Source organism: Ceratotherium simum, chromosome 10, assembly GCF_057802395.1.
Source record: "Ceratotherium simum simum isolate JZ-2026a chromosome 10, ASM5780239v1, whole genome shotgun sequence".
NCBI lineage: Eukaryota > Metazoa > Chordata > Mammalia > Perissodactyla > Rhinocerotidae > Ceratotherium > Ceratotherium simum.
In genome coordinates this window covers 82,358,661-82,430,749 of record NC_141909.1, presented here as the reverse complement: position 1 = coordinate 82,430,749, position 72,089 = coordinate 82,358,661, and the positions used below count along the sequence as shown (strand labels likewise).

General features: G+C 42.4%; 2 protein-coding genes across 6 annotated transcripts; both read right to left on the bottom strand.

Annotated features, from left to right (window-relative positions):
* Nucleotides 1-18,383: 18,383 nt before the first annotated feature.
* On the bottom strand, nt 18,384-23,978 carry GJB2 (gap junction protein beta 2). The gene is made up of 2 exons (XM_014791205.2): nt 23,786-23,978; nt 18,384-20,533 (listed from the first exon to the last, which is right to left on the bottom strand). The coding sequence occupies exon 2, from the start codon at nt 20,509-20,511 to the stop codon at nt 19,831-19,833; it is 681 nt and encodes a 226-aa protein (XP_014646691.1). The 5' UTR covers nt 20,512-20,533; nt 23,786-23,978; the 3' UTR covers nt 18,384-19,830.
* Nucleotides 23,979-54,359: 30,381 nt separating this feature from the next.
* Nucleotides 54,360-65,031, bottom strand: GJB6 (gap junction protein beta 6). Of its 5 annotated transcripts, none has more exons than XM_014791206.2 (3): nt 64,958-65,021; nt 57,520-62,508; nt 54,360-55,850 (listed from the first exon to the last, which is right to left on the bottom strand). In XM_014791206.2, exon 3 carries the CDS (start codon nt 55,833-55,835, stop codon nt 55,050-55,052), a length of 786 nt encoding a protein of 261 aa, XP_014646692.1. In that variant the 5' UTR covers nt 55,836-55,850; nt 57,520-62,508; nt 64,958-65,021; the 3' UTR covers nt 54,360-55,049. The 5 variants fall into 5 exon arrangements, with proteins under 5 accessions (XP_014646692.1, XP_087292463.1, XP_087292464.1 ...); XM_087436337.1 differs by having other exon boundaries at nt 54,360-57,735; nt 61,202-62,508; XM_087436338.1 differs by having other exon boundaries at nt 61,202-62,508.
* Nucleotides 65,032-72,089: the final 7,058 nt, after the last annotated feature.

Below are 72,089 nucleotides of genomic sequence, written 5' to 3'. Positions count from 1 at the left end.
CTAACGTCAGGAACAAGGCAAGGATGCTTGCTTTCACTGCTTCTGTTCAACACAGTACTGGAAGTTCTAGCCAGAGCAAGTAGACAAGAAAAAGAAATAAAAGTTACCAAAATTGGAAAGGAAGAAGTAAAGTTATCTTTGTTTGCGGATAATATGATCTTATATGTAGAAAACCCTAAGGATTCCACAAAATGTATTAGAATTAATAAATGTATTCAACAGAGTAGCAGGATACAAAGTCAACACACACAAAAAAGAAAAACAGTTGCATTTCTATACACAAACAATGAGAAATCTGACAAGGAAATAAAAAAAACAGTTCCACTTATAATAACATCAAAAAGAATGAAAAACTTAAGAATTAACATAACCAAGGAGGTGAAAGATCTGTACAATGAAAACTGCAAAACATTGCTGAAAGATATTAAAGAAGACAAAATTAAATAGGAACACTTTCCATGTTCATGGATTGGAAGACCTAATATTATTGAAATGTCAGTGCTACACCAAGTGATCTACAGATTCAATACAATCCCTATCAAAAACCCAATGACTTTTTTTCAAAAATAGAAAAATCCCTCCTAAAATTCATATGGAAGCTGAAGAGCCAAAACAAACTTGATAAAGAACAGAATTGGAGCACAAAACTTCCTCATTTCAAAACTTACTACAAAGCTACAGTAATCAACATTGTAGTATTGGTGTAAAGACGGACTTACAGAACAATGGAGCAGAATAAGGAGCCCAGAAATAAACCCTCACATGGATAATCAAGTGATTTTTGATAAGGGTGCCAAGACCATTCACTGGGGAAAGAACAGTCTTTTCAACAAATGATGCTGAGAAAACTGGATCTCCACATGCAAAAAAATGAAGTTATACCCTTACCTAACACCATAAACAAAAATTAACTCAAAATGTATCAAAGGCCTAAATGTAAGAGCTAAAATTATTACTTTTAGAAGAAAACATAGGGCTAAAGCTTCATGACAGTGGATTTGCAATGATTTCTTGGATATGACACCAAAGGGACAGGCAACAAAAGAAAAAATAGACAAATTGGACTTCATGAAAATTAAAAACTTTTATGCATCCAAGGAGGCTATCAACAGAGTGAAAAGGCAACCAACAGAACGAGAGAAAATATTTGCAAATCATATACCCAATAAGGGATTAATATCCCGAATATATAGAGAACTCCTAAAACTCAACAACAAAAAACCAATCCAATTCAAAAATGGGCAAAGGACTTGAATAGACATTTCTCCAAAGAAGACATACAAATGGCCAATAAGCATGTGAAAAAATGCTCACTGTCAGCAATCATTAGGGAAATGCAAATGAAAACTACAGTGAGATAACACCTCACACCCATTAGAATGACTACTAAGAAAAAACTAGGAAATAAGAAGTGCTGATGAGGATGTGGAGAAATTGGAATTCTTGTGCACTATTGGTGGGAATGCAAAATGGTGCAGCCACTGTGGAAAACAGCATGGCAGTTCTTCAAAAAATTAAAAATAGATTTACCATATGATCCAGCAATTCCACATTTGAGTACATACCCAAAAGAACTGAAAGCAGGGTCTTCAAGAGCTGTTTGTATACCCATGTTCATAGCAGCGTTATTCACAGTAGCTAAACCATGGAAGCAACTCAAGTGACCATCAACAGATGAATGGTTAAGCAAAATGTAGTATATACTGTTGACCTTAAACAAATACACAGCCAGTTATTTCTCCAGCAAAAACGGTTTTATTTGGGATCAGCAAATAATTGCAATTCAGGGTCTGCAACCATGGCAAGCCACCTGCAAGTCCCTAGCAGCAAGAGGAAGAGAAACTCTTTACAGAGGGGAAGAGGAAGTTGAGAGGGCTATTGTAAGCTAAGATCCCATTGGAAGAATTGAGAGTTTGAAGTATAGTGGCTTTTCATTGGTTGAGTTGTGACAGTCTCTCACTGGCTGAACTTCTTGCCAGTCAAGAGAAAGTCTTTCTTCTTTCTGTTGTGCTCTGCTATTGATTAGAGCATGGGAGCTCCCCCTTTTGGCCTCCCTCCATTTTTATGAGGTTTCCGTTTGTTAATTTCCACAATACATACAATGGACTATTATTCAGCCTTAAAAAGAAGGAAATTCTAGGGGCCAGCCTGGTGGTGTAGTGGTTAAGTTTGTGTGCTCTGCTTTCACTGCCTGGGTTCACGGGTTTGGGTCCTGGGTACGGACCTGCACCGCTCATCAAGCTATGCTGAGGCGGCATCCCACATAGAGCAACTAGAAGGATGTACACCTACGACATACAACTATCTACTGGGCTTTTGGGGAGAGAAAAAGAAAGGAGGAAGTTTGGCAACAGATGTTAGCTCAGGGCCAATCTTCCTCAAAAAAAAAAAAAAAGGAAATTCTCCAACGTGCTACAACACAGATAAACATTATGCTAAGTGAAATAAGCCAATCACAAAAAGACAAATACTGTATGATTCCACTTATGTGGAGTCAAAATTATGGAGACAGAAAGCAGAATGGTGGTTGCCAGGGGCTGAGGGGAAGGGAAAATGGGAAGTTGTTGTTTAATGAGTACCAAGTTTCAGTTTTGCAAGATGAAAAGAGTTCTTGAGATGGATGGTGGTGATGGCTGCACAATATCATGAATGTACTTAATACTACTGAAGTATAAAGATGGTAAATTTTATAAGTGTATTTTGCCACAATTAAAAAAAAAAGATAATGGGACATGTGCACAGGTCCAGGAAGAAACCATTTCGGCTGGAGTGAACGACTTCACTAGGAAAGTAACAAAAGATGAATTTGAAAGCATACACTGGGACCAGTTGTGAAAGGCCCATGGATGACAAAAGCAACAGATGCTGGCAATCCCAGGTTGGTCCGTAGGCGACAAGCACCATCATATGATTTTCCCCAGCAAGGAGCAGGTGCAGAGAGAACACATGGCGAGTTACCCCAGCACTGGAGATCATTGGGCTAGGGGTGTCCAAAGGCTAGTGAGGCAAAGGGTTGAGGTGCTGGCTGTGAGGTCTTGGTGGTGAGGGGTGAGGCTGGGAGAGGTGGCAGGAAGGGAGGGCAGGGATGCTCCGAGGGCATTGAGGAGAATACCTAAGTGAGTGGCAACAGTGGAGGCCGAGTGTACCAAGAAGTCTTGGACTTTCTCGGGCATTTGCCACATGATAATGGCAGGCATGGTGCAGTGCTGTTAGGAGAGGCTGAAATGGCAAAAATTAGGCCACTCCATTCCCAGGGTACATTTTGTGTGCGTTATAACAAGGGAATGGAACAGGTCGGAGTGTTCTTTAGGCTAAGCACGTGAGGTTCTTTGACCTCACGTGCTGACAAGTGTTGCAGACCCCAGATTTGGAATATCTCGGTCAGAGAGTGCAGGATGCTCGCCTCTCCAAGCCCCAAAGAGATGGGAAATGGTAACTGAGTGTCCTCACTGTCAGTGATGAGGTAGAGAAGAGAGACACACCACTGACTGGATTGTGTCTGTCTTGGCCGGGGACGAGCCCTTACCATCCAGCTCCCTGAGTGGTTGTGGCGGTGGCTGAGAGGGGCCCTACAATCTGCTCAGCCCTTTGAGATTGTTGACGGTTAGAGGGTGAAACCTCGCCATCAGAGAGGTGAGAAACCAGGAGAGTCATCTCCCCATTTCCCCTCCCCGCAGCCCCCGGCAACCACTGTTACATTTTCTGTCTCTATGAATTTGACTCATATTCTAGGTTCCTCAGGTGAGTGTTTCTCAATGTCATCTGAGTTAGAAAATAAAAGGAGTTCACTGAAAAGCTCTCTGCTTGATTTTGTCTCTTGCAATTATTAGCTTTTCTCTTGATGACTTATAAAATGAAACTGCTTATTACTTTGAGGATTGAAAGAGAGATGCATATCTCTACGTATTTTCTCCAAAGGAAATTCCTCCCAAACAGAGTAAGTTCTGAGCAGAGAGGAGCCTCTCAGAGGTAGTGGAGGAAGCGTCATGCTATGACAGTCATGTGACTGTATCCCGTGAGGGTGGACTGAAATAATTAGACACCTACTCTTTGAGATGTCAGGGCTGTGGCAGATCATCCGATTGCAGCCGAATCTCCTAACGTGATGGCAGGAGTCAGATGGACAGGCTGCCTCTGAATCTTCCAGAAATGATGCAACTTGAAGTTGGGTAAATAAAGGCAATGAGGAAAATCTAGAGGGTCTTTCAGTGGCCATAACGGCATCAGAAGGCGATAGCTGTGGACTTCAGCTAGAGAATGCTGACTCTGGTTCTGGACAAGGGCGTGGGAAGTGGGCGGGTCTTGGAGAGAAGTCCTGTGGTTAGCACTCACTTGGCTCCCGCGGAGGGGCCGTCTCACTCTCTGCCCAGGTTGTCACTTCTGTCCCGCGTGCTTCACTTTGTCCCGCCTCTGCTTAGTGAAATGCTGTTCTTGCTCACTCAGGGTCCTTCCAGGCTTCATTCAAATGTCTTCTTGACGGTCAAGCATCCCCAACCCCCAGAGGCAGACGGAACCACTCCTTTCTTTGTTCTGTGGATATCAAATTCAGCAGACATCTGGAAATGAGAGGAAGGGCGGGTCAGGCTCTGCGCTTCCAGGAAGTTCCGCTTAATCCTGGGTCTATGTTAGGGTTTGGTGAGGAGCACCCGCGAGCTACCCCCTCAGGTTCAGAATGAAATGAGAATAAGACCCAGGACAGGCAGAGGGAAATCAAACTGTCAGCTTTGTAAAGGCAGGAGAAAGTGGCTTGATACCTCTTTCCAAAACAGAATTAGGTACCTGCTCGTTGAGTGCTGGACTCTTCTTCTTCAGGGCCCAGCCTGCCCCGGTGAGCTTACCCCACAGCCCAGAGCGGGCCAGAAGGCGCCCCTCGGCCTGCAGGCAGAACCCGACTGGAGAGGCCAGAGGGCACTGAGTCTCACAGGGCCAATTCCGTCTCCCAAGCTTGTTGACAAGCTAAGTCTCTCCTCTCAGGGAAAGGAGGGAATGAGAGAGAGGAGAGGAGTGGAGAGAGAGAGGGAGAGAGGGAGGGAACACCTTGAGATGCTGTTTGATCAGGAGCCCCCTCCTGGGAATATGAGTGCAGGAACAGAGTCCCACCTGGAGTCTGGCTCACACTGTGTGGTAGTTGTCTTTCTGTCTCACTTTTTCATCTGAAGGTAAGTTTTGCCAGCAGTACAGGTTGCCTTACGCACCTTTGAACGCTGGCATTTAAGAGGAGAGTCGGCTCATGTTCAGTGCTTAGTAGGTGCTCTTTGAGTAAGCCGAATGGGAAGGGGCAGGAGCACCTCTCTCCAGAATTTAGGCTTGGAGACTCCTGGATCTCATATTGCTGGCGCATTGGCTGGAGCACCCTAGGGTACTCTGCTGCATCCTCAGGCCAAAGCATAGTTGACATGATTTTCTGATCCTCCAGAGCGTTCCTCCTGGCCTCCTGGCCAGGTCTATTTCTGACCAAGCTCCACATGGCCTGGATGCTTGTCATCTTGTTCACCCCTATAGGCTCAGTGCCTAGGAGCTGGTCTGCCTGCCAGGACAGGGCAGCGGACTCGTGGGCCTGGGCACCGTCATTTTAGCTTCCCCAATTACTTCTATGCCTAGTTAAAGGCACCAACATGTTATCATTCCTTCCTCATTGTGGACTTTTCTGCTTCTTCATTGGTTGTTGAAGAAGAGGCCCCATGCCCTTTTAAAAAACCTGTCGTAACTCACTCTTGGCTATGATGGGACTGACTCAGAGAGAAGTAAAAGCGCTTACCAAATTGTCAACGCTTCCTATAACACCCTAGCATTTTCATTAATTAAGGCCTCCCTTCCACAAATCACTCCAGCCTCAGATCTGAAATGAGGGCGTGCCCCAGGTGCAGGGGGTTTTTAATGAGTAAAACTTAGTCTCCTCTTTACTAGAGCTCCAGAACACAGGGCCCTTCCTGCTGAATTGCTTCTGTCACCGTGGCCGCCTCCTCCAGACAGGAGGAAGTGAACACATATGGATTGGTATATGATCATTTTCCTTCTATTTGTCTTGGCATAAGTACTTCAGAATTCAAACACATGTACTCTTGACCTCCCAGTGGTGGGGTTTTTTTAAAATACGTCCCTCTCTAACATGCTTTAGTTAAACTCACTGGTCCTACACCATTTTAGAAGCAGAGAAGGTACTTATGTTGAGTGCCAGTTGTTGAAATACTAGGGAAGTTTAAACTAATTTACCAGTTACGTAAAAGCTTTCTTAGGCATACATTCAAATTGAATTTTACATTTGAAGGCCACAAAAAGCTAAGGTCTCTCAAATTTTGATGTGGCCACCTGTTAGCTGTCTGACTTTGGACAGGTTATTTGGTTCTTTGAAGCATGGCTTGCTCATCAGTAACATGGGGAAGATCACTCCACTTTAGTAGCATTGTAGAGATGAAAATGTGTGCAACGAGAAGGGACAAGTAACCCTGTCGAGGCCTGCTGTGTGCCAGCTACTCTGCCAAGCACCTCCTCATATTGATACCTTTTTAAATTAGTCTGAGTATTTAAAAAGTTATGCAAATTTTGGTTATTATTATAAGTTGTATAACGATGGGGGAAATCTGTTAATCTCGTTGAACTTAATTTCTTTACCTGTGAACCTGGAATAATACCACCAAACTCAGTGTTGTGTAAGACTGACATGAAATCATGGAGGTAAAGGTGCAGGTAAAAGTTATAAAGAAGCTTACAAATGTTAGATATTTTTATTGATCTTGATGATAATTTTTGAATGGCTGGTTGAGAATGACCTCTATAGTCTTCCTAAAGTGATATCTCTTTCCGGTCTGGGCGGTGGCCCAGTTAATGACGGTGTGCCAGAGTATCTACGTATTCTTTTATCCCACCTAGACTTTAAATCCACCCTCTGATTAGATCACACTATCAATTTTAAAAAGACTCAGAGGCAGAGCAGCCCTCTTGGTGAGCCCCTGCGGCTGCCTTCCCATCTTTCTGGAGGTGGAGCTCTCCTTCTGTGAAAACAAGCATGAGCATTTTTCATGGTTTTTGTTTTTTGTTTTTAACACAAAACCTGCTTTGGGATCTTTTATCTTAAGAATCCTGATGGTCTTGAAAGAAGCTGAAGTAGCCCCTGTTTTACCATTCATTCTACAGTGAATAGTTGTACCACCTGAAGTCAGCTCAAGAAATCCTGAACAGGGGCCTGCCCCGTGGCTTAGTGGTTAAGTGTGCCCACTCCGCTACTGGCGGCCTGGGTTCAGATCCAGGCGTGCACCGACGCACGGCTTCTCCGGCCATGCTGAGGCCACGTCCCACATACAGCAACTAGAAGGATGTGCAGCTATGACGTACAACTATCTACTGGGGCTTTGGGGAAAAAAAGAAAAAGGAGGAGGATTGGCAATAGATGTTAGCTCAGAGCCGGTCTTCCTCAGCAAAAAAAGGAGGATTAGCATGGATGTTAGCTCAGGGCTGATCTTCCTCACAAAAATAAAAAATAAAAAGTAATCCTGAACAGTCCCAGCAAACCTGAGAGCTGGTAGTAGTGAGGCTTCCTACCCAGTGAAAGAGGAGTGTATTTAAAGGGGGAGGGAGGGAGGGAACAACAGGGAAGCAGCAGCCACAGCACTCTGAAAACGAAGACGCCCCCCTGTGGGAAACTGCCTCATCGTATTTGCTACTTGAATGTCGGGTGAGAAAAGCCAGCCACGACCCTGGTCCCGGGGCCTCACGTGCTGAACGTTCGAAGCTTCGAGAAGTGTTTGATATGTGTACCCAACCTCCAGCTGCCACCATCTTTACTGTCTTTAAGAGGGACCCTACTGGGTGGGCAGCATTGCGTGCATTGTTGGAAAAAGCCTGGCCTCATCCTGGCCCCAAAGTACTGCTGTGGCCCTGTCAACTGGGTAATCCAAGGTTGGATTATGTTGGTTTATGCGTAATGTAACAATGAATATTATGGTTTTTGGCTCCACAGAGCAGTGTGTGTCTTTTTTTCCCCTTCCTTCTCTTTTTTGTGGAAAGAACATTTAACGTGAGATCTACCCTCTTAATGAATTTTTAAGTGCACAATACCTCATTGTCAACTATAGGCACAAAGTTGTACAGGAGATCGCTAGAACTCACTCCTTTGGCATACCTATAATTTTATACCCAGTGAACAAGTCCCCATTTCCCCCTCTCCCCATCCCCTGGTAACCACCATTCTATCTTCTACTTTTATACCTTTGACTGTTTTAGATGCCTCATATAAGTGGAATCATGCAGTATTGTCCTTCTGTGAGTGGCTTATTTCACTTAGCATAATGTTCTCCAAGTCTATCCCTGTTGTCATAAATGGTAAGATTTCCTTCTTTTTTAAGTCTGAATAATCCATTGTATGTATATACAGTCATCTCTCTGTATCCGCGGGGAATTTGTTCCAAGACCCCCCACGGAAACCAAAATCCCCAGATGCTCAAGTCCCTAGAGTCGGCCTTCCATATTTGCAGGTTCTGCTTCCATGGATTCAACCACACTCAGATCAAAAATACAGTGCAGTATTTGGTTATTTTCGATCTGTGGTTGATTGAATTTGATGATGTGAAACCTGTGGATGTGAAACCCTCAGATATGGAGGGCAGACTGTACCATCTTCTTTATCCATTCATCTTAGGATGGACACTTAGGTTGTTTCCATATCTTGGCTATTGCGAATAATGCTACTATGAACATGGGCATGCAGATATTTCTTCAAGATCCTGATTTCAGTTCTTTTGGATAAATACCCAGAAGAGGGATTGCTGGATTATACAGTAGTTCTATTTTCAATTTTTTGAGGAACCTCTGTGCTGTTTTCCATAGTGGCTGCACCATTTTACATTCCCACCCACAATGTACCAGGGTCCCTGTTGACTTTCTGATTTCTAACTCCTACCACTCAGGCATGAACAGTTAGTCACATTTGAGTCTTCTTTTCTCTCCCACCATCCATAATTGGTCTATTGCCATGATATGGCAATAGACCAATGATTATTATTAAAACATTATTTTATATATTTCTCCCTTTCTGTCAGAAAATTAATTTGGCCACATATTATATCTGACTATTCCAGTTGTCTTCCAAGTAATGTCCTTGTCTTCCTTCAGTCTTTCTTCCACAACCATCTCGAAGTCAAATCAGAGTTATCTCTCTGGAGCCCTGATTGGATTGTGTGGTTCTCCAGCTCTAACCCTCAGCAGCTTCTCTGCCCACAGAACAAACTCCATCCTCTTTACCTTTCCATTGAGGGCTCCACAGTCCAGCCTAGCCGGCCTTCCTGCCCCCGCTCAATGCCCTCTAACATGTACCCAGGCTGCTTTCTTTCCCCTTTTGCACTTTTGCGCATGTTGTTTCTCTACCTGAAATGTCCTCCCCCGTTTCCATCTCACCCCGCCTCTCAGGGAGGCAGTGTGAGCAATCTGAGTTTCCTTTGCTCTCAGCTCCTTTTGCAAGGTCTTAGAGCCCAGGACTGAGTTTTGTAGGTCTTTATAACTCTTTCAGAGCCTTGTTGGGACTCAGTTGATGAATCTAGAATTATTTGGTCTTCTTTCAATTAGTTCATCCTTGGGGTCAACTGAGTTTTCTCATGAGCTTCCTGGGCTTTCCTGTACTATTCTCTGCGTGAACAAAATGAAGTCATTTTACAAAATTCTGAATACCCATAAGTAACTTGAAGAATCAAAGTGCTGGACCATTTCCCAATTCTAGTCTGTTCTCCTCCTTTTTGACATGACTACATCCTAATTCTCTGTTCTGACTTTTTAAAATTAACATTTGTTGAGTGGAGCACACGATGTTGGTGAGCTGTGGTTCAACAACAGACCACAAGAGAAATTGAAGTGGAGAAGTTTAGTTACTCACAGGTGCTGGCGGAAGTACCCAGCATACCTCGAGGGGCCACATGGGGAGGTAAAGGCAGGGTGCAGTCAGAGAGAAAGGCAAGACTTGGGGCACATGCCTTTCTTAGGGTCCGTGGGTGGAGTGCTGTGGGGTTCCTGGGCTAAGGTTGGATTTGTCAATACAAACCAAAAAGAGCAGAGTTTTGGTAAGCTCTATGAGGCATCTAATCTAAGGGGGGCACAAAGGGAAGGCCCTGGGAGGTGGGGAGACTGCTGGGAAGTCACATCAGGAGCTTACATTTGCTTACGCCTGTGGGCTGCTATCCAGGACACGCGATTTCACGAGGGGCTAGTGTCAGTTTAAGGCCCCCGAAGGCTGCTTGGCCAAACAAAATGGATGGCGAGGCAGCAACACTATGGAGTAGCTTAGCTCAACTCTCGACAATCTCCCAGGCCAGTAAACAAAATTATTTTCCCATTCATTACAAAGCAGGATGAGCCAAGAAGAAATCATTAATTAAAAAAAGAGGACAACAACAGAAGGTGTCCCTTTCCTGTTTCTCATAAAGACGCTGACTTTGTTTGCTACTTCCTAGAGCGTTGGAGTACGTTTTTGGAAATCCAAAGGTAGTCAAAGACTCTGGGGCCGGCCTGGTGGCTTAGCGGTTAAGTGCACGCGCTCCGCTACTGGTGGCCCGGGTTCGGATCCCGGGCGCACACCGACGCACCGCTTGTCGGGCCATACTGAGGCCACGTCCCACATACAGCAACTAGAAGAATGTGCAACTATGACATACAACTATCTACTGGGGCTTTGGGGAAGAAAAAAAGGAGGAGGATTGGCAGTGGATGTTAGCTCAGAGCCGGTCTTCCTCAGCAAAAAGAGGAGGATTAGCATGGATGTTAGCTCAGGGCTGATCTCCCTCACAAAAAAAAAAAAAAAAAAAAGGTAGTTGAAGACTCTTGAGAAGGAAAATCCCACGAAAAAATTCTCTCTTTGTGACTTAAAATTTGTTGTAGTATTTATACAGCTGGAAGTTTGCTGGGTGTTGTGAGCAAATTCTTCCAATCCCCCATATGCTTCTGGATATAGAGGATGTAATTATTATTAAAACTTCTGCTTCTGTTTGGGATAGAAATGAAAACTAGACAAGTTTACTATACTGAATTCTAATTCATACCAGCCTTGAGAAATAAGTTGCCAAGGAACTTAATAACATGGGGGCTTAGGGAAATGTGAATCTTTTTAGAGCTGGCCATGAGAATTTTCCCCCATTTTTATCACCATTCCTGAGAATAATATTTTTTTTTCTTAATATTCTACCTGGTATGGGCTACAGAGGGTATTAGAAATATTTTTGAGATTAGGAAAGGTCACTTCTAGCATGCCAGAAGTGAATTTGAGGCAGAATAATTTTCTGATACTTCTTCCCTAAATGACTTGTCCAGACTTGAAATACGATTGTTTTTCACAGGACAGGGAAAGACTCAGCTGTGTGCTCAGACTTGTCTTATTAGTTTATTATTTATGGTTAATATATATGGGCTTAGGAATTTATTTTGGTGCATTATAGCCCTAATAAAATAGGGTAGAGACGTTAACAGCGTTTGATGTGTGTCTCAGTTCAGAATACTTCTAATGTGCTTATGATCACAATCAGTGTCTTTCACTGTAGACCATCCATTGTCTCTTGTGTTGAGAAAAGAGATCTCTTTTTTTTCACATTAAGATATTATACATACACAACATAATTTACCACAGTAACCATTTAAAGTGTACACTTTCAAGCACGCTCACATTATTGTGCAACCATCACCACCATCCATGTCCAGAACTTTTTCATCATCCTAAACTGAAACTGTACCTATTAAACAATTACTTCCCACTTCCCCTTCCCTCAGACCCTGGCAACCACCATTCAACTGTCTATCATTATTAATTTTACTCCTCTAGGCACCTCATATAAGTGGAATCATAGAGTATTTGTCTTTTTGTGATTGGCTTATTTCGCTTAGCATAATGTCCTCAAGGTTCATCCATGTTGTAGCATGTAGCAGAATTTCCTTCCTTTTTAGGCCAAATAATATTTCCTTTTATGTGTTTACCACATTTTTTTTATCCATTCATCTGTCAATGGACACTTGGGTTGCGTCCACCTTTGGCTATTGTGACTAATGCTGCCATGAACGTGAGTGTACAAATTGAGATCGCTCTCTTTTGGAAAAGGCAGGGCAAATGGGAAAAATTCATGCTTTCTTGAGTTATTATGACTCAAAATTGCCCTAAAGCTGTTTTTCAGGTTTTGAAAAGTAGATATCATAATCAATAAAGAGGCTGAAAATCGGAGTGGAATATATTAGGTGATTTTTCCCCCTAACAATATAAGGGAAGTAAAACCAAATAACACTGAATCTTTAAAGAGTTGCCATGTTAATATTAGATGATAATTTAAAAAAAAGTTTTAAATAAGAGATTCATCAGCCCCTGTAGATGAGCTTTGAGTAAGAAATAATCTCACCATGGCATTTATGGTCCTAGATGGTAAGATTTCAAAATCCAAGAGACAGAATACTTAGAGAAACCTGAGGAAAAACCTAAATAAGAACCTTGTGGGAACTGGCCCCATGGCTTAGCGGTTAAGTGCGCGCGCTCCGCTGCTGGCGGCCCAGGTTCAGATCCGGGCACGCACCGCCGCACCGCTTCTCCGGCCATGCTGAGGCCGCGTCCCACATACAGCAACTAGAAGGATGTGCAACTATGACATACAACTATCTACTGGGGCTTTGGGGAAAAAAAGGAGGAGGATTGGCAATAGATGTTAGCTCAGAGCCGGTCTTCCTCAGCAAAAAAGAGGAGGATTAGCACGGATGTTAGCTCAGGGCTGATCTTCCTCACAAAAAAAAAAAAAAAAGAACCTTGTGAAAAGCCACTAACTATAACCATGAGATTATAGAAGTTTGCTAATATTGCTTATTATACTATTTATGAGATGAAATAGTGTATGTTTATGTGTGAATTTTTGTTCTCCATTTTTTATGGTTACCCTAACAAAACAACAGCCAGCCCTGGCGGTCTAGTGGTTAAGATCCGGTGCTGTTACTGCCGAGGCCTGGGTTTGTTTCCCGGTCAGGGAACTATACCACCCATCTGTCAGTTGTCAGACTGCGGTGGCTGCGTGTTGCTATGATGCCAAGAGTATTTCAAATACCAGCAGGGTCACCCGTGGTGGCCAGGTTTCAGCGGAGCTTCCAGACTAGACAGACTAGGAAGAAGGACCTGGACATATATTCTGAAAAACTGACCATGAAAATCCTGTGAATAGCAACAGAGTGCAAGATATAGGGCAAGAAGGTGAGAGGAGGACATGAAAAGACCAGGCAGGGTCCTGCTCTGCTCTACACAGGGTCACTAGCAGTCAGAATTGACTGGACAGCACTAACAACAAAAACCAAAACGGCGATGGCTAGATATCTACAATTGGAAATACAAACTCAGGAACAATGGAAGCAGGGAAACTTTTATGGAGGGGTGATGTGGCTGTTCAGGTACAGGCGGTTCTTGAGAAGACTGATGCTGGCGGGCGCCCCTGCTCTCGCTGAGGGAAGCCCCAGGGGATTGGAACCATGCAGCGCCCTTCAGTTACCCTTGTTGACAGCAGGTGGCAGCACAGAGAGGCTTTCCACATCACTGCGGGTTCTAGTCTGGACTAAGGGCTTCTGAGAAACCGGTCAGCCAGTTACAATATCAAGTGGTAGAAAGAGTCCTTGATAAGTGATTTAGCCTCTCAAAGAAATGAAAAAGGCCACACTAACCACTGGTCTTAGGTCTTTTCTTGGCAAAGGCCTGTTATCTTTCATGATTTAGCTTTTTGTTCCTGAAGAGCACCCCCGCCTTAAAAACTATTCACACCCTGAACCCTTTTTGTAGTGCTTTGCTGTGCCTGTCATATCTAGCTTGTCACACGCTGCAACCTCCTTATATACATCTGCCCTCTTCATTGTGTCCTCCTTTTTAAACCTTCTTTGTGTTTGCCCTCTGTGTAGGCCTTTGTGGGGCCTAGAACAATGCTCTGCACATACGAGGAGCTCAATAAATGTGTTTTTATGAATAATGAAATGGTAAATACACTTAAATATTTTTGTAAGATACTTCACAAAGTTTGTCATAGTATCCTTACTATTAAGATAAAAACTTGTGAACTAGATACAGCTAAGTGTGTTTATCCTTAAAACTCCAAACTCAAATCATATTGGTAAATGGACTGATGTTAAACTCAAAGAAAATCTTTGGTGGCATTCCATATTCAACATTTTTATTGGCTTAAGTGACTATAGAGAAAGCAGGCTCATTAAACTGACAGATGACATAAAGTTGGAAGAATTGCTAATAAAGTGGATACTCAGAAAGATGTGGATGAACCAGACGGATGAGCAAAAATCAGCAAGATGAAATTTAACAGGGAAAGTGTAAAGCCCTGAATTTAGGTTGCAAGAATCCATGTGACACGTATTACAAAGGGAAGATCTGGTTTGAAAGGAGGTGAGGAGCAGGGGAGCAGGAAGAGAAGGGGAGGGGGAGTAGTCTTTGTGAAAAATTGGAAACAATGTAACTGTTAATTGATAAGGAGATGGTTAAATAACTTATGGCTCAGTCATTCCACGGAATATTGTACATCTATTAAAAAGAACAAGTTAGATCTATACATACTGACCTGGAAAGATTTCCAAGGCATATTACTAAATGAGAAATTATCACAGAAAAAAGTAAGAAATGCAAACCAAAATGGTTGTGTATGCTTGTGTGTATATGTATATACGTATCTGCAATTGTATAGAAAGAAGACTGGAAGGATACTGATACTTCTGAGCAAGGCTGTGAAATGAGACTTTCATTTTTGCCTTTATATACTTCTGTATTTTATTTTAAATGTGAATGTATTTATATATTAATTCTATAATTACATAAGTCACATTGGTGGCCTTTTAATTGAAAATGAGGAAAGGTGATGAGGCTGTTAACTCAGAATCAAACTACTTTAATAATAATGTGTGTCCAGAGCAGTTGCCCCATTGCTCAGCCATGCTGGAGAGCTGCATTTAGTGCTGGGCACCATCTCATTTCCGAGAGGACACTGAGGTATTAAAGTGTATCTCCTGCCTTGAGGGGGAGCCGGATGACTCCTGGCACAGTTACCACTGCTTGACCACCAGTGGTTAGAGAATGTATTTTATTCTTTCTTACCTGCCTGTACCTAGTGGGTTGGTAAACAGAAGTTGCTTAATATTGAATGAATGAATGACCAAGTGGGGAATGTGGAGCTGCATAGCTGGAGAATAAAGTTAAGATTGAACTTGGATCTATTTTCAGCTACTTAACGTTCATAAGTGGAAAATACACTTACTTTGGGTCCACCAGAGGGCAGAACAGATGCTGGAGAGCAGATGTTATAAGCAGGCCAATGTCAGCACAGCAGTAATGAAACTTCCTAGTGGCCCATGGGCCTCACACGATCTGTACTACCCGCCCCCTCCTTGGCCTCATTTCATCCCATTCTCCTGGTGACTCTGGGTGCCGGCCTTTCTCTCTCACTGGACTGCTCTTCCCTAAGAGATCCGTTTGGCTTGCTTCCCTGTTCCCTTTGGGTCTCTTAGCAGAGAAGACTTCCCTGACCGCCCTACACTAAATAGCAATTTTCTTGGCCCCCGGCACTTCCTAGCTCCCTTCCGTTGTTTTATTTTTCTCATTGCACTTGTCTGCAGCACATAGAATCCACAGGTATGGGCTGGCCCCGTGGCTTAGTGGTTAAGTGTGCACACTCCCCTGCTGACGGCCAGGTTCGGATCCCGGGCACGCACCAACGCACCGCTTCTCCGTCTCGGCCACACTGAGGCCGCGTCCCACATACAGCAACTAGAAGGCTGTGCAACTATGACATACAACTATCTACTGGGGCTTTGGGGGAAAAAAATAAATAAATAAAAATTATATATATATAAAAAAAAGAATCCACAGGTATTTGTTATAGTCTTCCTCCTCAACGTGCAGGCAGAGACTTTGTTTTGCTCACAGTCCTGCTGCCCAGTAGTTCCTAGCACTCGGTACTCAATAAATACTGGCTGAGTAAATGAATAATTGGAGACGTGCAGGAGTGGAATGGAGTGTCTCGAGCAGTGGGGATTGCCTCTTTAACCCTGCCAACATTGGGGAAGATGTGTAGCCCTGTGGTGTTGGCTACTAGCTTCAGGAATTAAATGCACTAGGGGAATTCTAGGGTCCACTCCACATTATTACTGTGGCAGGACCATCTCTATTGGTCTTTGAGCATGACATGTCATCTCCCTGAGCTGCACCTTCCTGAGCCCTTCAATAGGAATATTGTGACCTACAGGCCCACTACTTCATGTTGTTGCTGTGAGGATTAATGAGATCACATATGTAGAGCATTTGGTAACATACGTGTAAGATATTTAGAGACCTAACTAGATGAATCAAAACTTTCTGTCTCACACTGTGGATTTTCCTTTAACTCCAGGGTAACATAGTCATCATCTCCTGATCCTGTTGTGCTGTTGTATTTGCACTCAGCCATTCTTCCCTCGTCCTGTGTGGCTAATCTCTCCTCCTCTTCTATGGTACTTGTCTCAGGCTTTGTGTAAATGTGCATTTTTTTCAAGCTTCCAGTTTATCAAGCTTTGGTTGAGTCATTCCTATCTAAAATACCATCCATCATCTTTCTAGCTTGAGATGTATCTGATAGAACAGATGACAATAATATTTTACTTAGTGCTTTACTATGTGGAGAACTTTACATAAATTATCATATTTGATTGCCATTAACCTTGGGAAGTATTCAGTGAGCCCATTTAAGATGAGGAAACTGAGATCTGGGGAAAGAAGTGAGCTTCTGTCTCCCACGACAGACCCCTCTCTGCGTGCTGCCTGCTGCTCTCTAGCTGGTCGTGTAGGTCAGTGAGAGCAGCGACGGACAGCTCAGACCCGGGCCACCCCGTGGAGCACAACATTTGTCCTCCGAGTTGACCCTGACTCACTCATACCAATCGTGATTCACCTTTTGACAATTGCACCTCTCCGGAAGAGTAGTTTGAGATCACGGTTCTCAGTTTATTAATAATCCTCGTACAAGGTAGAACTAGCAGCTGGGCTGTACCTGCTGTTTCATAAACTCCCAGAGGTCATCTGCACTGAGGCTCAGCCAGTGCTGAAGGCCCTCAGAAGGCTGGCCCACGTGAGGCTGTGGACTTGATATGGCCAACCTGACACAGAGCCCTCTGCTGGAATCTTTAAAAAAAAATAAAAGAGTTTTTTTTTTTGGGGGGGGAGGAAGATTAGCCCTGAGCTAACATCCGTGCCCATCTTCCTCTACTTTATATGGGACGCCTGACCCAGCATGGCTTGACAAGTGGTGCGACAATCTGCGCCCAGGATCAGAACCTGCAAACCCCGCCCCCCGAAGCGGAGTGCGCGAACTTAACTGCTACGCCACCGGGCAGGCCCCAAAACAGAGCTTTTTCTTACCTGGTACAAATTATAAATTGATGATGTGAGATATATATTCAGGATGACCATTTTCAGAGTTCAAGCTCTAATTTTCAGGCATGTAGCCAGACCTCTCTATAAGTTCTTAAAAGTGGTCATTAATAGCCTGTAATTATTTTGACCTAATCTTTTAATACCTTGAGAATAATAATCTTCATAGCTTGCAAGAGTGAACATATCTATTTAAAAGCCGTGCACTGTTTTTAACAGGCTATGTGCAGAGCACGATGAAAGGGAGCCGGGGACTATTTCTTATCTTTTTTCTATCACCTGGATGAAAGTGGACTGTTTTTTGTCCTTTTAAATCCATAAAAATACTCATAATTATTGAAGTGGAAAATGCTTTCAAGTCCTTGGATGGAAGGCTCATACTATTAAAAGGACAGAGTCATTGTTGGCTGTGTTGGGGACAGCGCCTGAGGGACAGACAGGCCTGCAGGTAGCAGCAGCCAGTCACATACAGGACAGGATGAGCCACAGGGTTTATTTCCACGGAAGTGGCCACCAAAGAATAAAAAGCAGTTTCATAAGACCAGCTTTAGTTGCATACAAATATACGGAAAGAAAAATCCCATAGAAAAGACACCTTATAGAATTCTTCTCACGCCTCAGCCAACTTTCACCACGAATAACAGTTTCAAGTGTCAGCTTCTATGATTCTTTTAGGAGCCAAACTGGTCACATGAATCCAACTCAGCATTCTCCAAGCCACAAATCTACCCACACAGCATATTATGCATGTGTCCACCAAAAACCTGTGAGAGGTGAGCATGGGGCTGGACAGAACACAGCTTTCTTTCCTTCTTACCAGTCGATCTTTCTAGTGATAGAGGCTCTTCTGTAACCGGGGCAGAAGACTCCCAGAATGGTGGACAGACGCCCTGGTAACTTACCTGTTTGGTGTTATGAAATGTAAAATATTAACGTAGTTTACAAAACTGGCTACAGATCAAATTAAAATATGCTATTCCATTAAAAACTGTAATAGATTTTAAATAACTATTATATTTTAATATTTTAAATGACATTTGAGACATTACAAAATTATTTTAGTTACAAGCATGTAATTAAAGCTATTATTCATTATTACAAAGTGTTTTTATAATGCTATTCTTAGCAACAGGAAAATGTTTACCCTCATTGAAGTATGTTGAGTACCATTTTTTGGAAACCATATCAAGCATAATGATAATATTAGGGTTCAATTTGTCCTATAGAACTGCTTAATACTTATCTAAACCCTAGTTTCTACTTTTAAAAAATATCTATTAATTCTATTTTCACTTAAAAAAATTGGATGTTGAAGAGGGAAGCAAACAAACTTTTGAAGTAGACAAAACTCACTTTTACTCATCAGAATTTAGAGTCCAATCTTTCCAACCGTTCTTTACAAATAGTACCCCCTCTCCTCCCCACTTGTTCCGCACCATGAAATTGTACTGTGGCAATAAAATGTTCCCAAGCAACCTCTTTACATCAGTGCTCCTCCCATTTACCACAGTAATGGAAAAGGCCAACACTGTAAGGGAAGAGAGGGTGCATACCACCCAGTGCACACCACTCGTAATTGTGTAGTAGTTGGTGTTACATCCAGTCTATATTTCTTATGCAAAACTACACCTCAATTTTTAAAATGAGGCCATTTGCTATCACAAGCCATCACTAAGAACTTCTAGTTTGTTCCCCTTGAGAGAGGCTGAAATCTTTCCATGTACTACATTCCACAGTTAGTATAGTGGACAGCCTCACAGTGGCACTGCGAATTATGCATAACTAAATATTTTAAATTAAATGATAGTACCTAATTACACACCATTTACAAACCACAATCTGAGCCTTCGAAATAGGAAGAACATATAACAGTTTTCAGAATATCTTGTAGATCAAAAGCTCATGTCTTATTTTAAAGTTTTCACCTAGTATAACAGCATTTGAAGCATTAGGTAACCTTGTCCATCGTCAGAGACTAAAACTTCCAAAGCAAATAAAAGAACAAAGATTCTCTATGTTTACCCTTAATTTGGGGAAATGGCAAAGGGAACTCGAAGAGGAGCAATCAGACCTTCCCAGCGTCTTCTTTGGGACCTGGTGTTTCTCCCCTTTCCTCCAAGGAAGAGAAACAAATGCCGATATCCTTTGTTTAAAATATGAAAGTACCTAACACAAATAACCCCTAGCAGCAGGGGATTTCATCGAAACTAATTTTAGTAAAAATCAGTACAGGCATAGATTTAAGCCTCTGTTTTGAAGCTTTAGGAGAGTAGAGCTTTATCAGAGGCGTGTGGAGTTTCATGTGAGATCTACAGGAGTTTCAAATGGTTGCATTTAAGATAAGAACCTTTATAAGAAATGCTGGTGACTGTGCCTTGACAGCTAAGCACAGATTGCCTCATCCTTTTCATGTTATCTTTTATCTAATAGGGGGTAATGTGTTAAACGGGTTTTTTTGACTTTCCAGAACAATATCTAATTAGCAAATAACACAATTCAGTGACATTTAGCAGGATGCAAATTCCAGACACTGCTATCATGAAAACCGTAAAGACAGTCTTTTCCGTGGGCCTGGAAACAAAGCAGTCCACTGTATTGGGACAAGGCCAGGCGTTACATTTCACCAAACGCTGCATGGAGAACCCATCATACATGACATAGAAGACATACATGAAGACAGCTTCAAAGATGACTCGGAAGAAGATGCTGCTGGTGTAGGTCCACCACAGCGACCCTTCGATACGGACCTTCTGGCTTTTGATCTCTTCAATATCTTTAAATTCACTCTTTATCTCTCCCTTAATGAACTTCCTTTTCTTTTCGTGTCTCTGGTAGGCAACATGCATGGCCACCAAGAGAGCTGGTGTGGACACGAAGATCAGCTGAAGAGCCCAGAGTCGGATGTGAGAGACAGGGAAATAGTGATCATAGCACACATTTTTGCACCCTGGCTGTAGAGTGTTGCAGACAAAATCAGCTTGCTCATCTCCCCACACCTCCTTTGCAGCTACAACAAGGATCATGATTCGGAAAATGAAAAGGACGGTGAGCCAGATTTTTCCAATACTGGTGGAGTGTTTATTGACACCCCCCAGAATAGTCTGCAATGTGCTCCAATCCATCTTCTCCTCTGGGCGGTGTGCACTGGAAAAGACAAGATGAACACAGTACAGAGGTGACTAGTCAGTACAGAACCTGGGAGGTCTCTCTAGGTCTCAGGTGAGTAAGCACTCTTAAATCTCTTCCTGAGCAAATACCAACTCTTACACAACCTCACCAAAAAGGTGAAAACAAAACCGACTTAGTTTGCCATAGGATTAAATGTATAGTTCCCAAATCACCTCGGACATGTTTCAGGTATTCTCTGATGAAGAGTGGCTCATTCACCTGAGTAATTCACCCAAACTTCAGCACATGATAAAAATTTGGGGGGCGGGGAGGGAAGCACCACAAGCAGAAGAACTCACTATCTCAAAGGCACTAATAGTGCTGGTGGAGCCGTCCGCACACACTCCCTGGGTCTTCCCGACCCGCGCAACGTCCTCAGCATTCCACAGTTGCATTGGCTTGCCAGCCTCAAGTTCTGGACGGTACCACTGGGACTGATACCACTGGGACTGATACCAGTGGGGCCAACGTTGCCTTAAAGGTGAAGTCTCCCTGCAGAGCCACTTTCTCTAAAATATTTCAGTTAATTTCATGGACTTGGGATGTGGCAGTGAAATGATTGTTACCAACAGTAGAGTTCACATTTGAGGCACTCCAACTTAAAATTTCACAAATGGCCTCACTTCCTTTTTCTGCATGAAAAGGAGCAGGTTAGAAATGGTCTCTCTAAGGAGACAAGCCGACACACAGGTGGGTTTTTGCGTCCCTTTTGTGTGTGGACTGGTGGTCCTCACTGTCACACTGGAGCTGAGTCCTCGGTTTGTCCTCAGGCGTATCTGTTTTGATAAGTGTTGCAACTGTGCATTTTTATTGTGGGCTGTGGTTTTAATTTAGAAGTGTCTCTAAAGAGGTACATTATGAAAAATGACAGAAAATTTAACTCAGGGATTCCCCAGTTACTGGCCCTACAAGGTGCCACAGAAGCCAAGCTTGCTGGGGTGATGTACTCTTCACTAAGAAGGGATCTGGAGAAGCCACAGACCAGTCTGCCATGAGCCAGCACCCTTCTCTCTATCCTAGGATACAAACTGTCCTGATTTATTCATAGTTACACCCCGTCTGTCTCAATGAACCCCTCTTCTAAACAAGGTTCCACCTCTCCACAATCCCGATGAGTAATCTGTTTTCCACCCCTTCTAAAGCTGTTAGCAAATTCTCCTTCTTCTCTCACTTAAAAGCATAATGTCTCCTCACTTGGAGCAAGTTGGGTCCTGTTTCCCGATGGACCTAAACTGGCTCCTAAGCTGGCTCGAAATTAATGTCTTTTACCACTGCACCTCATCTTGGGCTCTGCTGTGGGGCACCACCTTGGTCAGAGGAGGCAGTAGAGACATGGAGAAGAGTCATGGACACAAAAGTTACATAAGATCGAAATATATTCAGAAACATTTAGCCCTACTCAGTGTGAAAAAGAGAAACACCATTGGGAAAAACAGTGGCTTGGTCCAGGTTCAGCCCTGACCCTTTAAATACAGACTGTCTGGGAGGTCCTTAGGTGAACCAAAGGGCATGCTGCTGGAGGGTCCACACCTCCGTCTAGTCCTGCCACAACAGCAGAACCAAAACTCATATTCTAACCATCTTACGAAATTACACATTCCAGTTCTTCACTGGCACTTACTAAGTGGAGAACAGGACACTCACTGAACTAAGCTGTCTGTGGTTTATATCAACACATTCTGCTATAAATCTAGGCATGGGGCTTGTGCCTTGCCTTCTTCCACAGCAGCAAACACAGACCACACACTCTTCTGTAAACCAGGCCAATCACCATCAGTTGAGAAAAATACAGCTTGAAGTAAACTCTATATTGTTGTTTTCTAAAGCTCTTGGTTGAGCTGCAGCTACCTGTTCTATAGATCTTTTCAGGAAGAGGAACAAATTAAAATTTGATCCCCAAATGGGACAGGAGTAATAGGTCAAGACGGACTAACCAAGCAGGATGAAATTGTTCTCAATATTCCAATTAGCAGGGAGCTGCCCTCCTGCCCTTCCTGCCCTGGCACCTGGCCCACATACCCTGCAATTGTTTGGACCGCTGCCAGAGGTGAGTTGAAGAGTTGGCTCTGTTCTTTAGGGAAGGCGCTGGGTGAATCACCAGGTTCCAGAAAGTCGAAAGGAATTCTCTACCCCTGAACTCTTCTCAATCCTTACTTTTTTGATGGTTGATCTTAACTAGCCGTCTCCACAGAGCGCCCCACCCCACTCCACGTGTCTGTAATTGTGCCTGACGTAGCACAGTAGTTTTGGAACAGACTCAAAGGGCAAATGGGGACATGGCTGTTGCCACACATCTCAAGACACAGTCCCAAGTAAATGGTCACAGGTGTCCAGCTATCAGAAGCTAGAGGACGCAGCTATTTAGGCTGACTTCCCGCCTCCAGTGAGGAACACCAAAGGGCTGACGAAACCGCGCCAAAGAACGCGTTTCTCAGCTGAACACTACCTTATTTGTAAACAAGTGTCCTAAAAGCTGGAAAACACCACGTGGAGGCAAACTCTCTTAAATTGTTTAGGAGAAAGAGAAGCAACCAAAATCTCGCCTCAAATTTAGGCCACGGTCTCCCTGCTCAGAAGCAGGGATCTCTAACTAATCTCCGCCCGACCTCGACCAGTGCTTGTCTTTGCAAAGGCAGTGCGAGGGAGTAAAGGTCAGTTTCCTCCAGGGAAGGCGTCCTGCTTAACAAACGAAATCGAGTTTTCTTCCTAAGCTAAGCCTTCGGCCAATTAAAAACTTTTGGTGGCGGCAGACAGAGCAACGCGGCGGCAGTGCGAGAATTTCCCCGAAGCAATAGTATGGACAATCACACAGTCACGTGGCGGTCGAACCGTCTCGGCTTCCTTCCCCTCCCCCGCGGCCGGCGCGCCAACCCGATCCCCAACTCTGGGGTTAGGTTACCACGTCCCCTTCCCCAGCCGCCGCCGCAAATCCGGCCGGAGCAGGCCGATTCCAATTTCAGAACCCGGCCCAAGAAACTCCCTTTCCAGAAGTCCGCTCTCGCCGCCTGCCCTCTGCCCCAGGTCCGCTGTCGCGACTGCCCGGGACAGGGACGACGCAGGGCCCTCCGTGCGCGCCGGGTCCAACCCGGGGGCCCCGGGCTCCCAGCCCCTGGCCGTCCCGAAGTCCTTCCCCGCGCCAGGTGCCCAGCCCCTGGCCGTCCCGGGGCGCCGACAGTCGGGCGCCGGCCTTACTGCTCCGACCGGGGCGCAGCGGCAGGGCGGCCTCACCTGCGTCGGAGGGAGCGCGCGGCGGGGCCGGGGTCGGCGGGCGGCGAGGCCGGGGTCGGCGGGCGGCGAGGAGGTCGAGGGTGGCGGCGCGGGCACTCCCGCCGGTCCTGGGCTGGTCCTGGCCGGGGCCGCTTTTGCGCTCGCTGCGGGCCGGGCGCCGCCGCCTGGCTCAGAGTCGAGGACAGCGGAGCGCGCCGGGCGCTTCGAGTCTTCAGCACCTGCCTGCGCCAGCGGCGCCTTTTAACCGCACCCCACACCCCGCCTCCTCCCCGAAGCTGTTCAGAAAGTTACGGAGGGGGCGGCTCCTCGCCGCCTGGCCGTCCCAAAGCTGCGGGCGGGGCGCGCCGGGCCTCCCGGGTACCCCGAGGGCCCCTCGAGGGCCCGCAGAACCCAGGCCCCCCCCAGTGCTCCGAGCCCCCCGAGCGTCCTGACTCCCCGCTCCCCCCACCCCGCCTCCAGCCTCTCGGCGGCCCGGGGACAGAGCGCCGAGAGGCTGAGACTGGTGACCTAAGGAGGATGCAAAGCCCCAGACCTCGGCTCCCTGCGTTTTGGGGAGTGAGTGGGCTTAAAAGATAGCTGTTGTTCCTATTATTGATATTTCTACTTAGACTAGTTCAACAGTACTATTGTATTTGAAGCTCTCCTTTAATGTTTTTTTATTAGAAAAACATGCGTTCTCAACGGTTTGAAGATTTAAGTTCCAGCCGCGGAGGTTCCAGTTCCCTGCGACGCTCTGCGCTATAACGCGGTTGCGCAGGGTTGGTTACCTTCTCGGAATTTGGGTTCAGAGTGGGCAAGGAGGTGGCGCCACCAGTGCTGGCCAAGTCCCTGCTTCTTTCTCTTCCCCAAATCTCACAGGCAACAAAGGCCTCCTTGAATTCCCTAATTGATTCCATCACTTTCGACGATATGCCAAGGTCTAGGGTTGGAGGTGGGTGGGGGGGTGACAAGTCCTGCTTTTGCCGAGGCTGGCACGGGCGTCTGCCTGGGCCCTGGACCTGGACGTGCGGCCATCCGAGCCCCAGCAGAGGGTGCTTCCCTGGGCCCTGCTCGCTTCTTCCTCCTTCCACAGTGGAGAAATCGCAAGAAGCCGCGTCCCCGACCCTTCTTTCCCCTGCACACACACCACGAAAGGGGAGCAGTGATAGGATTTCTGGAGAGGATCCTTGAGCAGCTCGGTTCTTTTCCCGGACGACTGTGCTTGGATTATGAGGTCTCACTGCTCTCATTTGGTTGGGTGTTTTGTGTCTTGAGATGCAGGTGACAGAAAATGGATATTCACAAAGCAAGTGGTAGGAGAATTAACACTGCAAGAGCAGGCCGCGTTTGGGGAATTGTGTCCAGCCTTAGTGGCTGTCACCTGCTCAGGTATCTTGCTTCATGATTCCTGCAGAAGCAGCCAGTGTGAAGGTGCAGGCGTGCTGGCTCTCACGCTGGCTTTACTTAGGTCAGATTTATGTTAAGCAAAGATGGTGATTCATCCTGACAGGGCAGCTGTGGCCTCAGAAGTGGATTTCCCATGATTGCTACCATCAGTGTGAAGGTATTGACTTTTCCTTGTAAAACTGGCGCCCCATCGCCATGCGCCAACTTAGGCCGTTCTTGAATGGGCGAACAGGAGTTTTGTCCCGCGGTTACCACCCACCTTCCAGCTCTAAGTCTTAGTCTAAGAAGAGACAAAGCCCCAAGGGCTGCCGGAAGCCGCACACGGCTAGCTGGGAGATGTGCTGAATCGGCTGGTTAGAAATTACAAGGCAAAATCTGGTGGGTGGAGGCGACTCCTGGGTCTGAGCGCACCGCAGGGCTGAGGGGGGAGGTGACTCGGGTGGGCGGTGGGGGAGCTGGCGCGGGGGAGGGGGCTCCTCCCTTTAGTTCTTTCAGTGGCAGCGCTGTTTAGTCCGTTAGAGTCCTGCCTGGTTGGGTTGGAATGAAGAAAGGATCTAGAACCGCTGTAGGAAGACGGCTGGTAAAGATGGTTTGGAGATTGGAAGTTGACTCACTTTCCCCCATTGAAACATTTCACCTTAGCTTTTAGTGTCCATATCATGATTACAGGGAGCTACTAAATTTCTTTTTCCTTGTTTCCCCTGACTTGTTTTCCTGCTTTGCGTAATCAGTGTGTGTTGGCTAATTGCACATCACCGCCACTCGGTATTTCAGGATATGTAGCTAGAACTCCTACAGCTCTTAAGTTACAATTCAGCACCTGATTTCATTCTGTTTTGTGTGATTTCTGTTGTTTTTCTGCGTGTTGGTGTTTTGTTCCTAACCAGACTTGGATTCCTCTAGGGCAGGAAGTCTTCTGTATATGTTTTTGTGTCCTCCAGAGTTGAGGAGGAGGAGGAGAAGGAGAGAGAGGATGGAAGAAGGGTCTCAAGTTCGGATGTTTGAAGTTATCTCCACGCATGCCTGCTGCTTGATGGGCACACTTTTGTCTCACTGACTTGTGGGCAGTGAACAAGATAGAGACTAGTTTTTGAGTTGGCTTTATGGAAAAAACTCTGGTGTCTCCGAGGTAGGTCTGGAATGAAGCTAGTCAGAGGACTGGCAGTTCCCAGGGAAGATGGGGCACTCACCCAGTAACTGCTGCTGATTAGCTGATGAGGGTCTGCTACAGCCACACCTGTCACTTCAGAGTGTCAGAGAGACACATGACTCTTTTACACACCTGCTTAGTAGCAAGCAGGCAAATCCCAGGTGTTTAGAATTGAGCTGAGCTTTTATGTAGATATTTCAAGTGATGCAGTTGTCAGGTTATAAGGTGAAATACTAATGTTTAAAGCTATTTGATATTTTAATTTGACAGTCATTTTATAAATAAACCAAAAAAAAGGGAGTTGCTATTGTGCAAGAAATCAGTGTGAGACAAATAATATTTCTTAACATATTTTAATGAATGAATGCTTGCCAGCTGCCTAATGGGGTGCCTCTTGAATCCCCCCTGGGAAGGACGCTCTGAATGTACATAAAAAATGCCTCAGTTAAATTTCTGACTCACAAATCATATGTAGGTGGTAGCAGAAAATGTCTCAAGACAAGAAGAGGCTTGTGAGAAAATGTCCTAACACTTCGAAGTTTTAGGACAAGTTAGAGTCATTGAATGATTCTTAGCAATTAGTTATTAGAGGCACTAGCTATTGGTCTATACCCATTTTCTTGGCTTTACTGTTGAAATATTAATCATATTAATCATTGGCAAAAAAGGAGAGAAAATTCAGCTCTCCTCAAAACAGCAGTTGGAAATTGAAGATCTAAGGAACCCCAGGCGTCTCTGGGTAACTAATAACGCCTTGTATCTGATAACATAATTTTAAAGCAGGAGTGGTGTTAGTGTGGGCCTTTTTTGTTTGTGTGGATAATTATCATAGGAGAACACCATTTCACTACGATTCCTCTCTGCGTCATTGACCCACACCCTCACTTATGTATCCTGAAAATTGTTAATGTCAAATCATTTAGGGGAAAAAATCAATTGTTACATTCAAAGAGGAAAAAGAAATCTCAGATTTCAATTAATTTAATTATTCTCTTCACTTTCAAATTAAAGACATCTCATAAAAATTCCAACTTTTGAGTTATGACTGAAACTGTTATAAGCCTTTCCATTTCCCTCATCCTATTCTTATATTCACACATAAAATATTTTGGGGAAATTCGAGTTGCTGGATGTGTCTCAGTTCCAAGGCAGCAGTAAGATAAGTCCACTTCCTTGGCTTTACTGAAGGAGCATGTGCTCTTCCCTGCACAGCCAGCAGTGTCTGTATCTTCTGTGATTATGAAGCAGACTGGAGAAGTGACAAAGATACTTCCACATGTGATTATATCAAAAGCACATGTTGGTCAGAAATGAATGCAAAGCTATAACTCTCTAGGCAAACTGGTAGGGATAATCTTCTATTGAATATAACAATTAAATTCTGTAAGCTATGGTGTCTTGTCAAAATGGAAATTCTGCATCACTTAGAAAGGAACAAAAGAGATTTCTATGTTTTAGTCTGTGTTACAACCGTATTGTTGTTATATATCATCTTGAAGAGCTTTTGGAATAAGTTAGGGTATAGTAAACACTCATGAGTTGCTTTAGTGGGAAAAAAAAAATCATAGACATAGGTTGACAAGGGCCTACAGAGTAGTGATTCCTTGGTTATATTGTATTTGATAGACCACAGCAGCTTGAATGAAATGCTACTCTACAATGTCCTGAATTTAAATTTGTCACTCTCTGGAAACCACTGACTACGTGGTCAGTTAGGCTTCTGAGGTCCCAAACAGGTGGATTCTCTGACTTGGAAAGTCCCTCTTCAGAACTGAGTTTGTGTGTGAGCTATTCATCTACACTTCTCCTTAAACTGTATTGGAGCCATTTCCACTTTGGGGGAAGAAGCACGTATTGGTGTGTAGAGTTCTCTGATTTAATCTCATCCTTAAAAAATTTCTGTGCCAGGAAAAAAAAGCACGCGCAATACCCAGAGGCTACAGTAGATGGCACTGGGAAGACTTGTCAGGAAGCCTTTGTAAAATGTGCATACTTGGAAGACAGTGGGAGAAAAATGTATAATCTTTTCTTCTAGTCTTGTGTTGCTTGTCCCAACCTCGTTAGTAGGTTTGGAAATAAATTTCCTTCCTCTTTTGTTTTCAAAATAGAATAAGATAGAAGAGAATAGAAGAGAGTAGAAAGTATCAGAATGCATTGCTCTTATTAAGGGTTAAGTAATGTTTTATGAAATGTTTGTTTTGTATGTGTTTTCATACTCGCATGTGTTCTGGACCCAATGTAAAATGTACTTCTTGCTGTAGATCTCTGTCACAAAAAGTTGGAAAGCCACCGTCCTATTCCATTTCCAGGGCAACAAACCTATCACTGTGGCTCAGGTGAAATGGTGTGTTACTGAGAGGAGAGATATCCAGGCCCTAAGAGCAGCCTCCTAGCTCTGCTGTGCCTTATTTAAGCACACAGCCCAGTGACCTAGAAACTCCAAGCTGGTGAGGTTTACTGGTGGTTGGGCTGCTTAAGAACCTTAGTTCAGGCTAGAAAATGACCTCCTTCCATTGGGCTTGTTTCCTCTGTGCTCCTGTTTCTGATCTGAGTATGCTGTGTGAATGCTCCTCTCTGATGTGAGTATGTTGGGTTTGTGGGATGGATGAGAAGCAGTAGCAACATTTGATTAGGTCTTTTACTAACAATAAAATTATTTGTCTAAAAAAGGATATATATAATGCTTTGTTGTCTGCTATGCTCAAAGTCATGGATCAGCCATTTTAATGGATTGTGTATTTAAAGAACCACATGGAGATTTTTTTTTTTTTTGTGAGGAAGATCAGCCCTGAGCTAACATCTGATGCCAATCCTCCTCTTTTTGCTGAGGAAGACTGGCCCTGGGCTAACATCTGTGCCCATCTTCCTCCACTTTATGTGGGACACTGCCACAGCATGGCTTGACAAGCCATGCGTTGGTGCGCGCCAGGGATCCGGGCCTGTGAACCCTGGGCTGCCAAAGAGGAGCGTGCGCACTTAACCGCTGCGCCGCCGGGCCGGCCCCAAGAACCACATGGAGATTTTTAATGTCACAAATATGGATTGGACTCTTGTACTTTGGGAAAGAGAAGACAATAAACATAATGCCTTTCATTGTTTCTTTTTTTTTTTTTTTTTTTTTTTTGAAAGATTTTTTATTTATTCAGTTTTTTCCCCCCAAAGCCCCAGTAGATAGTCGTATGTCATAGGTTCATATCCTCCTAGTTGCTGTACGTGGGACTCGGCCTCACGTTGGACGGAGAAGTGGTGCCTCGGGGCGCTCCCGGGATCCGAACCCCGGGCCGCCAGCATCAGAGCGCGCACACTTAACCGCTAAGCCACGGAGCCGGCCCTCATTGTTTCTTTATTGCCTTCAAAACAAATCAGTGGTGGTGGGAAATTGAGAGTATTGGGCTATTCTCTTGAGTGATGTGGTAGCTCCTGTAGATGTAGTGTACCATTGGTGGAGATGCTGTGGTCAATCTGGAGGATCTTGTATCATCATCTCAATCACCATCTGATGGGAAACATTCATTTTTCTCTTATAGGCTGTATGACATTGCATACTAGGTTATTAGGTTCATAGGCTTTGGAAAGACCCAGTCCTTGCTTACAATTTACCAAAGGAAAAAAATAGAGTGTTGCAGATGTAACATATTTGAATGACTAATTTACATTGTATAACTGACACACGAAAACACATAAACACAAACGAAGGAATCTCTGGGTATAATCCAATGCAAATGTCACTATTTTAATCATTTATCCACAACTTGATATCCTGAAATATGCCAATACTTTATGTTTATTTTATGGCATAACTCTATGAGGAAAGTATTTTTAATTCCATTCTACAGATGTGGAAACTGAGTCTTAAGAATCAAGAAATTTTAAAAACAATGAGGCAACCATTGTTACATTTAATTTGTATCTTTTCAGAATTTCTTTATAATGTGATATGAACCTGTATGTGAATTGAATCTATACGAACACAGATGACTTTTCTTTCCTCTTTTCCACAAAAGGTAGAGCATTGTACACATTGTCCCACATTTTGCTTTTCTCACTTAATATATCATGGGAATCTTTTTATACAACTAAATGAAGAGCTTCCTCACTTTTTAACACAGCTTCATAGTATTCCTTTATATGATTATATAATAATTTAATTAAAAATCCTTTATTGATAGCCATTTGGATTGTTTCCAATCTTTTGCTATTACAAACAACTCTATGGCTTCAGCTTTCAATTAGGATATAGAATGCAAAATACCACTGTTCATATGGTAACAATAACAACAAACCTGCTAAGATGAAAATCGTACTTTTCTATGGCAATTATCAAAGAACAGTGGACAGAGTAAACTTTAATGAACTGATTTATAGGGAGTGACGGTAAACGGAGAGCCACAGCTGCTTCCGTATCTGCGGAACAGCACCTGGTTTGTGGGAAAGTGGAGAAGCAGGCCTCCTATAGATAGAGAGACTTTACAGAGTTGAGGAAAAATCAGCCAAGACTTTAATAACAGTGTGGGTTGCCAGATGGATTGGAATTTATTTATTTATTTATTTTTTGTGAGGAAGACCAGCCCTGAGCTAACATCTGATACCAGTCCTCCTCTTTTTTGCTGAGGAAGACTGGCTCTGGGCTGACATCCACGCCCATCTTCCTCTACTTTATATGGGATGCTGCCACAGCATGGCTTAACAAGCGGTGCGTCGGTGTGCGCCCAGGATCCCAACCGGCAAACCCCGGGCCGCCGCAGCGGAGAGCGCGCACTTTAACCGCTTGCGCAACTGGGCCGGCCTCGGATTGGAATTTAGAAGTGACTCAAATGAAAAAATAAATTGTTTGGCTCAACAATCAGCCTCCTCTGCAATTTTACTGCAAAAATGTAGTGTAGGCAAGGTTGGAAAACAGAGAATCACAAAATTTCACGTGCTTGAATTTTGGAGTGGTTCTGGAGTTGAAGTCAAGGTGAGCCAAAACTATATCATGTCTATGTCTCAACCTCCTCCTAGCTCAAACACTGACAAGATCAAAGAGACCAGCCACTCCACAGTGGAGGTGTAGGAAACTGAGGTTGGGCTGAAGGGCAAAATGAAATGTCCTTATTTCCATTAGATATCAGAGGTACACTCAATTTAATTAACACTACAGCTCAGTCTCAGATCAAATGGACTCTTGCAAAATCTGAATGATCAAATCCTCATTCTAGCCACATGCCAGAAAAAGACTTGCACCACTGGAAAAAACAAAAACAAACAAAACATCCCTGGAGATTCTTTATATGCAATGTCCAGCATTGAGTAAAAAATTATAAGACGTGAAGAAACAGGAAAATGAGACCCATAATCAGGAAGAAAAAAACAGTCAATAGAAGCAGACTCACAGGTAGGTTGAAAGGTAAAAGGATTGCAAAACAATATATAAAATGCAAACCCAAATCATAGGGAAGCTAGGCTATACCATAGGAAAGTGACTATACCATACAAAGTATACTTCAAAACAAGGAGATTACCAGAATTAAAAAAACATTTCAAATGGCAAAAGGGTCGTTTCATCAAGAAGACATCAATCCTAAATGTGTATGCACTAAATAACAGAGCTCCAAAATACATAAGGCAAAATTGAAAGCACCAAAGGGAGAAATTATAAATCTATATTCATAGTTAGACTAACTAATTGATAGAACATGTACACAAACATCAGTAAGGATATAGACAATCAAAACAATACTATCAACTAACTTGACTTCATTTACATTTATAGAACACCGTGCCCAGCAACTGCATAATATACATTCTTTTCAAGAGCACATGGAATGTTTGCTGAGAGAAAACATGCTGAACTATGAAACAAGTCTCAATAAATTTCAAAGAATAGAAATCACACAGAGTATATTCTCTGACTTTGCAGAATTAAATTAGATAGATATACATCTAGAAAATACCAAGTATTTGGAAATTAAACAACAAATAGCCCATGGGTAAAAGAAAAAATTATGAGACATTTAATATATTTACAACGAATGAAAATGAAAACACAAATATCAAAATTTGCAGAATGCACCTGAAGTGCTAAGAGATAAGTTTTTACTTTGTGTATATATTAGAAAAAGAAGAAAGGTTTAAAATTATCTACATTTCTACCTTAAGAAGCTTGAAATAAAGAATGAATGAAACTCAATGCAAGTACAGGAAGGAAATAATAAAGATAAGAAATCAATGAACTAGGGGCCGGCCCCGTGGCTTAGCAGTTAAGTGTGCGCGCTCCACTACTGACGGCCCAGGTTTGGATCCCGGGCGCACTCTGACGCACTGCTTCTCTGGCCATGCTGAGGCCGCATCCCACATACAGCAACTAGAAGGATGTGCAACTATGACATACAACTATCTACTGGAGCTTTGGGGAAAAAAAAAAAAGGAGGCGGATTGGCAATAGATGTTAGCTCAGAGCCGGTCTTCCTCAGCAAAAAGAGGAGGATTAGCATGGATGTTAGCTCAGGGCTGATCTTCCTCACAAAAAAAAAAAAAAGAAATCAATGAACTAGAAAACAAATAATAGAGAAAATTTAACAAAGCCAAAGTTTAGTTCTTTGAAAATATCAATAAAATTAATAAACTCTTTATCTTCATCAGTTTGGGCTGCCATAACAAAATACCATAAGACTGAGTGGCTTAAACAACAGAAATTTATTTTCTCACAGTTCTGGAGGCTGGAGGTCCAAGATTAGTGTGCCAGCATGGTTGGGTTCTGAGGAGGAGTCTCTTCCTGACTTGTAGACAGCCACCTTCTTGCTGTGTCCTCACATGGCAGAAAGAGAGAGACTGCAGGCTCTCTGGTGTTTCTTCTTATGAGGGAACTAATCCTATCATGAAGGCCCTACCCTCATGACTTCATCTAAACCTGATTATCTCCCAGAGGCCCCACTTCCAAATACCATGACATTAGGGATTAAGGCTTCAACATATAAATTTAAGGGGACACAAGTCAGTCCATAAAATTCCTAGCAAGACTAATTAAGAAAGAAAAGAGAAAAAACAAATCATCATTGTCAGGAATGAAAGAGGAGAAATCACTACAGACCCTAAAGACATTAAAAACTTAATGAAAATATTAGGAACAATTTTATGACAGTAAATTCAATAACTTAATTGAAATGGACAATTTCAAATGCTTTGAAAAACACGACTTATCAAAATAGACACAAAAAGAAATGGAAAATATATCTGTTAAGAAAATTGAATTTGTAACTAAAAACTTTTCCCATAAAGAAAAGTCCAGGACCAGATGGCCTTACTGGTGAATTCTATTAACATTTAAATACTGTATCATGCCAAATAACATGCTAATCATTAACCTTGTATATATGTCAATTTTTACATATATATACTTCTATAGGGTAATGCCCCCAAACTGGATTTGCTGAGTCAAAATGTATGTGCATTTGTAATTTTGACAGATATTGCCAAATTACCTTCTCTAAGGGTTGAACCAATTTCCACTCTTGTTAACAATGAAAGTGCCTTTTTTTCGACAGCTTTACCAACAGATTTATAATAGATTTAAGAATTCATAAAAATTTCATTAAACATGTTATGTGAAGTGGCTAATAAAGGATATATTTCTCATTGGCCAATTCTTAAGGCTTTTATTTTCAGAAAATGTGTGTATCCTTTTTATTTTTCTGTGTCCTTTATTTTTTACTTGTTAATTACTGGTCTAAAATTTAAATTAAGATGGCATGATGGGGTGGGTGTAAGAGGTCATGGGAAAGAAGTACATGCGGGGAAGTTTCTTGAACTCTGGGTTAAAGATCAGCACTAATCTCTTCCTCCAGATGTTTTATAAAACCTTCTAACAAGTAGAAAAATTGGTGGTTTTGAGTTTCACTTCACTTGTCTTAGAAATATTGAGAAATAGTAACATAAAAAATGGAAAGAAGAGAGAGAAGGATGTACTTGATGATCATCTCTCTAGTACTTAGGAAAGACTTTTAAAGAATATATGTATTTTGAATTTAAAGAGATTTGGAAACTGAGTTAAAAGGTTCGTCCAGGTGACTTTGACTTCTGGCATCATGTCAGTAGGACCTATTCTAGAAGGTTCCCCTTCCCATCTCAGATATAATAATTCTCAACAAAATATCATAAAAAACATGACAAATAACTAAGTGAGGGAAATGAAGCCAGGGAGGTTCCAAGGTGCCAGAAATGCAGAGCAAGCTCAAGGTCAGCTCTGTGAGTAGTAAATGAACCTGTGGTGGCCGGTAGGAGGATGAATGTGAATGTGGGACTCAGAGGCTCAGGCCGATGTTCACTTCCTCTGAAGAGGATTTATTTTTGCTTCTGGAAGGCAGTTATGGTCGATGCAGTGACATCGGTCCAGTCAAAGATTGAACTGATTCAAAGCTTGGCTTTAGTCTTGGTGAGTGTTGGCTGATTTCCTGATTACTCTTACTCCCAGAGGTCCAAACTACAAGAGTGGGGTATTTACCAAGGCCTGTCCTCTGGCGGGCCCTGAACTTGAATTTTTATTCTCCTAGTCCCATGAGATTGCCAGAAACTCTGCTCAGCGTCTTAGCTTCTCAACCGTTTTGTTTGTTTTTTGTTTTTTTGCAAATTGGCAAATGCCTTGTGGGTAAAATGGTTTATTTCTCTGCTCATCGTTTTTGTCTAGGATCTTGGCCCTTCAAGTCCTTGCTACTTTGATAGCTCTCTGATGTTTTTCACACGTTTTGTTTACATTGTCCAACTTCTCTAGTTCTCAGCAGTCGAATTTCTCCTGGATAAACCAGCCTACCATTGCTTGAACCAGAGATAACCTGCTTGGTTATTTAAAACTATGCAGTGGGTAATGTTAAAAATTCTGATTGTATTTTCTAAATGTTTTTTATAAATATCATTTGATACAATTTTAGAAATTTTTATTACTTCAAATGATCTATTATGTGAAACTTAATTACGATAGTCTTGTTTTTCCTCATTGATGAGTGCAAATTTTCTTTTATTGAATCATGAGCTTTCATAGAAATAATTGCTGCTTTGATAAAATATACGTTTGTACTTTCAGATTGTAGTGATACGACCTTTAAGCATCATTTTTATCTAGTGGTTAGGTTACTAACAATGATAAGCCACTGCTTTTGTCCGTTTCAAACCATGCAGGTCACTTTCAGTCTTGCCTTTGTTTACTTTCTTCCCACCAGGTCTGTGTACCAGGGTGTAGTGTTTGAGGGCAGAAAATGAGACGGTATCTTGGAAAATACCTTCAAGCAGAACTGAGGCTTGGTCCACACCCTTTCCATTTCCCCGTCACTCCCAGGCAGTGTGATAGGGCAAGGAGTCAGTGACCGCAGATTGGAGTCTTTGCTCTTTCTCTTACCAAGCTAACAGCCTTAGGCAAAATGCCTCAGCCCTCCGAGTCTGTTTCCTGTTCTGTAAGTTGAGGGTTAACATGCCCACCATCTATAATGCCTAGTGCAGTGCCTGGCTTGCCGTAGATGCTTGAGAAGTTAGGATCTCCAATTTAAAGAGATTCATGTTGCATAAAGGAAGACGTACGAGTTGGAAGAAGGAACAGCTGGAGCCAGAAATCGACTACCTCCATCCTTAGAGGGAAGATATCATCTGAACAAATACCTTCATTGACATAACTGCACTCCGCCCTGGACTGGCCTTGTATCTATATCCAAGGCTCTCTGTAAAGCCAGGAGGCACAGCCACTCTGACATGGAGCAAATGGAGACACTGGCTTCTTAGCTTGTGACGGGCTTGGCTCCTCACCTTTTGTCTGTATCAGAGAAGACAAGGGAGAACATTTTGAAAGAAAAGAGAAAGAAGATAGTCACAGGAAAACAAAGCAAAGGAGCTGGCAGAAAAAGAAGTGAGACCTGTGGCACCTCGGAAGCAGAAATGGATAAGCTGAGTAGGATAAAGACAGAAAGTAGATCCTGAAAAGAATTTGTCAGAGGTCTTTAATGTGGTTTTGTTTGTGAGGAGAGTGACCGAGCGAACGCAGGAGTGTGAGAGAGCTGCTGCTCCAAAGCCTGGAGACCAGACTGGCCACGGAGGACGCCGTCCGTGGAGAGTAGAGGCTAAGGGCTGGGTGGAGCAAGGCAAGTGCCCCCTTCCCCATGTGGAACAAGTTGCTAAAAGGACAAATTCATGGTTTGAATCCATAGCAGCTGAAAAAAGGTGAATTAACCTGTAGTGTTCATTCAACAGTTTTTATCATCCTGTGGCTGAACATGGCACAACCTGTACAGATGTCTTTCCAGAACGGAAAGATTTCAGAGATACAGTTATTTTCAAGGAGCCTGCTTGAAATGCCATGCGTCTGTGTGTGTCTCTGAAGACCAGAGTGAGGACAGCTGGTGGAAATGTTAGAATGCAGATTCCCCCATCACCCCCAGGCTGACCCAAGTAGACTCTGTGGGGTGGGCCCTGGGACAAGCATTCTAAATGACTTCACCAGGCCATCCTTGGGCACACTGGGGTTTGACAAGTTTGCCTGCCCCATGGGAACCTGGAACAAACCTGGCTGCATAAAAATCAACTCAGAATTTTGTTAAAAACACAGACTCCTGGGCTGTGGGACCAGAAAATCTGATCTACTAGCTTTGGGAACCCATGGTCATTAGTCAATATTAATTTGGTCCTTATGATTTTGTAACTGGATTTAGCACTAGTTTCACAGATGTGCTCCAGGGGAAACTTAAGATCTTGACCCTATGAATGTTAACTCCAACTGAGGGGAGTCCGTCTTCTGTGTGGGTTAGAACTGTGGTTTATGGGGAGGAGGAACTATATGATAAAGTTTTGAATCCCAAGCATCTGGTAAGTAGTTTAGAGGTTGTGGCACATTACCAAGAGCATCTCTTTGATAATAGTGCTGAACTCAAATATTAGCTCTTGGTGAGTGTTGGGCATCTGCCTTCTGTGAGCAGAATCTAGAAGACCATTCATAGATCTCTTTTAGGGCTGAAGTTCAACCACAAACAATCAATTCCCCTCTCGACTTTTGCCTTCCATTTTCTGAACATTGAAGATTTGGATACTGATTACCAGTCAGAAGAGACTGTCTCAAGTTGTATTAATGTTTTGAATAGGAAACTAATCTCTTAGTTAATAAGAGATGAATAAGAGTAACACGGCATACTAAGAAATCATTACTTATAGCTTAGTGCTAACTATAATTTAAAATGCCATGTGAATCCTGAATCCATAAATTTAATAGTTACATTATCAAAAAAGCTAGAAATAAATTATTTTAGTGTCTTTTTAGTAAATCATACCCAGAAATAATTTAAGTTAACAAGTACCTCCACGTTTCTGAGGTTGATTAATGATGGTGTCTCTGAGGTCTGTAATATTATCTTTAAAAGGATTCTTGGCTGTAGTTTCACAATTAATTTAACTCTTCATCTTGGTAAGGTTTTCCCACTATGCTCTGACATCTGAATGGTTTCAAGGCATTCTGTCAACTTCACCAACTTTTTTCCCTCTTAAAATGACCTGAAAAGGCCTTGGCCAGCCATGCTCTGTTCTTCAATCAGCATTCACCTAAGTACTCCTAGTGGGTGGGAGAAACCATAGCAACAGCAGTTCTGGCATTAGGGAAGTTGTTCACAGGGCTTCAGAAAGCTACTGTCAGGTCCCCCTTAGGAAGGCAAGCTAATGAGGCTCCTTCTCTTCCCAACAGTTATGCCACAAAGCTGGGAGAAAAAGGATTAGTATTCAAGATCCTAATTAATTCAACATACATTTATTGGTGCTCACTATATGAAAGGGACATGTTTTGGGTGCAAAGTGAATGGGATTGGCTGTCCTCTGTCCAGGAGCCCCCACCCTAGCAGAGAGGCAATGAGAACACTGGAGCACAAACACCCACAGAGTGACCCTGGGGATGAGGGTAAGGAGGGAGTGGTTCTGCCTGGGGTGAGACAGAGGGAATCTTGGGAATGAAGACTTTGAAGTAGTCTAGAAAGACAGGCTGGAAGAGGGGGCAGGCAGAAAGGACATTCTAGGCAGGAGAGAGCTGGTGCAATGCCCAGAGGTGGGGATAAATGAGCGGCACTCAGGGAACAGCTAGTACCCTTGGGAAGCTTGGGAATGGGGAGCACTGAGACGTCAGCGAGAGAGAAACGTGGGAATACAAGCTGATGTCGGAGGAGTTGACGTCATACCTACTATCAGTTTACAGAAAGTGCAAAAGATAGCGGAACATATTAAATCACACCACAAATAAGCAATCAGCAAAGTCTAGGCTGTGAGAAACTTGAGGAGACAAATGATCCAGATTCTGAGGAAAAAAAGTGGCAAGAAAATAAAAAGAGGTGGAGGGGAACCAATAGATTAAAGAGACTTAAGAGATGCGTTAACAATTGCAACATATGGATTTCATTGATTCCTATTCAAACTACTATTTATTTTATTTTATTATTTATGTATTTATTTATTTATTTTGCTAAGGAAGATTGGCCCTGAGCTAACATCTGTTGCCAATCTTCCTCTTTTTGCTTGAGGAAGATTGTCCCTGAGCTAAAATCTGTGCCAATCTTCCTCTATTTTTGTATGTGGGATGCTGCCACAGCATGGCATGATGAGTGGCGTCCAGGATCCAAACCTGTGAACCCCAGGCCACTGAGGCGGAGCACATGAACTTAACCACTACGCTACTGAGTTGGCCCTCAAACTACTATTTAAAAAGAAAGGGAATTTTTGCTTCTGGGAAGATGGTTGGTGTACTTTTTCTTATTCTTCTGGCTAAGCACAACTAAAAATTTTGGAAATTATATAAAAGCAAACATAAGAAGACTCTGAAAGGTAGAGAGAGGAAAGCAGACCAGCAGGGACCTCAGGTGGTGGGTTGCCTGGGTATTTTTTTTGCCTCACAAATTCCAAACTTAGAGTTGAAGAAGCCAGTAATCCAAAACACCAATGGGTGCAGAAAAACCCCCAAAAACCCCAAAACAATTCAAGAAAAACCTTCTGTCTCTAGCCAAATGACCAGGAAATAGGAAGCCTTGCAAGACAGAAAAATTTCAGACAATAACTGTTCTACTCCAGCTGAAACATCATAGAAAAAACTGTGCTCCCACCCTACCACCAGCAGTGGCCGTAAAGGGAACCTAGATTTCTACCTTAGTGAAGCTATAATGAGGTGCTCCAACATCCCCACTAGGGTGGTGTTAGAGAATGCCAATTAGGGAACTGGGACTTTCATCTCACTGGATGGTATCAAGGTCCCCACAACCTGTGGTGTCAGTGGAGACCATGTGGGGAGCCTGGACTCCACCTCCACTTTGCAGTAATGAGGGACCTCTCCCCCTCCCTCTGGGTTGGTGTCAAAGGAGTCCTAGTGGAGAGTCAGGACCTTCACCATTGCCCACTAGTAATGATGCCACATCCACCAAGGTGTCCGTGGAGACCACATGGGGAGGTGGAACTCTCCTCCCTGCCCAGCAATAACAAGGAGCCCCTCCTCACTTCAGATGTCAAAGGAAGCCAAATGAAAAACTTGGACTTCTACCCAACTGATGGTGATGAAGTGGTGTCCACTCCCCTTCCTCCTTTCCCCTCTGGTGGTATCAGAGACAGCTGCCTAAAACAGAGGGTTTAAATGAGATCTAGAGTCTCATGACATAGTATCCAAAATGTCCAGGTTTCTATCTAAAACCCCTTGTCATACCAAGAAGATCTCAAATGGAGTGAAAAAAGTCAATAGATGCTAAAGCCAAGATACAGGAATGTTAGAATAATCTCACAAAGATTTTTAAAGCAGTTATGATAAAAGTACTTCAACAAGGAATTACAAACATGTTTCATTGTAAAGGAAAAAATAGAAAGCATCAGCAAGAAATAGACAGTATAAACAAAGAAACAGAAGATATAAAGAAGAACCAAATAGAAATTTTAGAACTAAAAAATACAATAACCAAAATAAAAAGCTCCGTGGGTGAACTCAACAGCAGATGGATGGAAAAGAGGAAAAAATCAATGGGTTGGAACAATAAAAACCATTTGATCTGAACAAGGGAGAGAATATAACTGGGGAAAAAAAAAAAAAAGAACAGAGTCTCAGGGACCTGTATTACTATAATGAAAGCCCTAATATTTGTGTCATTGGAGTCCTAGAATGAGACGAAAATGAGGGCAGGACTAAAAAAAAAGGTACTCAAAGAAATAATGGCTGAAAACTTTCCAAATTTAGCAAGAGACATAAACCCACAGATTCAAGAAGTTAACTCTAAACCGGATAAACCCAAAGAAATCATGTCAAGACACATCACAATTAAACTTCTGAAAATTAAAGACAAAGAAAAAATCTTAAAAGCAGCCAGAGAAAAACAACACCTTACCTACAGGGAAAAACAATCCAAATTATATAGAGGATTTCTCATCATATATCATGGATGCCAGAAGGAACTGGCACAATATTTTTCAAGTCAACCTAAAATTCAATTTCCAGGAGAATATCCTGGGGAAATCAAGGCATTCTCAGAAGAAAGAACACTGAGAAAACTTGTCACCAAGAGACCTGTCATAAAGGAATGGCTAAAGGAAGTTCTCTATACAGAAAAGAAGTGACAAAAGAAGGAACTTTGGAATATCAGGAAGGAAGAAAGAATACGTTAAGCAAAAATATGAACAAATACAATAGGCTTTCTTTCTCTTCTTGAGTTTTCTAAATTATGTTTGACAGTTGAAATAAAAAATTATAACACTGTCTGATGCGGTTCTAAATGTATGTAGAGGAAATATTTATGACAATTATAGATGGAGAAAGGTAAAGAAATGGAAAGGGAAGTAAGTTTTCTATATTTCACTCAAACTAGTAAAATGGTGATATCAGTAGACTGTGATAAGTTATGTGTATAGAAGGTAATGTCTAGAGCAACCACTACAAAATTTATACAAAGATACACACAAAAACACTAGATAGATAAAAATGGAATTCTAAAAAACACTTAAGCAAACCACAGAAAGGCAGGATAAAGAAAACAGAAACAAAAAACAGACCTAACAAACAGAAAACAAAAAATGAAATGGTAGACTTAAGCCTTAAACCATCAACAATTACATTATATGTAAATGGTCTAAATACACCAATTAAAAGACATATTGGCAGAATGGATTATAAAACATGATCCAACAATATGCTGTCTACAAGAAATTCAAATATAATGACCTAGGCAGGTTGAAGGATGGAAAAGATGGAAAAAGATGTATCATGCAAACGTTAATCAAAGGAAATGATTATGGCTATATTAATATCAGATAAAGTAGACATCAGAGCAAAGAAAATTACCAGGCAGAGAGGAACATCATATAACGATAAGAAGAAGACATAGATTGCAATCCTAAATGTGTAGGCACTAAACAACAGAACTGAAAAATATGTGACGCAAAATCTGATAGAACTGAAAGGAGAAATAGACATATCCACAATTAGAGTTGGATACCTTAACACCTCTGTCTTAACAATGGATAGAACAGAAAGAGAGAAAATGAGCAATGATATAGAAGAACTCTACAAAATCATCAACCACCAGGATCTAATTGACATATATAGAACACTTCATCTGACAACAGAATATACATTCTTTTCAAGTGTTCGTGGAACATATACATAGACCATATTCTGGGATATTTAAAAATGTACTCAGGATTTGTTTTGATCAGTAACATATGCAGACATGGAAATGACTGTAATGAGGAAGAAGATTTTACTCACAGTTCTCTAGAAGAAGGAGTGCAGGGCTACATGGGGAAGCACTAGAGTCAGTCAGGAGGCAGGAGGTGTGAGGGGAAAATGTGAGCCAAACTCTTTATTGTGGTTTCTGTGGGAAAGGCAAGGCAAGGCAAGGCATGGTAAACAGGTTTAGGATTGGCTAGTTTGAAAAATTTCAGCTGGTTGTCTGGTACCTGGCTCTGAGGTGATTAGGGCAGGTGGATAGTGGCCCAGAATGTGAGAGCGTGACAAAGAATGTGGCAGAGGGTATGGGTTTTGGATTGGTTTGTTTGCATATGAAAGGTACACTCACAGGGGAGTTGTTTGCTGTCTCTAGGAATTAGCTGGCTATGGAGGGACAGTATCCCCTAGTAAGGCCACAGATATCAAAACATCAGAATAAAAAGACATGCTTAATACACGGGCCATAAAACAAAACTCAACATATTTAAAATAGTTGAAATAATAAAGAGTGTGTTCTCTGATCATAACAGAATCAAAGTAGAAATCAGTAAAAGAAAGATAACAGGAAAATCTCCGAACACTTGAAAACTAGAGCATACTTCTAAATAAACCATGGCTCAATACATTGTATTGAATGAAAATAAAAAATACAACATATAAAAATTTGTGGGACACAGCTAAAGGATTGCTGACAGGAAGTGTATAGCACTCAATGCATATATGGAAAGAGGAAAAGACTCGAATCTAAGCTCCCACTTCAAGAATCTAGAAAAAGAAGCACAAAATAAATCAAAATCAAACAGAAGGAAGGAAATAATAAAGATAAGAAGAGCAGAAATGGATGAAATTGAACACAGAAATAAAGGAAATTAATGAAACAAAGAGCTTGTTTTTTGAAGAGATCAATAAAATTGATGAACCTCTAGCAAGATAGACAAGGGCAAAAAAAGAGAGAAGACAGAAATTACCAATATTAGGAATCGAACAGTGTATATCACTACAGATCCTGTAGACATCAAAAGCATAATAAGAGAATACTACCAACAATTTTATACATGTAAATTTTGCAATTTAAATGAAAGGCATCACTTCCTCAAAAAATGCCGACTACCACAACTCAATATGAAACAGATAATCTGAAAAACCCTATAACTATTAAAGAAATCAGATTTGTAAAAGCAAACAAACAAAAACCCTCAAGAAATGTTCAGGCCCAGAGAGTTTCACTGGGGAATTCTACCAAACATTTAAAGAAGGATTACCATCTATTTTACATGATCTCTTCTAGAAAACAGAAGAGGCAAGTATACTGCCCAGTTGAGTGATGTCAGCAACATGGCAGAGGGAGCTGTTTCCTTTATCTCTCCCCTCTTGAACTACAACTAAATGGATGTTCATTGACCAATGGAGGATACCCACACAGCGCAACAGGATGCCTGAGAGACCCACGTGGCTATACATCTGAAGGTGGATGGACTGGCTCCCTGGGAAGTAGTGGAGCTAGGTGAGCACTCCCATACTCTTCCCCAGCAGTCCTGTGTGCACGCCCAAATGCTTTCCTGGCTGACATGAGTGCCCATAGTACCACTGCAGCCCCGAAAGTGCAAACGTGCCTCAACATGACTGTGGGAAGGGGTGGCAGCAGCCCTGGGCCTGCAAATGAATGCTTTCCTGACAAGTAGGAGAGCCCACCCTGCTGCTGCAGTCCCAAGTGACCCAGGCTTGGACCCTGTGAAGAAGCCCCACTCACCAAGCACAGCAGCAGGCGCGACATTAAGAAGTGGCAGCAGATATACACATGCACATAAATGCTTTCTCAGCTGGGGCAAGCACCCATAGTAACGCTGCAGCCCCACAAGTGGGAATGCACCTCAGCATGGCTGCAGCTCTGAGCCTGCATGTGAACGCTTTCCTGGCTGAGGGGAGCACCCACCATAACTGCACAACTTCCAGCAGACAGGGTGGGATCAGAAACACAGCTCCTGTTTCCCCACCAGCGGTAGCAGGTGGAATCCACGACCTGATACTACCACAAATGCACCAGCAAGAGATGAGTTCATCAAACACCATGAGAAACTATAGCAACTTTTCAGAGCAAAAGGAAAATGACAAATTTCCAGAAATCAACCCTGAAGTCATAGAAATTTACAATGTAAATGACAGAGAATTCAAAATAGCTGTCATAAAGAAACTCAACTAGTTATAAGAAAACTCAGAAAGACAGTTCAATGAACTCTGGAATAAAATTAATGAGAAGAAACACTTCACCAAAGAGACTGAAACCATAAAAAGAAACCAAGCAAAAATTCTGGATATGAAGAACACCATTAATGAGATAAAAAATAATCTAGAATTCTTAAAAAGTAGAGCTGACATTATGGAGAAAAGAATTAGTGATTTAGAGGATAGAAATATAGAAATGCTTCAGGTGGAGGAGGAGAGAGAATTAAGATTTTAAAAAAATGAAAGAATTCTTCGAGAAATATCCAACTCAATTAGGAAAAGCAACACAAGGATTGTAAGTGTTCCAGAGGAAGAAGAGAGGGAGAAAGGGGCAGAGGGCTTGGTCAAAGAAATAATAGCTGAGAACTTCCCAAACCTGAGGAAGGAACATGAAGCCAATAGAACTCCTAATTACATCAATACTAAAAGACCTTCTCCAAAGCATATAACAGTAAAACTGGCAAAAGTCAATGACAAAGAAAAAATATTAAGGGGAGCAAGGCAGAAGAAAACAACCTACAAAGAAACACCTATCAGGCTTTCAGTGGATTTCTCAGTGGAAACCTTACAGGCTAGGAGAGAGTGGAATGATATGTTCAAAATACTGAAGGACAAAAACTATCAACCAAGAATACTCTATCCAGAGAAATTATCCTTCAGATATGCTGGATAAATGAAAGCTTTCCCAGACAAACAAAAGCTGAGGGAGTTCATTGCCACTAGACCTCGCTTCCAAGAAATGTTGAAAGAGGCCCTTCTATCTGAAACAAAAGGGCAAAGGTTTACAAAGCTTTGAGCAAGGAGATAAATAGACAGACAAAAATCAGAAAAATGCAGCTCTCTTTCAGAACAGGGTAGCAAATACTTAATTATAACCTAAAAGATAAAGGGCAGGAAAGCATCAAAAATAACTACAAACACTTCAACTTAGTCACAAACTCACAACACAAAACAGAATAATTTGTGGTAATAATAACTCTGAAGGGGAAGGGAAAAAGGATGGGACCTGCTTAGGCTAGTGGAGATAAGAGGCTATCAGAAAATGGATTATCTTATCTATGAGATCTTTTATACAAACCTCACGGTAACCAATAAACAAAATAATCAGAGCAGAGCCACAATTCATAATAAAATAGAAAACTGAGAAAACCTTCACAGAAAACCACCAAACTGAAATGACAGTCAGAAATACAAAAGAAGAGAAACAATGGAAATATAGAACAACTGGAAAACAAGAGAAAAAATGGCAGTATTAAGCCCTCATATATCAATAATCACTCTACATGTAAACGGATTGAATTTTCCAATCCAAAGACACAGAATAGCTGGATGGATTAGCAAATGAGACCCAAAACTATGCTGCCTCCAGGAAAAGCATCTTAGCTCTAAAGATAAACATAGGCTCAGAGTGAAGGGAGGGAAGATGATACTCCAAGCAAATGGCAAACAAAAGAAAGCAGATGTTGCCATACTTAGATCAGACAAAGCAGACTTTAAGATAAAAAAGACAATGAGAGACAAAGGGGGCAGTATATAATGATAAAAGGGACATTCCACCAAGAGGACACAATATCTATAAATATATATGCACCTAAAACAGGAGTTGCTTTTATATACCAAGGTATATAAAGCAACAATTAACAGACCTAAAGGGATAAATTTACAGCAACACAATAATAGTAGGGGACCTCAACACCCCACTTACATCAATAGATAGATCATCCAGACAGAAAGTCAACAAGGAGATAGTGGATTTAAATGAAACACATGATCAGATGGGCTTAATAGATATATCTAGAGCATTCCATCCAAAAACAGCAGAATACACATTCTTCTCAAGTGCACAGGGAACATTCTCAAAGATAGACCATATGTTGGGAAACAAGGCAAGCCTCAATAAATTTAAGAAGATTGCTATCATATCAAGCATCTTTTCTGACCACAGTACTATGAAACTAGAAATCAACTACAAGAAAAAAGCTGGGAAAGTCACAAATATGTGGAGACTAAACAATATGCTACTGAACAACCATTGGATCAATGAAGAAATCAAAGGAGAAATAAAAAAATACCTGGAGACAAGTGAAAATGAAAATACAACATACCAATTCTTGTGGGATGCAGCAAAAGGGTTTATAGGAGGAAAATTCATAGAAATGCAGGCCTACCTCAACAAACAAGAAAAATATAAAATAAGTAATCTTAAACTACACCTAACAAAACTAATAAAAGAAGAACAAATGAAGCCCAAAATCAGAAGAAGGAAGGAAATAATAAAAATTTGAGAAGAAATAAATGAAATTGAAATGAACAAACAAACAAGAAAACAGTAGAAAAGATCAATGAAACTAAGAGCTGCTTCTTTGAGAAGATAAACAGCATTGACAAACCCTTAGCCAGACTCACTAAGAAAAAAAAGAGACAAGACTCAAATAAATAAAACCAGAAATGAAGAGGAGAAATTACGATGGATACCATGGATATACAAAGGATTATTAGAGAATACTATGAAAAACTATATGCTCACGAATTGGATAACCTAGAAGAAATGGATAAATTCTTAGACTCATACCACCTCCCAAAACAGAATCAAGAAGACATAGAGAATCTGAATAGACCAATCACAAGAAAAGAGATCAAAATGGTAATCAAAAACCTCCTAGAAAACAAGAGTCCAGGACCAGATGGCTTCTCTTGAGAATTCTACCAAACATTCAAAGAAGATTTAATACCTATCTCAAATTATTCCAAAAAATTGAAGAAGACAGAACACTTCCTAACTCATTCTATGAGGCCAACATCACCCTGATCCCAAAACCAAGCAAGGACAACACAAAGGAGGAAAATTACAGGCCAAGATCGCCGATGAACATAGATGCAAAAATCCTCAACAAAATATTGGCAAACTGAATACAGCAATACATTAAAGGATCATACACCATGATCAAGCGGGATTTATACCAGGGATGCAGGGATGGTTCAACATCTGTAAATCAATCAATGTGAGACACCACATTAACAAATTGAGGACTAAAAATAATCACATGATCATCTCAATAGATGCAGAGAAAGCACTTGACAAGATCCAACATCCATTTATGATAAAAAGTCTCAACAAAGTGGGTATAGAAGGAAAGCACCTCAACATAATAAAGGCCGTATATGACAAACCCACAGCCAACATCATACTTAATGGTGAAAAATTAAAAGCCATGGGGCCGGCCCAGTGGCATAGTGGTTGGGTTTGCACACTCCGCTTTGGCAGCCCAGGGGTTGGCGAGTTTGGATCCCGGGTGCAGACCTACACACTGCTTGTCAGGCCGTGCTGTGGCAGCATCCCATATGCAAAGCAGACGTTGGCTTGGGGACAATCTTCCTCAAGCAAAAAGAGGAAGATTGGCAACAGATGTTAGCTCAGGGCCAATCTTCCTCACACACAGAAAAAGAAAAACTGAAAGCCATACTTCTGAGAACAACAACAAGACAAAGGTGTCCACTCCTATTCAACATAGTACTGGAGGTTTTGGCCACAGAAATTAGGCAAGAAAAAGAAATAAAAGGTATCCAAATTGGAAAGGAAGAAATGAAACTCTCACTGTTTTTGCAGATGACATGATTATATATACAGAAAACTCTAAAGAATCCATCAGAAAACTATTAGAAATAATCAACAACTACAGCAAAGTTGCAGGGTAAAAAATCAACTTACAAAAATCAGTTGCATTTCTAAATACTAATAATGAACTAGTAGAAAGAGAAGTCAAGAATGCAATCTCATTTACAATCACAACAAAAAGAATAAAATATCTAGGAATAAATTTAACCAAAGAGGTGAAAGACCTATAGACTGAAAACTATAAGACATTATTGAAAGAAATCAAAGAAGATATAAAGAAATGGAAAGATATTCCATGCTGTTGGATTGGAAGAATAAACATAGTTAAAATGTCCACATTACCTAAAGCAATCTACAGATTCAACGCAATCCCATTTAGAATCACAATGACATCCTTCATGGAAATAGAACAAAGAATCCTAAAATTTATATGGAATAACAAAAGACCTCGAGTAGCCAAAGCAATCTTGAGAAAAAAGAACAAAGCTGGAGGCATCACAAACCCTGACTTCAAAATATACTACAAAGCTATAGTAATCCAAACAACATGGTACTGCCACAAAAACAGACATAGAGCTCAATGGAACAGAATTGTACAGAAATAACATCACAGAAATGAAACCACACATCTATGGTCAGTTAATCTTCGACAAAGGAGCCAAGAACATACAATGGAGAAAGGATAGTCTCTTCAATAAATGGTGTTGGGAAAACTGGACAGCCACATGCAAACGAATGAAAGTAGAACATTGTCTTGCACCGTACACAAAAATTAACTTAAAATGGGTTAAAGACTTGAATGTAAGACCTGAAACCATAAAACTCCTACAAGAAAATATAAGCAGTACACTCTCTGATGTCGGTCTTACCAGCATCTTTTCAAATACCATGTCTATTCAGGCAAGAGAAACAAAAGAAAAAATTAACAAATGGGACTACATCAAACTAAAAAGCTTCTGCAAGGCAAAGGAAACCATGAACAAAACAAAAAGACAACCCACCAACTGGGAAAAAATATTTGCAAATCATACATCCGACAGGGATTAATTTCCAAAATATATAAAGAACTCATACAACTCAACAACAAAAAAACAAACAACCTGATCAAAAAATGGGCAGATGATATGAACAGACGGTTCTTCTCCAAAGAAGATATACAGATGGCCAACAGACACATGAAAAGATGTTCAACATCACTAATTAATAGAGAAATGCAAATCAAAACTACAATGAGATATCACCTTACACCTGTCAGAATGGCTATAATTACCAAGACAAAAAATAACAAATGTTGGAGAGGATGTGGAGAAATGCTGGTGGGAATGCAAACTTGTGCAGCCTCTATGGAAAATGGTATGGAGATTCCTCAAAAAATTAAAAATAGAAATACCATACGATCCAGCTATCCCACTACTGGGTATTTATCCAAAGAACTTGAAATCAACAATCCAAAGAGATTTATGCACCCCTATGTTCATTGCTGCATTATTCACAATAGCCAAGATGTGGAAGCAACCCAAGTGCCCTGCTACAGATGAATGGATAAAGAAGATGTGGTATATATACACAATAGAATACTACTCAGCCATAAAAATGACAAAAATGTCCCATTTGCAACAACATGGATAGACCTTCAGGGTATGATGTTAAAAAAGTGAAATAAGCCAGACAAAGACAAATACTGCATGATTTCACTCATACGTGGAATATAAACAAACACATGGATAAAGAGAATAGATTAGTGCTTACCAGAGGGAAAGGGGGCTGGGGAGTGGGTGAAAGGGGTAAAGGGGCACATATGTATGGTGACGGATAAAAATTAGAGTACTGGTGGGACTGGCCCTGAAGTGTAGTGGTTAAGTTCAGCACACTCTGCTTTAGTGGCCGCAGGTTTGGCTCCTGGACGTGGACCTAAAACACTCAGTGGCCATGCTGTGGTGGTGACCCACATACAAATAGAGGAAGATTGGCACAGATTTTAGTTCAGGGGGAATCTTCCTCTGAAAAAAAAAGACTACTGGTGGTGAGCACAATGCAGTCTATACAGAAATTGACAAATAATAATGTACACCCGAAATTATACAATGTTATAAACCTTTATGATTTCAATAAAATAACTGGAAAAAAAAAACACTTCCCAAGTCATTTTGTGATGCTAGTACCCTGATACCAAAACCAGACAAAGACAGTACAAAAAAAAACAATATGCCCCATGAATATAGATGTAAATATTCTTAATAAAATATTAACAAATGGAATTCAGTAATATATAAAACAATTATACACTGTGACCAAATGAGGTTCATTCCAGGGATGCAAGGCTTGTTCCATATTTGAAAATCAGTAAATGTAATCTGCCATGTTAATGAGCTAAAGAATAAAAAGCACATGATCATATCAACTAATGCAAGACTTTTTTTCCCACAAAATTCAATGCCCATTTATGATAATAACTCTCAGAAAAATAGGAATAGAGAGGGAACTTTCTCAACTCCATAAAGAGCATCTACAGAAAACTATAGTTAACATTATACTTAATGGTGAATGATTGAATCCTTTCCCCTTAAGATCAGGAACAACATAGGATTTCTGCTTTTATCATTCCTATTCAACCTAATACTGGAAGTGCAACATGGCAAGAAAAGTAAATAAAAGACACAGAACAGAAAGGAAGAAATAAAACTATCCCTGTTTGCAGATGATACTATTGTCTATGCAGAAAATCCCAAGGAATCTACAAAAAATCTCCTAGAACTAATAAGTTCAGTAAGATCACACGATACAAACAAAAATAACATTTATTTCTATATACTATCAATGAACATGTAAACACGGAAATTAAAATACAACACTCTTTACCATCACTCAGAGAAAATGAAATACTTAGAAGTAAATCTAACAAAACATTTACGTGACTTGTATGCTGAAAACTACACATTGCTGATGAAAGAAATCAAAGAAGGTATAAATAAATAGAGAGACATATTGTGTATAAGGATAGGAAGATTTGACATAGTAGAGATGTCACTTCTCCTCAAACTGATATATAGCTTTAAGGCCATTTCTATCAGAAACCCAGCAAGATTTTTTGTAGACAAAGACAAGATTATTCTAAAATTTATATGGAAAGGCAAAGCAACTAGAATACCTAAAACAATTTGAAAAAGAAGAATAAAGTAGGAGGAATCACTCTAGCAGACTTCAGAACATTTCTACAGTACACTAGTCAAGACTATGTGGTATTGGTAGAAGGATAGACATGCAGATCGATGGAACAGAACAGAAAATCCAGAAATAGCCCCACACAAATATGCCCAACTGACTTTTGACAAAGGTGCAAAAGCAATTCATGGAGACAAGACAGCATTTTCATCAAATGGGGCTGGAGGAACTGGACATCTACAGGCAAAAAAATGAACCTCAACTTAAGTTTCAGACTTTATATAAAAATTAACACAAAATGGACCATATGCTTAAATGTAAAGCGTAAAACTATACAGCTTTTCAAAAAAAGTAGGAGAAAATTTGGGGGATATAAGGCTAGGCAAAGAGTTGTTAGACTTGACATCAAAAACACAATCCATAAAAGAAAAAATTGATAAATTGGACTTCGTTAAAATGATAAACTATTACTCTGCAAAAGACTCTGTTAAGAAGATGAAAAGAAAACCTACAGAGTGGAAAAAAATATTTACAAACCACATATCTGTCCAAGGACTAGTAACTAGAATATATAGAGAACTCTCAAAACTCAACAGTAGAAAAACAAACAATCCAATTAGAAAATGGGCAAAAGACATGAAGAGGATATAGAGATGGCAAATAAGCACATGGAAAGATGTTCAACTTCATTAGCCATTAGGAAAATGCAAATTAAACACATCTATCAGAATGACTAAAATAAAAAATAGTGACGCCACCAAATGCTGGTAAGGATGAGGAAAAACGGGATCACTCATACATTGCAGGTGGGAATGTATAATGGTGTAGTTCCTCTCGAAAACAGTTTGGGAGTTTCTTGAAAAATGAAACGTGCAACTACCATACGGCCCAGCAATTGGACTCTTGAATATTTATCATAGAGAAATGAAGACTTGTGTTCCCAGAAAAACCTGTACATGAATGTTCATATTTTTCATGTAAGCCAAAAACTGGAAACAGCCCAGATGTCCTTCAATGCGTGAATGGTTAAACAAATTGTGGTACATACATACCATGGACTATTACCCAGTAATAAAAAGGGACAAACTGTTGGTGCACACAATGACCTGGATGAATCTTCAGAGAGTTGTCCTGAGGGGAAAAAAAATCCAAACTCAACACTTACATACCGTATGATTCATTTTATAATAACATTCTTGAAATGACAAAACTATATAAATGGTAAGCAGATTAGTGGTTGCCAGGAGTTAAGAAGGGATGTGGGGGGTGGGAGTGGGATAGGAGGGAATAGGATGTGGGTAGAAAAGGGCAACATGAGGAGTCCTCATGGTGATGGAAATGTTCTGTCTCTTGACTGCATCAACATCTATAGACTGGTTGAGATCTTGTACTGTAGTTTTGTAAGATGTTACCACTGGGGGGAACTGCAAAGAGCACATGGGACCTCTGCATTATTTCTTACACCTACATGTGAATCTACAATTACCTAAAAATAACAAGTTTAATTAAAAAAGAAAAAAAGAAAGGAACATTTGCAGGACAATGGGGAATTACGAACACTGACTGGATTTTTTACTGTGATGGTGACATTGTGTTTTTGTTTTAAAAGGTTAGTCTATCCTCTTAAAAGACCCATACTGAAATATTTACAGACAAAATGATATGTCTTGGATTTGCTTCAGAGTAATCCAGAGTGGGGGATAAGCAGGCAACAGTCTGTTGGGAAAGTGAATAGGCATCAATAGATAATTGTTGGAGCTGGTGAGAGGGGCGTGGGGTTTCTCAACACTACACCTTACGTGAGGTCATCACACATGGAGCTGCGGGAGTTGGTGTAATGTGGTAGTTAAGCCACTGACTTTGGAGACAATCGGACCTGTTTTGCATCTTGGCTCTAGTACTCATCAGCTATGGGACCTTGGGCAAGTTATTTAACCTCTCTGAGCCTCAGTGTCCACATCTGTAAATGGGACAATATCTCATAGGGTAATCGCACAGGTAAATTAGATTGCCAAGGAAGAGTGGAGGCTGAGGAAAGGGAAGGTCTTCACCCAAGGGATGGGGTAAGAGAGAGAAGCCAGTGCAGGAGACTGAGGAGCCGTTGGAGGTGCAAACCCAAGGTTAGGTTGGGCAGTGTCTTGGAATCCAGAAAAAGATCTCAAAAGAGTTTTAAGAAGATGACAACTGATTAGAAGCCATTAGATTTGGTGCTCAGAAAGTCATTGGTGCCGATAATGGCTTGGGTTCAGTGGTGAGGGTGGGCCCTAATGATTAAGGTGCTGAGAGGTAGGTAGGGAAGGAGTGTGCTGGCAGCGAGTATGGCCCACCACTCTCAGACCTTGAGGGGATGGTGCAGCCAGACAGCTCAAGGGAAGGAGCGTTTGGAGACATTAGAGAGCACGAAGCAACTACAGAAGAGAAAGAGATTGAAAATAGAAGAGAAAGGAGGGACCACCAAGGCCAGGCTGTCATGAGGGGGACCAGGAGTCCCGAGAGAGTCAGGCCCTCTTCCACATAGATTGGGACTGTTCCCAAGGCTGTTTTACCTGGTCCCCTGATACTTCCCGGCCTCCTTCATTTGATACCCATTCAAACAGCTCTGAAAAGAAAGAATATTATAGGACAATGAGGCATAATGAGTGCTAACTAGAGTTTTTAGTGTGATGGAATTGTGGTTTTGTTTTATAAGGTTAGTCCTTCGTTTTTATAGATTGGTACTAAAAAATTTATGGATGAAATGATATGTCTGGAATTTGCTTTGGATTCTGAAGAAAATGAGAATTATTTTTTTACGTTTCTGGAGAGAGGTTCTGAGACCATGGCGCCGTGTCAAGCTCTTCACTAGATTTCCCCTTGCACGACGTACCATGCTAACCGCGTCCCGTCACACGGACGCTGCATTCGTGGGTGTTATTACTCCAGAGCGACCAGTTTGCGGCTGACTCGCTAACACCCGCAGTAACCGCGGCCGTGTTCCATCCGGAAATCCCTGGGCAGAAAGGTTTCCCCACCGATGGGCGTGAGGCTACGGGTGCTCTTCTGTCACCACGGACTGAAGGACTCAACGAAGGAGTCCAACTTCCCCAACCTCCTCTCTATCAAGCCCGAACTGACCCAGAGGCCATTTGCTGTGTCCTAAAGCAGCCAACCCCTCCCCAAGCTGAGGACCTGGTGGGCGGCTCAGCTCAGCCCCCGCTCACTTGCTGTGAGCATGCGCGAGCGCCGCTGGACTCCCGGCAAGCCCACGCGCGCGACGGCAGCCTCGCCAGCAAGAGGAGCCCCACCGGCGCATCACCGCACTGGGACGCTGGCGCCGCGACCGGACCGCACAGAAACCCAGAATGCGGACCGAGGCTCAAGCAATGGGGCTGATCTTTATTGAGGGGAGCACATTCACGCGTCCGCTGTTCACAATGACTGCAAATAGGCTGGTTTTAAAAAGCTTCCCGCTTCCACACAGCTCGGTCCACATTCAGAAAGCAGTAAAAATACATGGTATGACGAACACTTTCCACATTAAGAGTATCATGACAGTTCATAAGTTTGTCAATAGACAATTCAAAACAATATTTACAAGGTAGACCCTTTTAAGTTCAAAATTTAGATACTTATGGTATGATTCTAAAACTAACATTGCAAGTTTTTCCAAGTAAGGAAGACCAGTCATTATAAAAATATACAAAGTCAGAACTAAAACATTTGATCCTATAAAAATATCTTTTACTAATAAGAGCATCAATTTATAGATAAATGTTCTTTATCAACAACAGTTACATACTTAAATTTTCAGGGAATATCCACTATGTCAGACAGTCCACTTAAAACAAACATGTTCAAGTTACTTCAAGGCACAGTTGTCATCGTCTTAGTTTTCAGAGATGGACCACATATTATGTTGCATATTAATGGCACAATTATTCTACAAAAAGTTAACTCAAGTATCTATGTACTACGAAAGCCGTTGATGAAGACAAGGTCTTCAGCCTGGAGAGGGGAGCTTCAGGTCAGTTTTATCATGAGTCAGCTACATTGTACTTTGAAATGTTTAACTTGGAAAACCTGTGATCGCATTTTGACCACTCTCTGAAATCAGCTCATTCATTTCATTTTGCTTACTCTCTTTTAAGGCATGATTGGGGTGATTTCTTTGCGTCTGTGCTCTTTTTGATCTCCTAAAACAAACTTTCAGCAGCAGGTAACACAACTCGGCCACATTAAGCAGCATGCAAATTACAGAGGCAGAAATCATAAAAATGGTAAACACGGTTTTCTCAGTAGGTCTAGAAATAAAGCAGTCGACAAGATTGGGGCAAGGGTCAATCCCACATTTCAACACCCAGGGCAGATGGTACCCATTGTAAAGGAAGTAAAACACGTACATAAAGGCTGCTTCAAAGATGATCCGGAAAAAAATGCTGCTGGTGTACGTCCACCACAGGGACCCCTCTATCTGGACTTTCTGCTTCTTAATGTCTTCTAAGTCTTGGAATTCGTTCCTCTTCTCTCCTCTCCTAAACTTGCGGGCAGTCTCATGTCTGTAGTAGGCAACATGCATGGCTACCAGCAGGGCTGGGGTGGAGACGAAGATCAGCTGCAGAGCCCACAGCCTGATGTGGGACATGGGGAAAAAGTGGTCATAGCACACATTTTTGCACCCAGGTTGCAGAGTGTTGCAGACAAAATCTTCCTGTTCGTCACCCCACACTTCTTGAGCAGCCACTACAAGGATCATGACACGAAAAATGAAGATGACAGTGATCCACACCTTCCCAATGCTGGTGGAATGTTTGTTTACACCCCCGATCAAAGTGTGCAGGGTACCCCAGTCCATTGTGTTGGTTTATTCCTAAACAGACAAAAATTAGTAAAGATTAATTAATGGAAAGTTCCTTTGATTTTATTAAACAGTATAGTATTATAGACTGAAGCAAATTTCTCTTAAAGTATGCCGTGATATTTTATAGCTTCAACCCCTAAATTGCTAGTAGGAGGTTTTCTGATAAGGAATGCCCACTCTAAAAACATTCTCACGTTTCTGAACCAGAAATAACTGTTGGGGGGTTTCAGATCATCTTGATTCAACTCAGTTCAGATTCTCCATTAGATTGCTGTTTGACATGAATCCAGGAACTTGGGTAAACAAAGTCATTTCCGAGTTCCCTTTTAATCACTATGTAAATACATGTTGCATCAGTTTCATTTTGCCCCAGGGATCACAGAGGTTCCACAGTAGATTTTATTTATTAAATGGCTTATCCAAGAAAAAAAATCATTCATTGGAATGACATAATCTGGTTTACCCAGCAGACTAAGGGAAAAAAGAAACCAAATACTTATTAGTTTACTTTATACAATATATTTATATTTTTTTCTAGCTTGAATAACATTTGCTGTAATCATGTGTTCTTAGGAAACTCAGTGTCATAAACTACTGAAAGATCCGCTTCAAAGAGAATCACAAGCTTTTACAAAAAGTGCTCACTTGTCCTCCATGGTAACCACGGCCAATGCCGGCTCTCCCTCCCCAGCAGGCACCGTTCACACCGGAGAGCCGTGGATGAAGGAACAGGCTGCTGCAGCCACGCAGAGCCCCCCTCCCTACTAGCGCACGGATTTAACATCCTGAGAGGGAAGGACTTCCTGACTTCTACAGAAACTTTAGCTACAATTCAAACGGACGCCTTCTTATCCTACATTGCCACAGAAGACTAAAGAATCGGTCAGCATTCCCCTTAAAAAAAAAAAAAGAAAAAAAAAGGGCGAATAATGAAGCCATTAAGAATCTTCTGAAAGTAAAAGACCCTCTCTTCAGAAACACAGACTCAAGTAATTTTTCACACCCCCTTTTAGCGGATGAGGGAGTCACCAAAGTCCTTTTGGCAATCCATGTTCTAGAGACTTGCTTGTACTTGAATGCCTGTGGAGCACAGTGGGGCCAGGCCTCTCCTTCTCAGGCTGACCGCCTCCACCTCCCCAGGGCCCATACTCTTGCCCACTGATCTGCCTCCTCTGCATCACGTCTGCTGCTCTTCAAAGCAACTGGGTAAACAGAGGCAGCCTCAGCCACTCCAGGAGTGCCCAGCACTCAGCCGCTGAATGAGGTGCTAATGTGTGCCCCAGCAGCAAGACCTCTGTAGACTTTAATAAAGTCAGCCAGTCTTGTGTTATAAAAGGCAGACTCCCATTTTAGCTGGCTTTCTGAGAAATTCGTCTTTTGCCCTTGGTTTGGCTTTTTGACACATTTTTCTCAGAAAGACATGAGGTCTAAGGAAGCAACGCCAGCACCCATCTTATACTTGTGTGTGCATTCCTCCTCTGTCTGGACGAGGCAGTGGAAGTGCAGGGCACGTGCTGTGGAAGGGGAGGGAAGGGGAGTGCAAGCAGGGGCACAGCTAGAAATTTCCCCATCATGGTTTCTCCCCCTGCCTTTTCCTCTTGCCAAAACATACAGAGCCCAATTATAGGAAAACTCCTCACTTTCACCTCATTGCCAAAGCCAAGTAAATAATAATCACCAAGCCTTCCATTGTTTATTGAGCGTCTACTGTATACGGCTGTTAGCTATTTCATCTTTGAATCCCAAGGCACAGTCCGGTTCCTGGGCCAAGCAGGTTCTCAGGGGAGCTGAGAGCAGGTGGGGATGCAGGAGGAATCACGTGCAGAAGCGCGGGGAGCCTTCCAGACAGAGACACCTTGCTGTCGGTGGACTTGGCGAAGGTGCTGGGTCACAGCTATGCGAAGTGGGAGCAGAGAACATGTCAATGGGCAAAAACAGGGCGAGCGAGGTAGCTGCTCCTCAGTACCTGCACCTGCACTTGATTATCAAAGGACAATTCAGGTGATCACGGAATTCCACAGACTCCACGTGCCTTCCTTTGGAATGATCCATAGGAAGGAGTCAAATAACAGCACCCTCAGAATCCTTAGGGCTCCCAGGCCCTGGAGGCTGGCCCCGCAGCAAAAGGAGGTGGAGCTGGCAATAAGGAGCCTGAGAGAAATATTTTTGGGTCAAACTGAAGGATTTAGTGCGTACTGGCCTATTCCAACTCCATCAGCCAGAAAAAAGTAAAGGACTTCAAAATGTTTATAGATCTCAAAAGTTGTTCAAATACCATGGAGTATGAAAAGTTTTAAAACAGAATATGATGAGAACATTTGGATTCTTAAATCCGAACTAAAATTGAGCTAAAAGCTTACACCGGGGCACAAATGGGAAAAATCTCAAGTTACGGTTTTAACTTAGCCCAGACTTTAGGGAAGCATATTAATTCTTTAAATGAAAAAGAAAAGAGAGGTAGAATTCCATAGCTGAAGACTTGAAAAGGGGGAACGAGGGTTCCTAAGTGCGTCAGTAAGGTTCTGAGGGAGTCAGCGGAGGGAGGGAGTCAGCGGAGGGACGGCGGGCGGGCCTCGGGCAGGCTGAGGAGCAACAAAATGGTGGAAGACAACTCAGATCACCACACACAAGCAGTGGGGCCCAAGCCTGTAAAAACAATGTCAGGAAGTTTAAGCACGAAATGAGCCAAACCTCACCCAAACAAAACAAAACAAAAAAAGGAAAATAAATTAAAAAACATGAAAAAAAGAAAAATAAGATACTTGAGCCAAAAGAAATAAAAGGGGTGGGCACAATGCTTGGAGCATATGGCATAATTTTAATTGATAACAAATAAAAGGCAGAAACTCTTATTTTACTTCCCCTACTTTATCAAAGAGAAATTATTTTAAAAATTATTTCTGAAAACATGGTACAAGAGAGGTGTGGTGCTAGTGTCTACCTTCTGAGAAGAGTTCCAGTCTCCATCCCCAGAAGAACTAAATGTTAGAGTACTGAACAATTTACAGACGGGATCAGAATGTTATTATTCAGAATGAGAGAGGGGCCCAACGCCTGGAGAAGGACAAATAAGAGAAAGTTTACATATATGAACGAGGGAACTTTCTGTTGAGCCCCCAGCAAAATTCTACAACTGCACCCATGAACCTCCTTCTAAAGAGCTGCTATTAGTTTGCTAATAGTAACCATGATGATGGCAACAGCACAGATATTTTAGTATCAAAATCATGTTTATAGATGCCTCTCATATCATGAGATATGAGTTAGTTGTACTCAGCAAGTTAGTTGTACTTTCATGGTTCTTTTACTGACTACATCCTAACCTTTTAATTAAGGCATATCCTTATAAGCAGTAGATTTGTGCCATACAACAAGACTGCGGAAAAGAAACTCAGGCTTAGGCTATATGAAGAGAACAGAGTGCCCCGCTCCCTAGGCAGCCCACATCTGAAGTGTTGCGTTCATTTCACTTTTGAAGAAAGACAGGGGCACGCTGGAGGGTGTCTGCAGGAGTGCGACCAGGTGGCAGAGCCCAGAAGGAATCTCACAGGAGGAGGAGCTGAGGGAGCTAGAACACTTGAGCCTTGAGGACGACTATGAGGCACATGACAGCAATCTTGGTATTTGGGGCAGGAGGATTTGATTCTTATGTTGATCTAGGACTAAGAATTGGATCCCATGGTAGAATTAAAAGAAAGCCAGGTTTTTGCTTTTTTTAAAAAAAAAGCTGAGAAAATTAAATAGGCACAAGTCTTTAAACACGAACTCTTCTAAGTTGTGGTTTCTCATCCTTAAAGCATTTAATCAGAAGCTGTGTGAGTGTTTGTCAGGGGTAATGCAGAGGGGCCTCATTCAGCACTAGTGTTCTCAAGGTTCCCTAATTAAAGTGTATTTATTAAATTCTCCCTTTCATATACTACTTATCCATGGCCTAAAGAGATTTCCAAGGTCCACAGTAAATGTATCTTTGCCTTAAAAAACTCACTTCAGAGCCAGCCCTGATGGCCTAGTGGTTAAAGTTTGGAGCCCTCTGCTTCAGCAGCCTGGGTTTGTTTCCCAGGCACAGAACCACACCACTCATCTGTCAGTTGCCATGCTGTGGTGGTGGCTCACATAGAAGAACTAGAAGAACTTACAACTAGAATATACAACTATCTAGTGGGGCTTTGGGGAGGGGAAAAAAAAAAACTCATTTTAGACAATACGAATTATAAAATTAATTTTTAGTCCTGCTAAAAGTTATTATAATAAATTTTCCTAATTGTTCCTGTTCTATCCTAGAAACATTTCAGGATATGACCAGTGGGGAGGTAGAAACATATACATCTTCATGTTTAAACATATTTTACGGTGGCTGTTCACCTGGGGGTCAGTCCTGGTTGTTTATAGAATGAAGATGATCTCTAATCAGCCAATAAACATCTCCCACTGAAGTTTGGTTAATTAAGTGCCCAATCAGTGAGTTTTTGATTTATCAAATAAAAGTTTACATTTTCTCAAACCCTCCAAAGTGCAGAGAATTTACACTCGCCCACAGGTAAGAAGGCCATTCTCCCACTGAGTTCTCTATCTGTAGCCCGCCTGAACAACACAGACCTGTGGTTGCCTAGTACCTGCCCTTCTAAGCAGCAGACTGATCAAGGCGCCAAAGACCGGCTCAGCCAAATGAACTGGAGAGGCTGAAGTCAGGGGAGAGCTCAGGAGGTCAGAATTTCCCCACAGAATGTGGTCCCAGCTTTCTAGAAGCAGAATCCTTGCCTTCTGCTCCTTTAGACTTCTCCCTTTTTAAAAACAGGGACAATTATGATGGCAGTAGCTTTATTTCTTTTGACTTTTCTGGGTTCCCTAATTACATGCTCTGAAGACGGTCTACCAAAGTACAAAGCTGAGGAGACAATAATCTATTTTACAATACTTATTGACTTTGACTGAAAATCAGCAATTTGCCTCTGCCTTTAAAGGAAGAAAAAGAGAGGAAATGCCTAGGTCACTAACAAAAATGAGTGATTAAACTCAGATATAAGTGTGTCTAGCCTACTGGTCACTCAAGACAATTAATCAGACTAGAAACAAATCACCTGATTTGCAGTCTCTTCCTGCAAGAGCAACAAAGGCCCTATTACTTATCACAGTAGAAATGACTTGAAAGGAAGAGCTATTTTCCATATTCCCCATCACTGCCTCACCCTAAGTATGCTGCAGGAAGGGCCTTCAGTGAATGTGAACCAGTGTTTCCTCTAGTGAAAGCTTCTCTTTCCACTCTTTTGTGTAGCTCACATCATTCCTGAGGGTCTTTCTAATGAGGCCCCAGGTATCTGTCCTGTGTTTCTTCATGGGCTAGGAGTAGAAGGAGGGCTCACCTCACAAGTATCAGGAGACAGATCAGGGGGCTGGACTGCCCCAATCTTCCTGGCACCTTGCTGCAGTTGCTGGTAACACCTGGCAGCCCCCAGGACACTCTTCCCACTCAAGGAGCCTGGGAGAGGAGGGAGCGGGGGAGGAGGGAGCTGACAGAAGTCTGAAAGCAGAACATTTGGCTCCACTTGCTCCTCTGACCTGACCCTTCAGTGGGCTGAGGCCCGCCCTGGCTGGGGGCAAACAGACTTCTGCCGACCCTCAGCCTCTCCCCTGTAAAAACATAACCCCTAGGGTAACCTGTCATAAAGGTCGAATACTCTGAAAATTACTTTCCAAAATAACTGCATCCATTGGAACACTTTGCAATTACTATTAGTAAACAAAATATCTCTTTCCTTTCATGCTTTGAGCAGGCTGCAGCCAGCGGAGAGAGCTTTTTCAATAAAATGTAAAACATTAACTCTTTGTAAACCAGAGAGGTATATTTTAACTGGTGCCTTTCTGGCTCTCTCTTAAGGAAAGACTAGATAGGCTGAGCTTCCATAGGCTTCAATGCCTAAGAATGTGGCTACACTGAAACTCACAAAGGTGAACTGTCTTTGGTTCTGTGGGCTATCTAATCACAGTGAAGAACTCCACGTGGCCTCTTGGTACTAAAGCTCCAGTCTGAAATACACAGCTCTAAGAACAAGTCAACCATTAACCTTATTTCTGACGATACACACAGTATCATGAAGACAGATTGTTCTTCCCTTTTACAATTCAAATAATTTAAGTCTACTAGCATTCTGCTTCAGTAATATAATTTCTTGATTGTTCGAAAACTTATTTAAGAATTTAATCATAACTAGTTTGCTTAACAATGCCATTTTAGTTTCACTGATGACAGAACCAAAACTGAAGCCCTAAAAACGATAGTGTTACCCCTCAGTATACACCAGGAGGTAGAAAGTATCTTTCTAGATAGTTCTATTCCTCTTTGGATGACCCGTTCAAAGTCATTCAGTGAATATCTGATAGACCGGAGAACAGAACACATTCCTCACAATTTCCACGTCAGCTTTAGATAGTTGAGGAGTTTGTATTGACAGAAGGCAACAACTTCAGAACCACACTAGTACCCCTGAGACTTAACTTCCAAGGATCCACAGCTTATCGACCCGAGAAGAATCAGGGCAAGGCTCCCTCTTCAAGGGCTTCAGGCTTTCTTCTTCTGCACCATTTAATTGCCCAGAAGGTGATGCTGCACAGTAACAATATGAATATAAATCTTTGTGCTGCTTCTGGATGGCCGTGAGGATGTTACCTGCTGAGGAGAAAATAGCAGATGTGGCATCTTTCTTTAACTCCTCCCCATTTGTCTGCTGCACGACCTTGCTGGGTAGTTTTTCTTCATCCCCAGAACTGTTATGAGGGAAGTCTGGATACTGCCAGTTACCTGATGCTCCATACTTTGAATACACAATGAAATCAAAATAAAATCTTTAGTATAGATTCTTTTCCCTATCAAAATAATAATAATAATACCCAATCCCAAACCTCAAGCCTGTTCCCTGAGCATTAAAAAAAAAGTAGAGGGAGTTCGAGAATCTAGATATGTTCCCTTACCCCCAAAATCAGCAGTCTGAAAAAAAAAAAACCAACCTCAAACTCTCCTTAATCAGGAAGATCTTTATCTTTTGTCTCTAGAAATCTCATGTCATCCAAGGGACAACCCGATAGCTGATTTTTAAATTTAATGACTCAAAACTTCATCAATTGTCCTATCAAAGTAACGACCAATAATAAAGTGGTTTAGGATTTATATACTTCTTCAAAATTAACTCAATAAAAATGAAAATTTTTTTTCTGCCTATGGAGTCTAACTATAAAAATGGACAATCATAGAATTACATGTATTTCTTAATCCATTTAAAAATTAGAAGAGTTAAAAAAATGATTTCCATTAAGTAGTCTCTCATTCAAGTATACCTGTGTCCTTTCCAAACATTTAAGTCGAATCAGAGTTAAATGACCCTGAGAATAAAAATGGAGGAAGGCCCTCTGGGGACCCAGTTCCATTCTAACGGATCAAGCAAGTAAAACAGAAATCTTAAAGCATGATAATGTAGCCATTAGAAGGATTATACCCTCACAGACCAAGAAGTTGGGTCGAAATTCTTTTCCCACAATTTTATTCTATTTAACATTTTAACTAATGTATACAAACAATTTGTAGCTCCTGGAATCTTCAGATTGAATCAAACATGCACGGTGAGGATTTGCAGTCAGAACTTTTCTGTCACTCTATTGAGATTGTTTAGTCAGACTTACTGTAGTCCCTCTCCTTAATGCTCTTATAATTCAGATGAGAAAAAGGAAGAAAAAGAGAATGAAGTCACCATCACCTGTATCAGAATTTGTTTTAAAATAAAAACACCAGTGAAGCAGCTGAACTCATTAGTGTCTTCCAGGTTCTGGTCACTATGGCCACGGCAATGGGGACGCTTCACCGTCCCTCCCCCCAGTTATGTGCAGGCTAGAGTGTGATGTTCTCTCTCTTCACAACCCCCTTCTCTCCTCCTGGGCAGAGTTCAAACAGCACCCCCAAAGCTCCGCCTGATCCAAACCACAGACAAAGCTCTCCACAGGAGCAGTTTTGAGCAGCATCCTGCAATTCTAAGGAAACTGCATTGGGGCAGGACATTTTCTTCTAGAACACGGGCTAGATTCTACTAGAACTGGGGCAACAAAATACTTCTATGGCATAAAGTCTACTGGAGGGAAAGAACAACGTGCATGATTAAAGTCAAGCAGGCACTAAACAGACAGCGAATTCCACCTCGGGGACACCGAGGTCGCTAGACGGGGCGTCTCTGCAATAGCTGCAGGTCCCTAGCCCTCCAGGCGTCCATAGCTGTGTTCAGGCCACACTCACCTCAGACTTGTCCTGCTCTCCAGGCAGGGAGGCCAGCCCAGTCCAAAAAACACACGATGCCAGGTGACACCCGGGACTGGTCTGCTTCACCAAACAGGAAGTACCTCTGGGGCCTCCACCTTTTAGCTGAGATGTGTCACCTATGACATTCAATTACTGTGGTCCAATAATTGTATTATTGTCACCTGCATTTCACAAGTTCCCCCGGCGTACAACAGGAAGCCACAGGGGTCAGTTCTACCTGGGACTTAAGGACTAGCCACGAATTGCAGGGTCTGGCTGAACTTAAACTTGAACTGGCTTTCTTCTCCCCCAAATCCAAGGGGGACTTTGTCAGGGACCCACAAAAGCGAAGAAAATCCAAAACGCAGCGACGGAAGTGGGGTAAGAGGCACAGGGCCCCTCCCCGGCCACTTATGCACACGAGGTGATACCTTTATAAAACCTGTTGTGCAAGTCCAAGTGGGACCATCTGGGCTAAAGTCAAACCAGGCCATCCGCCTTCCTCCGAGCGCGCAGAGGGCGCGAGGCAGCGCGGGCTCCGGCCCGGCCGCGCGGCCCGGGAGGATGCGGATCCCGGGCAGATAAGGTTGCCCTGGGCAACCCCACGGGGACGCCCACCCCTACTGGCAGCCCGTGGAGGGCGACCATGCCCCGCGGCCACAGGGCCCAGCGGGGAGCGGTCGCCAACACGGGCGACAAGGGCGAGAGAGGCGACAGGCTGCCGACCTCCCCTCCCGGCTTCCCGAGCCCGAGATGGCGCCGAGTCCCGCCGCCCCGCACGGCCCGCCAGCGCAGCGGGGGCGTCGTCCCTGTGGCAGCGCGCCCGGCGCCCGCTTACCTGCTCGGAGGGGCTCAGGGCGCAGCGGGGCGCTCTCCGCGGCAGCCGGGCAGGCCGGTCGGGCCGGTGTGCGCACTGTGCAGTCGGCGCTCCCGCCCGGCCTCGGTGAAGGCCCGGCTCCCACCTGCAGCGCCTTTTAACCGCGCCCCACCCCGCCTCTGCCTGACGCCTCCCGGGCGGGTGCGAGAGGCGAGCGCGGGCCCCGACGCGTGCCCGCCCGGGGCGCGGGGCGCGGGGCGCAGACAGGCCCCTCGGGGGCGCCGGGCGCAGCGGCTGGCCCAGCCTGGGCCTGGGGGGTGGTGAGGGGGCGGCCTAGGTCTCCCGGCAGCGCTGGGGGCTCGCGGGCAAAGCGCTCGGGCTGGGGGCCGCTCGGCGGAGATCCGGGGCGCCTGGCACGACCCCCAAGGGGGAAGACCTAGGCAAGGGGGCCTGCCGCCCGTAGCGAGGCTTCGGACCCAGCATCCGCTGGGATCGGCGTTAGCGGCAGGCTATGTTTTTGCCGGGACACATCGTCCTTTTTTCTGGACACTGCCACCCTCTCATAGCCCGCCGGGTACCCGCGTGTGGCCTCTCCCCGAGAGCAGCCTGGAGGCACAGTGACTGTTGTTCTTTATTAATTAATGACCACTTAGAAAAGTTAAAGGGGTTATTTTCATTAGTTACCGCCGTCCTCTGAAGCCTCCTCCGCGGGAAGCAGAGCGGGCCTTCCTCAGCCGGCGCAGCACACCACGTAAACACCCTGCCTGGCCCCCTTGACAGACAGGGCTCCGAATGCCCAGGGTCGACACAGCGGTGGTGCAGGGGCTGTTGGGGTGGAAATGTTGGAAGTTATTTAGGGACCCGGCTTTACAGGTTCAAACCTGTCCTACACCAAACAAGAGATATGTGACTTGCTTATTCCACAATGTTGTTTGGTAATTAAATGTTCCCACCTAAATCGTATGCTACTGGGTACGTCATATTCTCTCATGCCACAAGTTTAGTGGTGGTCGTTAAGATGTTTCTTCAAGGTCACAAAAGATGAACCAAGACTTTATAAAAATTCACCTTTTGAAATACTTGGTTTGAACACAAGGTTCTCAGAGAATTGCGCCTGTCAGATAAGTTCAGAAGAACACTTAGGGGTGCCCCTGGAATGGCCTTGAATGTAGGGGTGGAGATATACAAAATTCTGTTTTAGGCTTTTTCAGTAGACAGACTTGCTGCCTTAATGTGTCCTGTGCCTTGAATGACCCTCCTCTTCACAATCTGGCACCTTTCCAGTCTTCTCTCCGTCAGTCCCCCCAAACACATCCTCCAGCCAGGCACGTCTGTTTGCATAGTAGAATGACTCAGTTTTAAAAGCAGATTGTAAACTTCTTTGGGGATTATAAACAGTTTAAGCCTTTTTTCCATTCCTGCAGCGCTAGAGGAAGTACTTTGCAGGTAGTAGAGGCTGTTCCATGAGTATTTGCCAATATTTATTGGCAAAGCCAACCAGCATAGGCAGATAGTTCTGGAAATAGCTCCTGCTCCTCAAGTGTGACTGCCCGCATTTGCCCTCCTACAGCTGGTCCTATACAACACTGTGAGCGGTTTGATTTTGGACCAATGAAGTTGTTCCAGGACCCGTCCAGGAAAGCACTTTTGAACCAAAGTAGCCACAGAAAATGTGTTGCATTTGCTCAGGTGTTCAGAAAGGGAACTGTCTCAATGCTGTGCAAAAATCTCTCTTTCCTGTTCAGGTTATCTGTACTAGCCTCACGGTGCTGTTGTTTTGTTTTGTCATTTGTTTCTTAATGTTTAACTCCATCATTCAATTTTCACTTCTCCTCAGATGGTCCTGTTGCAGCAGAAATTAAATATGCACTATATGAAACTTACAGACTTGTTAAAATGTTCATTTGAAAACTGAAAAGTTAGTATATTAAACATTTTTTGCTAAGGATATCTGGAGGCACCTAGAGTGTTGACTGATAGTTGACTCTGTGCCAAACGTGGAAAAACCTTCAGGAGATGATACAACCCTCCTGTCCACTTACAGCATCACACAATTCTAACAACAAGACTTTTGCAGTCCTAGGTGGAATCAGTGACAGGAAACTCACTCGATTGATATTTTCCCTCTGCATCTTAATTATGATTTCCGAGGCCATAAATTTAATCAGCACAAAACATGTGAAGTATGGATCTCCCTTTGCAATACTGGGAGGGTTGAACGGATGATGGTGAGATGCTCTTTTGAAAATCTATAAATTCTCTGGGTGGCCTCTCACGCATTTACTTAAGGAGACTCCTCACCCCCTCGTCGGCTGCTGATGCACACTCACAGAGTGAGTGACATTGGATTGCTCAGACTTGCACAGACTAAGCTGGAAACACAGACAGGGACTCTTCCTGGTAACTGACATAGTCTTAAACACCTGGAGGAGAGGGAACTGTGTGCTCTTTTCAAATAAAAACTAACATTTGTCTATTCATTCAATAAGAAAGCCTACATTGAGCAGGCCTATGTTAGACTGGGGACATAAAGGAGACAGTTCCTGTCTCAAGAGTTTTCTAGTTTGATTTTAAAATCTGTGTGCAAAGGTCACGTGAGATGCTGTTGAAAGGATAATACAGTACTATAGAGGTTGCTGGGAATCTAATTTTGTGAGTCTCAGGAATTTTCATTTTTATCAAGTATCTTGAGTATTGCTGATATAGGTGGTCTGAGAACCATACTTGGAAACATGTTAGTTATGGATGTTCTTTGCTTTTTGATTTTTAATTATAGTAAAATACATATAACATAAACTGACCATTTTAACCATTTTAAATTGTACAATGTATAGAAGCATTTAGTACATTCACAACGTTGTGCAACCATCACCACTATTCAGTTCTAGAATATTTTCGTCACCTCAAAAGGAAACCCTGTACCCATTAAGCCATCACTCCACTTTCTGTCTTTGTGGATTTGCCTATTCTGGATATTTCATATAAAAGGGGTCATACAATATGTGGCCTTCTGTGTCTGCCTTCTTTCATTTAGCATGACATTTTCAAAGTTCATCCATGATGTCCTTTGAATGGCTGAATGTTTATCCATTCATCTGTTGATGGACACTTTAGTTGTTCCCACCTTTCAGTTATTGTGAATAGTGCTGCTATGAACATTCATGTGCAAATTTTTGTTTGAACACTTGTTTTAATTCTTTTGGGTATAACCCAAAAGAGGAGAGGAACTGCTGAGTCATATGATAATTCTATGTTTCACATATTGAGGAACCGCCAAACAGTTTCCCATAGCAGCTGCGCCATTTTACAATTCCACCACTAATGTATGTGTGTTCCACTTTCTCCACATCCTCACCAACACTTGCTGTTTTCCATTTTTTAAGCTACAGCCATCCTAGTGGGTACGCAGTGGTATCTCATTGTGGTTTTAATTTGCATTTTCCCAAGGTCTAGTGACACTGAGCATCTTTGCATGTGCTTGTTGGCCATTTGTATATCTTTGGAGAAATGTCTATTTGGTTATGGATGTTTTAATGCGGAAAAGTGATTTACAAATAATAACTCAACAAATATTGAGTACCTACAATGAGCAAAATGTAGGTTGCTGCCTGACTATAGCAATTCTCTGTTCCATTCAGATTTTGCTGTGATGAGGTAAGAACTTTTTTGGGAGGTCGAGGTGTATGTTTACGATGGCCAGTGCTTTGTGAAACTGGGAAGGGGCTCAGCAACCGTCTCATTGTGAAGCAGTCATCAGAAAGTGTGCCTCAGTGTCCCTACCCTTTCTGGCTGTGGGCACTGGAAGCACTGAATTAGCCGGAGATACGGACTACTCCTCTGCAGTTGCTCCCTAGTACTCCCTGTTGACTGCCAAGTAGATGAATTAAAAGCCCAAGCTGTGGTTTTGGTCCATTTATTTTTGATAATAAACTTTTTATCTTAGACTTACAGAACAATTGCAAAGATAGTAGAGAGAGTTACCACATACCCTGCACCAAGTTTCCCCTCATATCAATGGCTTACATTAGTGTGGTACATTGTGACAATTAATGAACAAATATTGATACATTATTTTTCACTAAAGTCTGTACTTTATTCAGATTTCCTTAGTTTTTATCCAATGTCCTTTTCTATTCCAGCATTTGTATCTAGGACAGCACATTACACTTAGTCATCATGTCTCCTTAGGCTCCTCTTGGCTGTGACAATTTCTCATACTTTCCTTGTTTTTGATGATCTTAATAATTTTGAGGAGTACTGGTCAGGTATTTAGTAGAATGTCCCTCAATTGGGGTTTATCTGACGTTTTTCTCATGATTTGATGGGGATTATGTGTTTTGAGGAGGAAGATCATAGAGGTGAAGTGCCATTTTCATTACATCACAGCAAAGGCACATATTAAAATCAAGATGACTTATCACTTTTGATGTTAAGCTTGATCATCTGGCTGGGGTAGTGTCTGTCAGGTTTCTCCACTGTAAGATGACTCTTCCCCCGCTTGCATACTGTATTCCTTGGAAGGAAGCTACTGTGCAGCTCACACTTAAGGGGAGGGAGGAGTTTTCTCCACCTCTTTGAGAGCAGAGTAGCTACATAATCATCTGTTATTCTCATGCATGGGAGATTTGTCCCTTTTCCCCAATTTATTCATGTATTCAATCATTTGTTTACATTAGTCCCCCCTCATCCCTGTGGTTTCAGTTACCCGCAATAAACCACGATCTGAGAATATTAAATGGAAAATTCCAGAAACAAATAATTCATAAGTTTTAAATTGCATGCTGTTCTGAGTAGTGTCATGAAATCTCATGCCCTCCTGCTCTGTCCTTCCCTGGACGTGAATCATCCTTTTGTCCAGCGGATCCACGATGTATATGCTCCCTGCCTGTTAATCACTTTGTAGACGTCTCGGTTATCTGATGGACTGTTGAATGGTGTTGCAGTGCTTGTGTTCAAGTAACTCTTATTTTACTTAAAAATGGCCCCAAAATGCAAGAGTAGTTATGCTGGCAATTCGGATACGCCAAAGAGAAGCCATAAAGTGCTTCCTTTAAGTGAAAAGTTGAAAGTTCTTGACTTAATAAGGAAAGAAAAAAAGTCATATGCTGAGATTGCTAAGGTCTGCGGTAACATTTATTACAGTATATTGTTGTAATTGTTCTATCTTATTATTAGTTATTGTTTTTAATCTCTTACTGTGCATAATTTATAAATTAAACTTTACCATAGGTATGTATATACAGGAAAAAACATAGTATATATAGGGTTCGGTACTATTCACGGTTTCAGGCAACCACTGGGGGTCTTGGAACATGTCCCCTGTGGGTAAGGGGGGACTACTATATGTCGGAATGGACTCATGGATATTTGTTTTATGCCTTGCATTGTAATTCAGTAAATACTACTTTATTTATTTTGTTGTTCAAATTGTTTCAGTTTTGGCCATTGGGAGCTCTTTCATTTGGTTCCTGTTTCCCTTTTGATATCCATCTATCATAGTATGTTTTTTTTTCTTTTTAACACTTTCTTTCTGGCACTACAAGATGCTCAAGGCTCATCTTTTGTATTCCCTGCCCAAGCCCTAGGATCAAGGAGCCCTGCTTCTGGTTATTGGAGAGCCTACTGTCTGTGATTGTGCTTGCTTATTTGTTATCTGTCTCCACTCTCCCGTGGGCTCCTTAAGGACAGAAATCATGGCTGTGTTGTTCATCTCTTTGTGCTCCTGTACAAGCACTAGTGCCGTGGTTGGTATATTCTGGAGGCTCAGCAAGTGTTTGTTGAATGAATGAATGAATAAACTCAAGAAGTATTTGTTGAGTGGGTTAATTGAAGACACTAGGAGAAGAGTTCGGTAGGTGAAAATATGAGGAAAAAAGTAGTTCCAAGATATCTTATAATCAGTCACGTGTCTGTATACTTGAGAGAGTGTCAGCCCCAGAGGAAGAATAGAGCATTGTGCTGATGACTCTAACAGAGAGGCGTGACCATGCTGTTGGAGGGAAAGGGGCCTGTCAGATATAGAAATCCCCCTTCTTCCAGCCAGGGGTTACAGGTGTCATCAGTGAAGTGAATCTCCAGAGTACAGCCTCTGGTCCTTAGCTCCGTAGGCCCAGAAATGATGCTGTGAAGTCATCAAACTCTAAAGAGATGGGATCATAGGCCACAATGCCAATGTAATTGTCTTCTGTTGGAGATGTATCTGGCTCAAGGGACACTTGATGGGAAGGTCTACTTGGGAGACCAATCCATTCCCACATACTGCCTTCTGGTCTCCTAGAATTAGGATCAGAAAAGGTGAATGCTTTAGAAGGTTCTTTCCATCAAGAATGATAGCCTGATAAATTGACCTTCTCTGTAAAGTATCTGATCTGCCATCTAGACACAGGATCACTTGGTTTTTGACTTCTTACTTTCTAAACTTCATGCAGAGCATAGCTCTTATTAAAACACATCTTAACTTCTTGTGTCATATCAAAATACACCTAATTTGGTTACAGTTTTCTTCTTTTTTTTTTCTGAGGAAGATCGGCCCTGACCTAACATCTGCCAGTGCTCCTCTTTTTTGCTGAGGAAGATTGGCCCTGGGCTAACATCCATGCCCATCTTCCTCTACTTTATATGGGACGCCGCCACAGAATGGCCTGACAAGCAATGCATCAGTGCGCACCCGGGGTCCGGAACCGGCGCACCCCGGGCCGCCGCAGTGGAGCGCGTGCGCTTAACCACTTGCGCCACTGGGCCGGCCCCAGCAGTTTTCTTCTAATACATATATCTAGACTGTTGTCCTTCTTTTATTTTCTTTGTTTGTTTGTTTTTAATGAACTTTAGTATTTCCAGGCTTTCTTTAGTAACTCAGTAATTTCTTAGGGATATTTCTGCAGCAGGTCAGTACCAATTTTTGGGTGACATTTTCATGACCTTAAATCCATATTCTGGGGTGACTTACTGTAACCTTCTTAGTTCTGGCCACAGAAGAATATATTATAAATACATATAATAATTATCAAACAGAATATAATATATTATCACACAGACTATTATTTCATAATATAAGACATACAAGACATACAAAAGCCAAATTCTGTTCTGCAGGGGATCAGAGGAAAGAGAGCTCAATGGGGTGGAATGATTTGTGAAGAGCTTCACAGCCTGG

Coding starts and splice junctions, on each gene's coding strand:
- GJB2 (XM_014791205.2), bottom strand. CDS start 20,511: ATGGATTGGAGCACATTGCAGACTATTCTGGGGGGTGTCAATAAACAC.
- GJB6 (XM_087436336.1), bottom strand. CDS start 55,835: ATGGACTGGGGTACCCTGCACACTTTGATCGGGGGTGTAAACAAACAT.